Below are 65,000 nucleotides of genomic sequence, written 5' to 3' on the forward strand. Positions count from 1 at the left end.
AGAGTGGGGGAATAGGGAGAGAGGGGGAAGAAAGTCAGGGAACAAAGGCAAGAGGAGAAGAAAAGAGTGCAAGAGAGAGGAAGGGGCAAGCAGCCCCTTTTATCCTGAGTCAGGCACACCTGGCTATTACCAGTCACTGGGGGGCGGAGGGGGGGGGAGCCTAGAAGGAATGCCAACCGAAAGTCATTTAGGTTGTTTGAAATTTGGACCCATGATGCAAAAGGCTGTTATGACCATCTGTGTAGATATAGATTTTTGTTGCTTTTGAGTAAGTCCTCAGACACTGGGGATGCTGAGCGTAGTGTAGGTGTGTGCTTGATTTCCAAAGTGTGCTTACAGTTGCAGCCTCTTTTCCAGATGGCTCATCTACCAGAGAGCATCCATAGGACTTCTACCTCTTGGTTTTATGTAGCTGCTCAAGCTCCAGCCATCAGGTCCAAATCCTAATCCCCAACCAGGAAACTGAAGGAAATGGTGGGCTTCGTTACCTTGGTTAACAGCTTTTAGAAGCTTCTAGACAATAAACCTTCTGTAAGTTCTCTCATAGTCACACCTAGCAGCAAAGTACAATATAATGAATCATCTTTATTTTGGAGAGCAATGCACCTAATGCCAAACTGGGGGTTTTCTATTGAGGGCACTAGAGGTTGAGAGCAGGTGGCCAGGAATGTGGCAGAGAACGTATCTGTTTTACTCACAGATCTTTCTCTAGATCCTCTCTTGGGCTTCAGTTCAGTGTATGCTTGGTAAATAGTAAATCTTACAGGAAGTAGAGGGAGCGAGAAAATCGAGAAAGCCCCGACACTTGAGAAAGTCTTCCAAGATGATTAGGCTCGCCTGACAGATGTGTCGCTCAATCAACTATCACTGATCCTCTGCTTCTGATGGTATTTCAAAACACATCTTTGATGCAATTAAATGCCATTTTGTAAATGGCTGAGAGAGTTCAGTGGTGCCACAGGTGAGACCCTCCGTCTTTCCTCTACGATGGAGGGGGGGGGGTTCTGAGAATTTGGGTGTTTGTTGTAAATGAGGGTGTGTGTGTTCTCATCAGCTCATGTACACAGGAAGCAGTCAGAGGGCCTCTCCCTGATAAGAATCTGCAATTAGTGTAGTGATAAAAGCCACATCATTACAGGCTTGTCTCCTAGACCCAGGTACTTGAGGGGAGAGGGAAGAAAAGAGCCATCAAAGTGTGGTGGCCGGGAACTTTGGCGCCAGGCCTGGCCCTTTGCAGCCAGTCATCCCCTTGGCAAATGAGGGGGTCATCCGGTTATGTTATTTTATAGTACAAAGCAGATACGGTCTGCTGCCTCAGCTCAGCCCTGATAATTTTGTTTTCCTGGTGAGTTTGCCATCATGCCATTAGGTTTTTATCTCTGCTGCCAAGGAGGGGCAGGCAGGCCTGGCGAGCAAGGGTCTGCTTTTCATTAGCCTGTGGCCCGAGGGCACTGGAAGCTGAGCCAGCCATTCAGGGAGCCAGCACTCCTCTGAACCAGGCTAGAACAGTTCACATCCAGGTTAGCAGAGCTGGAAAGACCCCAGTCAGCGTCTCCTTCAGTCCCCTGTGCCTTCTGCCTGTAGAGCATCCTCAGTCCCATCCAGGAGCCTCTTGAGGTTGTACCCTCAGCAGCCAACTGTCAGGAAATGGGACAACCAAGAAAATGCATTTCAGGATGTAGCTCACTTGGTAGAATGCTTACTTAGTCTGCAGGAAGCCCTTCGTTCATCCTCCCTAGCAAGATGTAAGGCAGCTGTGGCAGTCTGTAATCAAAGCACTTGGGAGGCAAAAGGATTACAAGTTCAAAGTCATCCTTGGCTACATAGCGAGTCTGAAGCCAGTTTGGGTTACATGAGACTCTGTCGGAAGGAAGGAAGGAAGGAAGGAAGGGAAGGGAAGGGAAGGGAAGGGAAGGGAAGGGAAGGGAAGGGAAGGGAAGGGAAGGGAAGGGAAGGGAAGGGAAGGAGGGAGGGAGGGAGGGAGGGAGGGAGGAAAAAAGGGAAACCTGCTAACATGGCCAACCCATCCTGCTTCCAGGGACTTATAGTAGGTTTCTGTCCTCAAAGAAAAGTAGTGAGTGCAGTCAGCTATTGGATGGGTCACACGACCCCCAGTGGAGGAGCTAGAGAAAGTACCTAAGGAGCTAAAGGGATCTGCAACCCTATAGGTGGAACAACATTATGAACTAACCAGTACCCCGGAGCTCTTGACTCTAGCTGCATATGTATCAAAAGATGGCCTAGTCGGCCATCACTGCAAAGAGAGGCCCATTGGATTTGCAAACTGTATATGCCCCAGTACAGGGGAACCCCAGGGCCAAAAAGGGGGAGTGGGTGGGTAGGGGATTGGGGGGTGGGTATGGCGGACTTTTGGGATAGCATTGAAAATGTAAACGAGGAAAATACCTAATTAAAAAAAATAAAAAAGAAAAAAAAAGAAAAAAAAAGAAAAGTAGTGAGTGGAGTGAAATGTATAGCAAGGAGCTGGAGGAAGATGTTGTGGCCTAGATAGGGGAGGGTGAGAGGGTTTCAGCCCAGAAGAACCTGGTACATTGCAAGTCATTCTGTCAAATGTTCCATGAGACAAACAAACAAACAAAGTCAAGTAGCAAGCCATCGGGAGGACAGCCTTTGCAGCATACATAGCCTTTAAACGGTGCAGTAGCTAATGGCGGTGTCAGGAAAAGCCCCAGCTGTTTGTGGTTCTGGCCCAGTCCTCTCTGTCAAGGGTTGTCTCAGCCAGCTCAAGTAGTCCTGGCCAGCTTTCCATATTGCATCCATCAGAGACGCCACACGGGTCCTGTATTCAGTGTGGCCTGCTGGCCTGAGGGAAAGACTGAGATAAAGGAGCTGGAGGCAGGGATTCAGCGTCTCTGCCTTTCCCCCAGCCTTCCTCACCCCCCTCCATGCTCGAGATCCAGCCATCACTGGGTACGATTTATAAGCACGGAAATCCCCTTAATCCCTGAGATATGTGGTGTATTTCACCCAAGACTTCTGAGAGCTGTGTCCTCCCTCTCCACACAAACTGAATTCTAACACGCGCATAGAATATTGATTCCAGGCCTGTGGAATCCTAAAGTCCAAGTTCCTGTGAAACACCTCCATCCATGACGAATTGGCACGTCACTTCAGCATGGCCCAACAGCCAGGACACTTGAGCCCCTCCAACCACCTCAGGGGAGCACTAAGCACTCCCATCTCCATTCTGTGACTTTCTGCTCCTTTCAGGGGCTGCGTGCCATTCTTTCTTGTATTGCCTTGGATCCAGGTGTCTACCTGGCTTTTTAAAATCCCTCTGCTGCTGGCCGAACCACAGCCAGGCAGCCGTTTTCAAAATGTCACCAGCCATTAGCTGGGAGGAGGGATGAATTATGCGTGCCACTATTACCAGGTGCGTTGCACACAGGGACTTGCAGAAGCAGGCTGCCTCATACAGTTCCAAGTCCAAAACCCTGTCCAGGGATGCCTTAAGATCACCAGCCTCAGCTTCAAGAGACCCCATGACAGCCCTGCACCCAGGACCACGGGCACATTAACTACCCGCATTTCCTCAGGACAGATGGGAGTGAAGCCCGGAGCTGTAAGGTTTATTAGTTGGGGGTCACACAGCTTTTGAGTGATGGAAACATACTTGTGCTCAGGCTCTGTCTACATTTTATCACATCATCACATGGAAGAAGTTCCAGTGTGTTGCCTGCACAGTCTGAATTACAGGTCACTACAGTCTTGGCAGGTGCAGGAACCCCACTTCTAACCATGGTACAGCTGTAGCTCCTCGATGTCAAGTCACCTGGGCAAAGACACTGTCCTACAGCATTAGAAGGAGAGTAAACTCTGAAGCCTAGAGTGCTGTAGGCACTTAATGAGCATCCATAACCTGCTAGGTTTGAGGACACCCAGTTAACTATGATGCAGTCATTGCCATCAAAAAAAGTCTGTCATATGGGACAGACTGTAAGACATGTGACAGTATATTCCAGAGTATACAATATGACCTTACCAGTGTAGCCAGCTCTGTGTTATTGTAATAACTCATGACATGGGCTTCTTATGAAATGAATGAAAGTTGGTCTGGGTTCGTGGTTCTAGAGATTCAAGTTCAAGGTTGGACTATACAGTGCTATAGGTTTGGGCCTCTGAGAGGGGTGGCACATCATGGCAGGAGTGTGTGTTAGAGTGAATTCAGGAAAAAAGGAGAAACAAAGGGGTTTGGGTTTAATGATACCTTTTGAGTGCACAATCCACTATCTTAAGGGCCTCCCAGTAGGCTCTATCTCATAAAAGGTCTACTTTTATATACTACTACTATATACTACTTTTATATAATACTACTGCTCCAGGAACAAAGCTTTTACACCTGGAGAACACTACCCATACTTGAGCCACATAGCTAAGTTGTTCCATGATGATAGGGAGAAAAGGAGACTCGGGCATCAGAAGTCCCAGAGAGCCCTGCCCCAGGCCATGCTCTTCAAAGCTGGGATGGAGGACACCCTGCTGCAAGCACCATGACTTTTAGCTACGCTAAATTGCAACCGATCTTCCAACTCAGTTCTTTCTCATGGAGTTTTCATCTGTGTGAGGAGTGCACATGTATGTATATGCAAGTGTCTGGATGCAAATGTGCTTGCTTATGTGGAGGCCAGAGGTCAACCTTGAGTCCTGTTCTTCAGGAACTATCACCTTGTTTTGAAACGTAATCTCTTACTATGCCTTAGAGCTCATCAAGTAGATTACATTGGTTGATCATCTAGCTCCAGAAATCCTTCTGTCTCTACCTTCCCAGTGTCTGGCATCAGAAATGTGCACCAGTACATCTGGTTTTATATACGGGTGCATGCTTACATATAAGAAGTTTGCTGGCTGACTAAATTCCCCTGGCCATGAACTTTCTGTCGCTATGGATATGCCCAGAACTACCCATCCAATAAAGTGGCTGCTGGTGCCTAGCCTTGCTGAACACTTGGAATGTGACTCGTGAGAGTTGAGGAACTGAGTTTGTCATTCAAACAATTCTTAATTTGTCTTTCCATTTACAAATAGGCTTCCGTATAGGCTGAGATGGGAATATACCATTACCCTGGCCAAGGGCTGCCAGAGCAGCAATGCAGTGGGTTGTGCCAGAAAAGTCTACAACGTGAATAAGCAAAGGACTGAAAGCATTCACTCCACAGTCCTCCAAGGATACCCTCATCCTGAGGTTCCAAAAACGGTTCCATGGTCCCCAGATTCACGTGGACCCATGGGATCAGGTCCCATCACCTCCTGACACCATGGTCTCCCCTGAAGAGGCCTAGAGATAGATTCTCAGAGACACCTGATCCCCATTGCCTACTCTTTTCAAAGGTGACTTTCTCCCGTGAATGTGTCACCATGGAAATGAGTCTCTGTCACTGAAGATGAGCAGGAATCCCCTTTCAGTAAGAGCAGCTCTCTCAGCTCTCGAGTGGGGAGATGGGGTGCATAATAACCCAGGAGGAGAACGCTGGGACAGCATTGTCTCTGTGGGTTCCTTCCTTTCTTAAAAGTTTATCAGTATATATTAATTATGCATAATAATGGATTTCATGATGACATTTCATACACATCCATAATGTATTTTGAACATATTCATCCTGCATTGTCTCTCTCTCTCTCTCTCTTGTTCCCATCCCTCCCTGCTAATCTTCTTTCTTTCCATAACTAGTCCCCCTCCTACTTTCATGTAATTTTTGACCCAATTAATTTGATTAATGTTGCTTACAAGAACATGGGTGAGGAGTTATTTATAGGAGCATAGACATATTATCAATGGCTACCTCGCTGAAGAAAATTTCTCCCTCTCTTCCAGCATTCATTAACTGTCAGTAGGTGCTTAGGGAGGAGTTGGTCTTGGTGAGCTCTGCCCCCTTAGCCAGTGGTAAGTGTCTATACATCCACAGGGCAAAGTGGAGACTTACGATCCTCTCCTACCTCCATGGGGGGATGCTGATGAGAGTGTGTGGTGGTTTGAATGAGAATGGACCCCAAAGGTTCATGAGTTTGAATACTTGGTCCCATGTCGGAGGAACTGTTTGGGAAGAATTAGAAGGTGTGGCTTTGTTGGAGGAGGTGTGACACTGGAGAGAAGTTTGAGGTTTCAAAAGACACCATTCCCAGTTTCTCTCTGCCTCATGGTGGTGTTTCAATATATAAGGTTTCAGCTACTGCTCCAGCACCATGCCTGCCTACCTGCTACAATGCTCTTCACCACGGTAGTCATGGACTCTCTGAAATTATGCCTTAAATGAACTTTCTTCTGTAAGTTGCCATAGTCATGATGTCTTATCATAGCAATAGAAAATTCGTCCCCCTAACCTCCTCGATGGAATGTTGGTGGGGTATTAGCATTTCATCTCCATATTGACCATATCAGGAGACCTAGAACAATCAGTTCCAACAGCCATGACTTTTCTTTGTCTCAACGTGCTCATGGGGGAGTCAGAGAAATAGAATACATATGAATGAAGGTGAAGATACAGCACCACTGATACCCTAATCAAACCACCAACCAAATGTCTGGATAGTGTCCTCATGGGTTTTTCTGCCCATATCAGTGCTTATTTGATGTCTACCCATATTTCCAATGAGCATGCACAATAATGGCCACATCTTCACATATGCTTAACATATATTTGCTCCTATTCACCCCCATTACCCTATCTTTCCCCCTCCCTCCCATGAATTAGTCTTCATTACCTCATTACTAGAGTCTTCCATATACTTTCATGTCATATAGTTTTTAAAGTCTAAATTCAGCACAAAGGGAAAACATGGCATTTGTTTTTCATTGATATCATTACTGATACCTAACAGATAATAATAAGACTATTCTAAAAAGCCAGGTGAAGTGACAAAGCTTTTAACAACAGCACTCAGGGGGTAGATGAAGGTGGATCTCTGGGAGTTCGAGGCCAATTTGATCTACATAATGAGTTCCAGGCCAGCTTGGAAATTAATTAATTAATTAATTAATTAATTAATATTTCTTTCTTTGAATGAGAATGGCCCCCAAAGGTTCGTGAGTTTGAATACTTGGTCCCATGTTGGAGGAACTGTTTGGGAAGAATTAGAAAGTGTAGCTTTGTTGGCTTTATTTCTTTCTTTGAAAGAAATAATAATTAAAAAGAAAGGGCATTATGAAAATGCCTCTGTACAGCCCAGTGTGAAGATACCTAAGATCTGGTGCTAGGGTGTGTTTTGTTATCAGTAGAGGGGACCAGGAACAATCGTGAAAAGCAAGCTGTATCATTAGGAAAAATGAAGAGAAAGCAGTACTTTAGTAGCATGGTTTATACTCCTGGATCAGCCTTTACCTGCAGCCCACATTTCTGCTCAATATTTTTAGTTACATGAATCATAAATTCTACAGTAGCTTAAGTTGGTTTTCGGTCACTTAGCATCAAAAACATCCTAATTAATATATGTTGCAAACATAATCATAGTGTGGAGAACTGAATGAATTTTAGCACCTTCTTAGATATACTGAAACTGACATGTCTTAAGAATCTTCTTGTTTGGACTCTGCAAAGACTGTCTCCTTTCTATTGAGAGTCATTTCTTGGTTGTTTCATGATTCAGCGGCTCTATTTATAAACTCCATGCAAATGCAAATTCAGTCCTTTAGCTCAATCCAGTTTTTCTTGGCATTTAAAATAGTACCTGACCCTTCAATAGTCTATAAATATTTAGTATCTACCTGCTTGCTTACATGAATGAATGAATGAATGAATGAATGGTAAATTGATTGATTGATTGATTGATTGATAATGAATATGAACACAGATTCAGTGACCTTCCCCAAACCAATAGCAAGTATTGGAATAACATGATGGAAAATCCCTAGTTTGAACATGGTGGTTCAAGACTGTGGTGTCAGTACTTGGAAGGCTGAAGAGGAGAATCACAGCTCCAAGCTCCAAGGGCCAGCTTATGCTACAAAGTGGGATCCTGACAAAATAGGTAAGTAGGTAGGCAGGTAGATAGATAGATAGATAGATAGATAGATAGATAGATAGATAGATAGGAGAAAATATGTTTAAATTATGGGGAAGAAGGGGAAACGCCAATGTTACCTATGACCCTTGCCTGAGCTGGACACAGCTTGCACTATTTATTACAATCCTACCTCATTACATGTGAACACCTTACAACTCCTACCCCCACACACGGGATGCTTAGAAGTAGGGATGATTGCTGCCACTTTCCAGATGAGAAAACTTGAAGTACAGAGATTCAAACAACCTCTTAAAAATGGCAATAGCTGTGTGGCACAGCTCAGTTAAACGAGTCCTGGGATGGGGACTCTCTGTTGCTGAATTGATGGTATTGAGAGCAAGAATCTAGGAAGTTAAGAAAGCAAGGCTCTAGGTATATCCATGAGGACATTTCCAGGCAGGATTAACTAAGGGAGAAGCCCCCCCCCAACAGGCTCCTGGGCATAAGTGCTTGTGGGAGCTGACCACACACATCAGCCTAGTCTAAGAGGGCTTTGTGTGAGCTCCATGGCTAGCCAATTTCCCTCCCCCTTGCTCCCTTTTTTAGCTCAGAGCTTCAGAGACCATGATCTAAAAGATCCGGTCCCTTGCCTTTGCTGTTAATGCACACTGCATCAGCATAACCACCACCACCCCCCCCCCAATTAATCTTCACCTTCTGAGGCCATCTATGTGGAAGACATGCACATCCATACACACACCAGAGTACATGATGCTGGCACAGTACATTATGAACTGGCCCTGATGCTTCTGTGCCTGTGAGCACGTGGCAGAACTGTATGACAGAAAAGGCCTGTTCGCCAAGGAGCAAAGAGAGGAAGGATGATGGGAGTTCTGCTATTCTCTTCAAGGGCATCTCCTCAGGAACCTAACTTCCTCTTGCAAGGCCCCACCTCCTAAAATTTTTCCTGCCTCTCTAAAGTACCAAGTCTGTTAGGGGACTAAGCTTTCAACATATGACATTTGGACTTTTAAGGTTCAAAACCATAGCAACTCGGAGGGGCCTTGAGAATGGCAAGGAGCCTTGTAAGGGTCGACATGACACATTGATTGACCTGCTTGGTGACTTCACAAAAAGCTTTCAACTTTCCAGGCCTTGGCATTGTCTCTGTAGACTGGGGAGAAATGGATCTCAGATAGCCTAGGCTTCTTCATTCTACGGCACTAAAGTCGAATCTTCTAGAAACAGACAGGAGGGAATGCTGTGAATGAGGGTGCTCAGTCCTAGGGCCTGGGATCTGACTAGAACTGTCTGGTGAAGGGCACCCACAGTTTGAGAGGGCTGCTCCAGGCCTCACCCTGGCCTGTTTTTCAGGCTGCTAATTCTGGATGCTAGAAAGAATATGGAAAGATGGTAGATGGTGGGAGGGAGAGTAGGCTGGCTGCACAGGTTTCACAGACAGACTCACGTAGGAAGAGATGACTGCTGGGCCCTCCCCACTTTGGGGAGGGAGAGAGGGAAAGAGAGAGGGAGGGAGGGAGGGAGGGAGAGAGAGAGAGAGAGAGAGAGAGAGAGAGAGAGAGAGAGAGAGAGAGAATTTTAACTTTCGCAGGTCATGTGGGTGGGGGAGGGAGAAGGTAAGCATCAGAAAGACAGTAAAGATCTCTAGCCTTTGTGTTTTCTGTCTGTGCCCCAGAATGTCCTGCAAAGGGCGGAACCAGGGCTACCTTTGAAGATGGCAGCTGGGTTCTCTGTGAACAGGGGTGACTTCTGACTCCTCGCAGCCTCTAAAAATAATCTGAGTGTGGGTGCTCTAAATCGGGAACAAAGACGACACAAAGGGTTAATGAGAGGATTCCTTTTGATGTTGCTTTGCATGAGCACAGAGCAGGATGGAAGAAACGGTCCAGAGGAAGAAAAGCACTAGAGGCTGGCTTCTAGTCCCCATTCGAGGCCTGCCAATTTCTTTCCCACATTCGCAGAGGGTACCTCATGCCCTGTTCTCTGGACCATGGGCATCACTTGCTCTGTGCTCTGTTTATGATTTTGCTGTTGTTTTATGTCATTAAAGTCTGTGACCACAGCCACATGCCAGAAAGTGGGAACAAAAATTACTTTCACTAACCCATACATTCCTCGCCCAGTGGACCAGAGGCCTAAACCCCTGGCAATGTCAGACCCCAGGACCCAAATTCTTAACCATCCCCACTCCTCATATTTGCAGATAGGAGACATAAGAAGTGAAACATTATCTAGAGCCTTCTAGCCACGGTATAGACTTAGAGTTGACACAATCCAGCACTTGTCTCCTCTGACTCTTAAAGGAGCCACCACTCCAAAGATGCTAGCTGTTGTGGTCTCAAGTGAATGAACTCAGGGATATCTGCTCCATACCCCACCAGTCTTCACACTGAGTCACACATCCTGGGCGACTGAGCTCCCACCTCTATCTGTTTGTGATCCAGTAAGTGCAGGCTGGGTATGTGAAGATGTGTCTTCCAGGGGGCAAAGGATGTCTCTTGCAGAGGAGGGTCTCAGAGCAATGTGTGAAAGAGCTGACAAACAAGGGAACTCATAGCTCCTCCCCCTTCTTCAGTTCTTCTGTGTTCATGAAATCATCAGCTCAAACACGCACCCTCATTGAAAAGCTCCCCTGAAACACTGATCTTATCACATCCCAGATGATGGTTGGAGCAGCAAGGGTTGATGTCTTCTAGGTCTGACTCATGGCTGTTGTCATACCTGAAGATTACAAAAGAAGAGTCTTAAAAAGAATTGTTTAGCTTGCCATCTATTTCTCTGATAAATACTGTGACCAGAAGCAATGTGTGTGGGGAAAGGGTTTATTTTGGCTTCCAGCTGCCGCCTGTTATGAAGGGAACTTAAGGCAGGAGCTCAAGGCAGGAACTGAAGCAGAGGCTGTGGAGGCTTGCTGCTTGTTGGCTTGCTCCTCGAGGCTTGCCCGGTGGACTTTCTTAACCAGCCCATGAACCCATGGTTCAAGGATGGTGCCACACACAGTGAACTGGGCTCTCCTGCACCAATTATATATACATCAAGAAAAATATCTCCACAGGCTTGCCCACAAGTCAATTTGATGGGCACATTTTTCTCAATTGAAGTTTCCCTAGATAATCCTAGCAAGTTGACAAAAAAAAAAAAATCATCTTCAAACATCAATAGTTTCTGGACCAGCCTTCTCTTTTCCCACATACACAAATTAGAGGCCACTCAAATCAGACTATTTGACCAAATTTCCCCCATATACCTGCTGAACTCCCACATCACTCATCTTCTAACTTCTACCAGATTTCTTCTTCAACTAGACTCTGTCATACTAGATGAGCATAGAGACTCGGAGATGAGGCCCCACCTCCAGGTTGTAGAAAGCACAGTCCATTGTGGAATTCCTAGCTTTTGCTTGCTAGGGGAAAAAGAATCTATCTTGGTACCATCCATTATGCATTCTGAGTTGCACAATGAGTTTGTCCTGAGACATATTTATGCCCAAGAATATTATGTATTCTCTTTATATACCATGCAAGGTTAAATTTTTTGAAAATTTATATTTGCTTTTTATCACCTAGACATATAAGTGATTTATAACCAGGCCTGATGGATTGGAATCAGATGGCAAAGCCCAGATTAACCTCATGGATCCTGTGGCCATTGGTCTGTTCTTGCTATTGATGATCTTTTCACCTGAGTGAATGCATTCGCCACTTTCCTTTTCAGATAAATATGCAGGTGGGGATCGTTTCTGCAATGCAGACACTTCCTCTTTCTGCTTTAAGTTCATCGGGCAATTTTTTTTAAAGACAGACATATTGAAACAGTCATACACTGAATAATTCATGTGGAAAAATTTGGGGGAAAGCTAGAGGTGACTTGTGGTATATTCGTACTCACTGGTGTTACAAGATGGAGACGTTCTGTATTACATAATTGGTATTCACAAAAAAAAAAATGCCTCCTTCATGAGGCCTCTTGTGCCTAGGCCCTCACTCACTCAACCAGCCACAGTCCTCTTTCAGAAGTGACAAGTGCTCCGGATCTGGGTGCCATGGTATATTTGTAATCCCAGAACTTGGGAGACAGACAGGAGGACAGCAGGAGGCCAACCTAAGCTACATATGAAGATGGTATATTTAAAATAAATAAATAAATAGCACAGGGCTTGCGAGATGGCTTTATAGGTAAAGGAAGCCTGAGGCCTTGAGATGGCTTCATAGGTAAAGGAGTTTGATCCTTAGAACCTATATAAAGATGGACAGAGACAACTGACCCCAAAACACTGTCCTCTGTCACCTACATGCTGTCACATGCTGTCTCTGTCTGTCTCTGCCTCTATCGCTTTAACTCTCTCTCTCCCTCTTTCTTAATAATAACATAATACTTAGTTGAAAAATAGCTTAATGTTGACAGAAGTATTTGAAGATTATCATGTCAACTGAGATGGACCAGGAGGCTGTGACACACCATGTCTTGACTCACAACTCCCCCATACATCTGCAGGCTTGAGTGTAAGCACTCATACCAGCCATAGGTGTGATCTGTCACCCTCAATTGTCTGCTAGACCCAAAGAGGTTCTTTATGTGCAAATCCCTGGCCAAGGGTGGTCCTACACACGACACAGCATCTACCCAGGTGCAAAAGCCAGCCAGAGGATGAATCATTATTATTTTTTTAATCAAGTAACAGGCCCAGGTGTAGCAGCAGCCCAGCTTTCTAATATCACTGTGGCTTTGATAAATACGTCCCACTCCTTGATAACTTTTCCAAATCCTTTAATATCCTGCAGCTCAGTCCCTGATGTCTGGCTGTCGCAAAAATGTGTGAAGGGAGACCAAATGTCAATAAAATCTCCCCGCCTGCCTCAACCCGGTACATAATCAGCTCCAAAGTAAATAAATGGTAAGTTAGTTATCTGCGGCAGGGAAGCAGACAGGCAGGCAGGCAGGCAGGAAAGTAGAGAGGTCCTTCTGCTTATCGGGCTCTCCTTTTGGCCTTCCTACCCTCTTCCTGCTCCAGGCTCTTCTCAGGGAGACTTCCCCACTTCACTGCCATTTTTCTTTCCTTCTTTGGTCCTTCCCCTCTGAGGGACAGCCAGCTCTACTTTTCTGAAATGTTATCCGCTTTCTGCTTTGCTCTCCTCAACTCCATTAAATCACCTTTCATCACATTAAATACAGGTCTTCAGGGTGGTCAGAGAGCTGCGCTCTGAGGGATGATGTTATAATGAGGGCGAGGTGTATGAAAAATCACTTTTCAGCTCAATCCTGGCAAGCCAGGAGAAGGGGGGTGCTAAAGAGGGCTAGCTAGAGACTGGAGTCAGGATCTTGAGGAGGAGATTCATTCAGCAGATACCTATGTGTGGCCTTCTTCTTGTTACCCTCTGAGAATACACCCACCAACAAAACCCTCTGTCCCCTCACGGAGCTTCCAGGAATAGGAACGAATGGAAGCCTGGTGAAAAGCACACTGAAGAGGCCACTGATGTGAAGAGTCCCTGGGAGTCTCTGCCTGCAAATGACTCCTGTTCTGGGTCCAAAGTGTAGCCTTCTTCCAAGAGATAGTCTTTCTTTTGAGTAAAACCAGAAACACCCCTCCCACGGAGCAACTGCCCTTGGAAGGGATTAGCTGTTATCATTCCTCAACACCTGAGTGTGAGTTTGTTTATTGGCTCCTTTTCCTGCATAGCTAGAGGGACCTGGAGTAAAGATGGGGGTTGGGGGTAGAAGAACCGGTAAAGGACAAAAAAAAAAAAAAAATCCTGGGAAAGTTAGAAATAAGGAAGACTCGGGACAGTTTGTGCCAGCAGAGCCCCCTTGGGCCAAGTCTCTGACCTGGCCTTCTGAACCAGGGTTCTATTTGAGAATCAGAAAGCTCCTGCCCAGGACCTTACCACTAAACAGTCCAGACATGTCAACGGTAGTGTTTATGGAAAAAGCCAAAGGAGTGTAAGTTTCTCCAAGCTCAGAGGGGACAAGACCTTTTCCTCTTATTACTTAACCTTAACTGTCATTGGTCATTGACTGGGACCTGTAAGCAGGCTCCCTATTAAAGGGCTATCCATTTGCTGCCAGGGAGATCCATTCCAGGACTAGAATCTGGAGCCAAGTAGAAACAGTGGATGCTTCCAGAGCTGGGTACAAGGTAGTATTTTAATTTTGAAAATATTAATTTTATGGCATACTGAAGTCCATAAGATGCAAGATCCTCCAAATTACCCTGAGGACTTATCTGACTTCTGGGGGTGGAGTATTAAGAAATACTCAAAATGGTGCTGAAATAGACAGGCAATGATATTAGTTCATTTTGTGTGATTATGACGAAAGACTTGAGGCTGGGCCAGGAAAATGACTTGGCAGGAAAAGACACAAGCTTCAGAAGCTATAAACGTGTGGCTTCCATCTCCCAACAAACAAACAAACAAAGTGATGTGGTGAGATGGATCTATAACTCAAGCACCCCTGCGAGGTGGGACAAGGTGCAGACAAGGTGCATCTCCCAGAAGCAGGAGGGGCAGCTAGCCTAGAGTACACAGCATAGAAAGACCCAAACTCAACAAGATGAAAGGAGCAAACGGACTCTGGAAAGTGCTCCTCTGACCTCCCAACACATGCCACAGCACATGTGCACGTGCATACACACAATAAATAAACAATTTTTTTTGAAGAACTGATACTGGGCACTTCATAAATAGAATTATTTAGCTCACAGTTTTGGAGGTTCCAGGCCCACTCTTGGCAGACTCATCTCTGCTGAGGGCCTCCATGTAAATGGTGTCTACATGATAGGAGCACATGCAGCAGGGAGCACACAGTGGCTCAGGGGACCACATGGTGCTGAGTTCTGCGTTAGTTACTCTTCTCATTTTTTCATTGTTGTTTGAGGAGACACTGTCAATGGTGCTTTGATTGAGAATGTCCCCCATAGGCTCATATGTTTGGATGTTTGGACTCTAGTTTGTGGAACTATCTGGGAAGGATTAAGAGGTGTGGCCTTGCTCAAGGAGGTCTGACGCTGAGGATGGATTTTAAGGTTTCAAAAGCCCAGAGCATTCCTGTTCTATTTACCTGTCTCTGTCTCATACTTGTCGAACAGGATGTAAAGACTAACTGCTGCACTAGTGCCATGCCTGCCTTCTTGCTGACATCCTGCCTGCCTGCTGACATTACCTGCCATGATAGTCATGGTCTCTAAGCTTATGAAATTGTATACAAGGCCCCAACAACTCTTTATATATTACCTTGGTCATGGTATTATTCATAGCAATAGAAAAGTAACTAAAACACAGTTTATCATGAAAAATAAGGTGTGACAATAAGAGCTGCCCTAGCAATGGTGACAGGAGCAAGAGAAGCTGGCTACATTGCATCCACAGCCAAGAAGCAGAGAGAGGCAAATGCTGGTTCTCAGCTCACTTTCTCCTTTGTGTTTAGTGTGGAGCCCCATCCCACACAATGATGCCATCTATAACCCTACCTTACTTACTCTTCTCTGGAAACACCCTCATATGCATGTCCAGAGATGTGTCTTCTGGGTGATTCTCAATTCAGTCATGTTGACAGTCGAGATCAACTACCACAAGTGACTAGGCTTCCTCTTTCCATAAAAACCCTTTCTCATAAAAACTAACCAGTATCGTGAGAGAACTATACGAACCCTATACAAGGGCGCCACATTTTCAACCATCTAACTACCTCCCACTAAATGTTACACACCTCTTATCACTACCATCCAGATGACCAACACTGTAATATTCAAACCTTTGAGAACATGGTCAAACATTGCCACTTAATACATACTGTATATTGCCATTTGATACATACTAATCTGATAGGAGAAAATTGAACATGTTGTTCCATTTTTGTTTTATCAGAAATCTCTACCACCCTAGTCATTAACAATTTAAACAACAAATAGCAGTGGAGTTAAGTACAGGAGAATGAAGAAGAGACAAAGAACAAAGCTACTTCATTTTCAAGAAGAATTCAGACAAATTGTAAAGAAGCCAGGACTCACTTTGATCAGATATAAAGTATTTTCTATCTGGTCTCTTTCTAATTTAGAATCTCAAATTAATAAATGGCCTTCAAGTTTCCAGTAAAGCTTGGCCTCAGAGTAGGAGCAGATCAAGGGTACAGCCAAAAGACTCCTTGAATTCAGGGCCTAGTACCTAATTCATGTGCATGTTTTCTAGGAATCTGAAGGGTTAGATCCCATTTTCCAAGCCTACAGCCTGTGTTCTCAGTACCCATACACAGCCCTGATATACACTGTAACCAAAAGTGGTGGGACTGAGTAATCTGCCTGTAGTCAAACAGCTATTTCTAGGATGCTATTGAATAGGAGTAGAGAAGAACAAAAAACAGGTCCCAATGTCTCCTAGACACTTAATGCAACCTTGCTTCTGGATTCTGTAACAAGCAATACTGCTGCCTAACAAATTATCCCCAATATTTAGGAATTTAATACAATCATTGTTTTTTTATGTTCCAAGATTCTGTGATTCGGGAATTCAGACAGAACACAGTCAGTCAGTCTCTGGTGTAGGAAGTTTGATTTGTTTTTGTCTGTACACTCAACATCTAGGGAGACTTACAACTGGGGATTGGGAGGTAGACTCATCAATTATGTGTCTTACTTCTGGCTCAGGAAGACTCCAGAACTACCAGACAGACACCTCTACAGGAGAAAGACCAAGAAGCTTGAGTGTCCTCTCCTCACAATGGCATAAGAAGAGGTAGACTTTGGCATGCTTTGGAGAGGAGATGCCCTCCCAAAAAGGCTTCATCGCCATTTGATGACATTGTTTTGGGAGGTGCTGGAAGCTTTATGTGATGGGGCTTAGCTACAGGAAGTAGGTCACTTGAAGCACGCCCTAAACAATATTCATGTCTGTTGGTTTTCATTTGTTTGATTTGTTTTTGGTTGTTGTTGTTGTTGTTGTTGTTGTTGTTGTTGTTGTTGTTGAGACAAGGTCTTACCATGCAGCCCTGGATCCCTTGAGCTCAGTGTATAGACTAGGTTGGCCTCTTAGAGATCTTTCTGCCTCTGCCTCCTGAATATTGAGATGAAAGGCATGAGCCACCATGCCTCCTCCTTGAAGGACAGCTTATCCCTGCTTTCATATTCCCCTCCTCTTCTCCACCACCCATCTCTCTGTCTTCCCTGCCCAGCGCATAGTAAACAGCCTCAGCTCCATGCTCCACTCACTGTGATTTCCTTACCTAGCTCACGCCCAAGGTAATGGCAACAGCCAACCTCAGAACAAAATCTCTAAAATTGTGAGCCAAAATAAAATATCCCCCTCATTTAACTACCCTCATTATTTCTCTCACATATTTGTCACAGGAGCAAACATCTTCCTAATGCCAACTATTGAAATAGTGTCTCAGGCTTTCACAGGCCTCTAGTTACATAGGTATGCAACTGACTGTGAGTTCAGCCTGGGCCCAGGCAATATCCTATTAGTTACAAATTGGTGAAGAGCAGACTTGAAGAACCGTTTATTCCCCTACCTGATCTCCCTTAAGTAGGGCAGGCACCAGACCCAGAGGAAGTCTAACCACCAACTGGGACATCTAGTCTGTCACAGAAGCATCCCTAAAGATAAATTGGTCACAATTTTGGAGAAAAACGTATTGGATTTCAAGATGTACTGACTCAAGTGAAAGAAGGAGTGAAAGGGGGGAAAAGAGAGAGAAAAGATGTAGAGGGGATGGGGCCTTCTTCAGACTGAGCAGGCATACAGCAGACTGCAGAAAATAAAGATGCCCACACTGGAAAGATCAAGCAAGCGAGGCCCCTACAGAGCAAGGTCTACCAATGGTGGCAGGGAGGCTGGGAACCACAGAGAAATGATTCCAGGCATAAAACAGCGCACCCATGTGTTTTAAATCTAAACAAAAGCATTACATGTGCATGTAAAAGTGGTGTCAGAAAAAGAACAGATTTGTCTGGCTGCCTTGATTGCCCTGTAAATGAATGCTTTGGACCATTACTTGTAGCTTTGACGTCCCTGTAAGAGACTTTCTTGGAAGCACAGTATAGGGAGTGCTCAATATCAGCTAGAATATTGGCAAGTCTTAGCTTCCCGCTGCCCAAAAGCGAGTCTGTATGACTCCAGTGAAGCAAAGGGAGTGGAGGGCAATGGCTTCCTGACCTTAGACCATGGGAACAGCAAAAATGCACACAGAAGGGGCAGATGACTCTATCATCTTTAACGGGCTACTTAATTCCTGCTGGCAAAATAAAAGAGCCACCAGTGACATGCCCCAGGCAGCAGATGGCATCGTGGACAGCTTTATTGAAAGGGAGGGAGTCTGAGTCTGAATTGCCCTAACAGCCAACCAGAAACAAAGAAATGAATACATTCATGTTTCTTTGGGACATGCAAAACAGAACAAAACAAAACACCAGTAGTGGAGTGGAAAAGTGAGACCAGGACAAGAAGGCAGCCAATATAGGGCTTGTCATCAAGTCAGTTGTTGGTGTTGGCAACAAGAACATATTCCCAGCAAAAGTGCTTCACAATGTCTCAGGGTGAAGGACCCAGTTGGCCAGTGGTATCATCAATCCACCACAAATGGGTCCTTTCACACATATAAATCTATAATGACACCATCATGTAATATTGCTAGGAATGTTTGTATACGTAGACATTCCCCTGGGTACCAGTCTTGAAATGTACAAGCAATCAATATGCCGTAGCATACAGCATGTGTGGGGATCTTGCTTTGACTGTCACCAGCACAGAATGCACACTCCAAGTTCTCCTCCACACAGAGCTGGGTCTTCTCCATTCCAGCCTGTACTAGGTATTGATTGAATATATACTTCTCTCCTCTCCATGGACAGGCTTTCTAGAAAATCATCAAAGAAATGCACACCCTGGCAATTGGGAAGCAGCCTGAACATGCTAAAGGGACGAAGCACAATTGCAGTAGTATTAGAGGCAGAGGACCCCAACCTGTCCTTTTCCTAATGCCTCCCCCGAGTTAGCAATGCTCTAGGGCTTGAAGCGAGAAAAAGTGGAGGCCAGATGCAAGTGGAAGCGCGCTCCAGGCAAGTCAGAACACCACTCGGGATACTTTTAACAGGAAACAACAATGAAAAAACGGTACTTTCTCTGCTCTGCCTGACACTTCAAGTCAACTCTCTTGGAAAAGCACCCAGACACTGTTCAAAAGCAAGCGCAACCACCTCAGCCCTGCTGTCAGCTCTCATAAGACACTGAATATCTTCTCTGGCCTTGGCTTGTAGCGCTGTTAGATTTGCGCCTGCCTGTAGCTTCCTAGCCCCACCATTACCTTCTTGCCTCTTCCACGGGCTTATTTCATGTGGTGCCAGGCAGAGCTTTCAGGCTGTGTGAGAAACTCCAGGCCGGCTAGTTAGAGTTCACAGTGAAAAGAGGGAAGTGTTCAAGAGTCTGTAGTACAACTGGGAGAGAGATGCCCTCTGGAGAAGCAAGACTCCCCTGGCCCCTCCACAACATTCCTTCAGGCTGGCTTCATTTAGGGCATAGGGGACGATGAGGGCCCAAATGACAATAGCAAGAATGAATTACCTGCAGACGCCAGCTGCAGTGTAACCTTGTGCTGTGCCCTTTCAAATCACTATTTCATGGCTCAGGGATTGTTTATGTCTTGTCCTGGGAACCAGTGTCTGAGTCCCAGGGGAGAACTGTCCTGAGAAGTGTGTTACAGGAACCGAGGTCATATTACTTGTGTCTGGATGCTAGATCGTTCACTTCTGAGGCAAGTGACCGTGTGCCTCAATTTCCTAATCTGGAAAATGGATTTCTAGCTACCTGATAGAGTTCTTAGTGTATTTAATACACTAATATATATGATTTTCTCAGAGCAAGAGAGGGCACAGAAGTAGTACTTACACAGTCCTGAATCTGCATCAGCCAGCAAAACACCCTGGACGTTGTCTAGGGAAGTGACCAGAAAGAGGTTCATTGAGCCGCCTGCAAAGCATAATGTCACCCCTGTCATACAGACGGCAGCTGAAGAAAGGAGTGTGACTAAACTCTTCCATTTTCAGCTACTGATTCTGTGATGACATGCAGTCCCCAGGCCAAAGGCTTCCACCAACCATGTCATTGCTGTCACTAATACTGCTGCTGCTGCTGCTTCTATGGCCAGTAAGCTTTCCACTCAGAGGACCCACCCCAAAATCATTCTCACTCCCCTTAGCCTTCTTAGGTAATGCTTCTCCCCCTCACCTAGAACACTGTCTATATAATGTGCTCAAACAGCAGGGATGGGAACGGAGCAAACCAATCCAAGATTGAGCTATGTTAAATGTCTCAGAATCCAGGCCTCTGTAATCACTTCCAGTCCCCTAATTAGTGCACCCTTGTTTACAGGTCTGGTTCAGGTTGCCAGAAAAAAATGTGAACTTCAGATAAACAATGAATCTTTTTAGTATCAGCACCCCCCCCCAATATTGCATAGAATGTATACTAAAACATGTCTTTATCTAAAATTCAAATGTCAACAGGCATCTTTTATGTGTTTATAAAATTTGACAAACCCTGTTCAGGGTCACTGAAGGGTCTCTCTAGTATCAGAAAAGCTTGGAGTTCTGCTTTTCCAGTTTAGGGAGTTCCTGGAAAACAACTTGAAAAAGGACTGTTGGCAGGGCTTTGACTGGGAGGTTCCCTCAAAGAGAGGCACAACCACAAATCAGAGAAGGGGGGTTCATAAAAGGAAGAAAAGCCATCCACAGACACAGGACAGAGGAGACTGTATCTATGGGCACCTGGGGCTTGATCCCTGAAGGGAGCCACCTAAAAGTCATATGGAACATACCTTGGAATTGGGCTTAGGTTCTTCTTTTGATAGTGGTCCAGTCTTACAACATCAATTAATCACCATCAAATGGTCCAACTCCAAATCTCATGGCATTAGGGTGAGAACCACAAAGAATCTCAGGTGGAGGCTGTCAAGATGGTTCACCAAGTATGAGTCAGGTCCTCAGAATCCACATGAGAGAGGGAGAGAATGGACTTCTGTAGGTTGTTTCCTGATCTCTACCCACATGCTATAACACGTACATACCCACGCACATGCATACCCTCCCCATACCCCACCCCCACAAGACAATAAATAAATGTAAAAAAAAAGGCAAAGAAGTGAATTTCAGGGGGTTATCTATCACTTGAGCATTTTTTTATGACTCCAGGTTGTCCCAAAGCCATGAACTCTTCTACACTTCCAAGTGCTTCACTGAGCATGCCCAGGCACTGTTAGGCATGAAAAGCTAGCAGCAGCACTTGGACTGGAAAGCATGGACCACAGCTGCAGGTAAAGCAGTTGAGCATCTGAGCCCAAAGAGTCCACTGTGGCTCATCCAGAGCACCTGCTTCATTTTCATTTACCTCAGGTTGACCCCGTACTTATAGGATGGGAAAGACTTGCTCACTGGGCATCTGTGGCCTGCTGCCAAATCAGATGAGAGTGTGGGGGAGAAAGGGTGTTTAAATCTACTAGGCTTTACAGAAATAGAAGACACGGTCACCATTTTTTAATTAAGAAATGAAGGAATGGGGAGGGAGAAAATGTACTGGTTAGTAAGCACATAGAATAGCATATCTAAGGACAAAAAATAACTTTGCTGTATTCACTTTGTTCCAGGCCCTCTTCTAGAGACAAAGATTCTGTATTGAGTCAACATTCTAATTTCTTGTCTTCATGGAACTTGTAGTTTAAGTGGGCAGGGAAATATAAAAGTTCGTAAGATACTATAGACAACAACAGCCCAAGCCACTGGGGGAAGGTTGGGGAGTGTGACAGGAGCAGTTTTTAATAGGTCAGAGAAAGTATCACATGAAGATGACTTTAAAGTATACCTGAAAGGGAGAGGAGAGAGAGAGTGCGGCAGGGGCTCCTAGCTGAGTGTATGTCTGGCCTTGTCTAGAGGCAAAGGCCTGGCCTACTGTGAAAAGCACAGGGAAGCTTTGGTAACTGGTATCCAAGTGGGTTATGGAAAAGATTTTTATGGGGGCAGGGTGGGGGTGTTTGGGTGGACCACGGGGATGGCTTAGCTGTCATTGGGATGAGTAAGGGCCATTGAAAGGCATCAAAGGGCTCAATGGTTCATGGTATAAAAGAGAATCTTAGTTGCCAGCTTAAGAACAAGGGGTCTGCTCCCTAGGTCTGGCAAGCAGGCCTATCATACCATCTACTTGGCAGGCTGGGACAAGAGGACTGCAAGTTCACAGTCTTTCTAGAATACAGAGTAAGTTCACTGTCAGCTTGGACAGTGTAGTAAGTCCAGGAGACTGTCTCAAGTCAAAGTGAAAGGGGCGGGGCTTGGAATATAGTTCAGTGATAGATCATTTGCCTGACCTGCCTGAGTCCCTGAATTTACTCCCTACTGTCAGGAAGGAAGGAAGGGAGGGAGGGAGGGAGGGAGGGAGGGAGGAAGGAAGGAAGGAAGGAAGGAAGGAAGGAAGGAAGGAAGGAAGGAAAGAAGGAAAGAAGGAAAGAAGGAAAGAAGGAAAGAAGGAAAGAAGGAAAGAAGGAAAGAAGGAAAGTCTAAAGCCCAGCCCATGGTGATGCACACAGGCAATCCCAATACGCTGGTAGCTAAGGCAGGACTATGGGTCCTGGGTCAGTCTGAGTTTCAGAGTGAAGTCCTGTCTCCAAACACTAGGCTTGAGCAGGTGGGACAGAACTAGGACCACAACAACAGGATGGGTGGAAAGTGACCAAATTCAGAAAGTGTGTACTTTTTGAAGGTATTGCCAGCAGAGTTTGCAGCCAGGATGGATGAGAGAGAGAGAGAGAGAGAGAGAGAGAGAGAGAGAGAGAGAGAGAGGTGGAGGAGGCTGAATGTCAGGTTTTGGACATGAGAGGCAGATGGATGGAGCTGCCAGATGAGAGATTCAGAAGGGTGTGGGTAGAACAAGCAGGAGCAGGGCTGAGGATAAGATAGACATTGCTGTCTAGGGCACTGCAGAAACGGTATTCAATACTATGACACTCGTAGGGAGGGGAGGCGGACAGAGAAGATGTATAATGCAATGACCCAGGAGCCTGTGCCTTGCAAGCCACTATGACAGGCTCAGTTATTACTACCACCCAAGTCCTCCTAATAATAACAGCAAAAATTGGTCTCAGGGGTGCAAACTCTGAGGGTCTTTTTGCCTGTATCCAGTGGCCTTTTCCTGCTCCCAGTACAGAGAAAGCTGAACCTAGGATTCCAGTGACTCCTTGTCACATTTAATGGACTACTACCTAGGTTTTAGGCCTGGCATCTGCCCTCCTCCCTTATACTCTGTCTTTAAGTCTTCCTCCAAGAACCTTAGAGCCCCAGATTGTGTGTATCTATCCCAGGTGCTCTCTGGTTCCCACCCAGTTCTCAGCCCACCATCTATCTAGCATCTGTTTCAATTCATCCATCATAGACTCCATAGTGCCCACTCCTCAAACTGTTTGTGACCGGCATGTTCTGTTGGCCAGCAGGTTCCATCCATCTAAGGCAAGCCCTAGAAGTTTTCTATCAAGCACATGTTCTTTCCTCCCACTTGACCAACCCCAAAGTAGCCCAGTATTAAAAAGAAGAGCCAGTGTGTAGAGTACACTTGACTGTGAAGAAGCCCAGATCTATCTCTCTCTCTCTCTCTCTCTCTCTCTCTCTCTCTCTCGCTCTCTGTCTGTCTCTGTGTCTCTGTCTGTCTCTGTGTCTCTGTCTGTCTGTCTGTCTGTCTGTCTGTCTGTCTCTCTCTCTCTCTCTCTCTCTCTCTCTCTCACACACACACACACACACACACACCACCACCACCACCACCACCACCACCACCATCACCACCACCACCACCACCATCCTTTGCAGCTGAACCCATTGCTGAGCCACTGAGCTGTCAACAGCTCTTGGGCATTGTGAGTGAAGAGGCAAAAATGCATTTGCACATGCCTTCTCTTCTTACCACTCTGAGGCAGCAAGGGCCCTTAACAATGGATTAGAACTCCTCCCTTCCTAGAGAGTAAATAAAAGCTCATCTGGAGGGGTGATGCAGGGAGGCTGGAGAGTGCTGGGGGCTTCCCTTAACCCAGCATCCTCTTCCCTCATTGGAGGTGGCCTCAGAGGTTTTAGAGGAAGGCAGTGCCGTAACTCATGAGATTAAAACATGCCCGCTTCTCCTCAGACATGTATTCTATATGAAAATGTGGTTTATGGGCATCAGGTCCACAAATCTAAAGCCCAAGCAATTCTACCTGTGACCATCAGTCATGAAAGTACACTCCCGGAGAATAAGAATTTACACGACCACTGTTAGCCCATAACCAGCGCCAGAGCATCCTCCCCCAGGAGCCAGGTCTCCCTGACAACAACTATCCGCCCCATTTTTACTGGCTGGTACCCAGGCTAGTGGCAATGACTCTCAAATGTGAGTATTTATCATGAGACGTTTTCAAGGCTCATCTCTTCTGGTTTGGAGAGAGGGTACTGGATGATGAAGAATGAGGCAAAAGGGGGTGAGTTCTGTTTCTACTCCTCCCCAGCCATGCAGCTCAGCAACTTTGCTCTCTCTATGTCCAGTTCTGCCTTGGTTGCCCATCCTGAGAACCTCAGTTTAATTCAGCACAATGTAGCGGTGAGGTTCTCAAGCTCTGAACACGTTACTCAATCTCTCTGTGTCTCAATTTCCTCTGTGATATAGAATGATCATGGCACAGCCTCATAGCAATGCTATGAGAATTAAAGAGGTTAATATTGTATGAAGCCCAGAGCAGTGCCTTCTATATAAGTGCCCAGTGAGGCAGACACTTACTGGGCACCGTGTTCTCTTCCTAGGGCTGCTGGAATCAAGTATTATACAGTCTGTGGCTCACAAAAGCAGTGTGCTGTCTTACAGCTCTGGAGAACAGAAAGCTGACATCAAGGGGGTGCATCTCTTCACTGCCTCTCTCCTAGTCTGTGGCAGCTTTGTAGCCATCTCTGCTGATCTTTTGGCTCAAAGATACATCATCCCAATCTCTGCCTTCGTATCCACACGTAGATTCCTATGGTATGTGGTCTTTGGGGGCTCAAATTTCTCATTTTTATAAGGACAACAGACATATTGCATTAGGTATATGCCTAATGCCCTCTTTTTCATGTGATAGCATTTGCAATGATGCTATATCTAAGTGAAGTCACATTCTGGGGCACTTGGAGTTAAGATTTCAGCCCATTTTTCTGAGGCAATACAGTTCCTTGCATGACCAGGACCTTCTAACAGCTTCTGCATGGCATCAAGAACACAGGCACTAATGAGATGCGGTCATACTTGCATGACTTCACATTGGAATGTGGGAAACAGACTTGCATTCATGAAACAGGAAATACAGTACCAGGAAAAGGTATAAAATGCAATGACAAAAGGCACACGGGTGGTGGGGGGACAGCACCATAAGAGGGAACTTCAAATAGTTTTAGGTGTTTGCTGAACTTCAAAGGATGGATTGGATTGCCATTCCCCAAATGAGTATCACCTGCCCTGTCACCACCCCCCTTTGACCTACAAGAGGCTGAGACTGTGTGCCATTTTCTTGAAGCTCAAGCTCTTGGTGTGGCTGTAGTGTCAGGTAAGACTCAGCAAAGAGACGTCCACAAACATCTCTCAGACCAATTCAAAACGGCCTTGGCTTCCAAGTTAAGGATTTCTCTTGTCATCCTGTAAGTACTTTTCTTAGGTCAAGGTCCACAGCGGCAAACAAGGGTTCTTGGGGAAAAGGTTTTTATTTTAGGAAGGATCACCAGGAAAAAACAGCAAAGATATAGAGAAGGGCCAAACTCAAACTAATGGACCTTACTAAGCAAGAACTCTCTGGGGGTGTATTTTGCCTGATCCTACAGGAAAACTCTAGAGTCTCCGTAAGTCTCATCTCAGAGATATCCAGGTTAGAGGAAGGGAGGTAGAGGAGGGTGCAGCATCTCCATGTGTCAGTCCCTGAATCTGTCAGTCTCAGACACTTAAGGCTGTCACCATTCTGTGGTTCAAATAAAGTAGTTTTGGCTTTCAAGAAACCAGCTGCCAAGAGTAAAGGCATGCCAGGAGTCAATGTCCACCCAGACAGCAAAGAGATCATATGGTAGGATGCTTCTGGTGTTTCTTGAGGGGGGGGGGTAAGAAGATTAAGATATCTGACCTCCAAGTCAAAAAAATCTGATAACTGTGTAAACGAAGGAGACAGCAGGAACACAAGCTAGTAGTGAAGCTATGGCAATGGTCCAAGCCAGAGCTACTGGAAACCCAAACTAGGACGGGAGGAGGAGAAGCTGGAGAGGAGGGGAATTAGGAAGGCATTTATAAACATTTACGGCTGTGCTGTAGTTTAGGTTTCTCTGTGTGTGGTACTCATTTATACCAGGCAAACACTATATCATACATTCCAGCCCTCTTTTTACTTTCTTTTCTTCTTGTGTCAGCCTGTATTACACAATGAGTTTCATTCTGATGCTTTCCATACAAGCATATAATGTATTCTGATCATATTACCCCATTGCCCTCTCGTGTCTGCCTCCCACTTCTGCCGATTCCCTTCATCTCCCCAACTAACCCTCCTTCTATTTCTATGTCTTGTTTGTGTGTGAACCAATGATTTAATTAAGGGTCACTTACAGGCACACAGGTGAGGGGTTCTTTAAAAGACCATGATCGCCTTAGAACTGGCTGCACCACAGAAGAAAATCCATCTTCCTCATCCAGTAAACATGAATTGCTTATGAGTTTGGGAGGGGTGGCGCCATGAACCCTTCCCTACTCCATGATGAGCTGTTAATGGGCCCAATACTGTGCAGGACTTTGGAGGCTAACCACAGCAGATGGGACTCCACAGATGCTACAACCCTACCCACTTTCCTCCAGCTTTTACGTTCTTGATTTTTCTTCCTTGGTGTTCCCTGAGCCTTGAGTAATAGACATATCCCATTTACAGCCTGATGACTCAAAAGTCAGTTATTCTCAGCACTCTGGTCAACTATGAATGTCTGCACTAACTACCACACACTACAGAGGCAAACTTTGCAGATAGAGTCCAGGAGTAGCTCTAATATTACCCAAGTTGTCCAGGCTGGCCCTGAAGTGGATCTGTGCTCCCAAGAAGTCCTTGAATTTACAATCCTGCCTCAGCACCCTGACTATAAGTGTATGCTTCCATACCATAGCATAATTTGATTCTTAAATTTTCCACAGAAGCCCATTGGTTGGAGGCTGAGTCTTCAAAGAGACACCACTGGCAGGTGGTAGAACTGTTGAGAGTTAAGGCCTCAGGGAAAGGCTTTAAGCCATTGCCAGTATGGTCTTGAAGAGGAAGATGGCTTCCCAATGATTTCCTCTTCTTGTTGGCATCTTGCCTACAAGGTAAGAAGCTTTGTTCCACTGTATGTTTCAGCCTTGATGTACAACCTCACCACAAGCCCAAAGCAAAGACACCTCCCAGTTATGGAGTGAAACACCCAAAGCCATGTGCCAAAGAAATCCTTTCTCTTGCCACATATGTACATACATACACATACAACACACATACACATGCAGCACACATGTATGGAGATAGAGACAGAGAGTGTAATTAGAAATTCATCTCCGAGGCCAAAGTCCAGGAATTTAAATGATATTCTAGATAATTCTGATGTACCCTTAAGTTTGAGAACCACTGATACATGGAAGGTTGAATGAAGTTGGTGAAGAGAATATGACATGGGAGGTCAGTTGGAGTGGAACACAGGGTAGTCAGTCACAAATGGGAAGAATATGCAGGTGGTGACAAGAAAAGGATAGAGATATGAGGCATTTGACTGACTCAGTTATGACTGACAACCATGAACAAACTGCTCAGCTAAGTGCCCAGTGTCAAATCCACAGTTTCTTTTTGAACACAAAATCGCCACCTGGATCATACTTTTTACCTAAGTCCCTCCCAGCATTTGACAGAGAACTGACCGTTCATGGCTATGGGAACCAGTGTGAAAACAGCCATCAAATACATCATGAGAAATTTACTTCTGTGATTTTAGAGACTGGTAAGGAGGGAGGCAAAGTGAGCTTGCTTTATAGATCTTGCCATAGAACACCACTGTTTAATTCCTCCTGTCCAGGACTGGGGCTCTAGCATGGTAATAGAGAACTTGCCTATCTCCTCCCTAAAAGTCTAGCATCAGAAAAGCTAAGAAAATTAAAAACAAAAATTAAATAGAATAGTACTTTGTAATGTCCAATCTCAAACTGGCTTTCTTTTGTTCTTTGTTTTCTTATCTGTTTTGTTTTGTGTTGCTGTTGTTTGGATGTTTCATTTGATTTGATGTGGGGGTCTCTTGTAGCCCAAATTGGCCTTGAACATGAGAAGCGTCAAGGATGACCTTGCGTTCCCATCTTCCTGCCTCTACCTCCTAAGTACTGAATTCACAGATGTGGGACACTACACTAGATTTTATGCAATTCTGACGATCAAATCCAGGGACTCATTCGTGTATGTGAAGCAAGCACTCTGGCAGATGAGCCACATTCCTAGCTCAGGCTTTGTCCCTGGGGACATAACCATCACTTATCAGGACTGTCTCCTGTAGTTCTGGGACCAGAGTAGGTGACATTCCTGTGGTTGCATTCAAAAGCTGCAGTCATCATGACAGTTCCCTCATTGGCTTGTTGGGTGGTGGAGGCTGTAGCTAGCCAAGCTTCAGTAGGGACTTCTGTCCAGAACACTCAGATCCAGAATGGGTCTCCATGGAATCTGGGCTTTTCATAAGCATGACAACTGAAATCCAGGAACCAGGTCTTGTGTGTGAGACAGGTAAAAGTTGAATTGTCTTTTTGTAACTAGCTTCAGAGGTTCCATAGCATCACTTCCACCTGTGTTCTAACGCCCACGAGGAATAATAGCTGCAATTAAGGTCATTCAGCACTGTTTGTCTCACATACAAAAGTTCGAGAGACAGCCCTAAGTCCCACTTACAATTCAAAGGGAGGGGGACACAGACTCCATCTTTGAATGGGGGTGAAATCAGTTCCTGGAAGAGTATGCAGGGCAAAAACTATTATTTCAGCCATTTGTGCAGCATACAATCTGCCATAGTAAATAAATCCTCAGTGGTCAAAACCCAGCTATGACCTTGCTGAGTCTGGCATGTAAGCTCCAGCCCATCTCGAATTACCCACAACTGGGCTGATCTGTTATTCCTGCAATCTTCCTTCTGGGATTGGGGCATGAATAGTAAAAGTTCTCATTACTTTATAGCTTAACAGGCCTCTATAGCCAGAAAAACTATCCCTGGTCCATCTAGAAGACCTGGAAATCCCCCAAGAAGAGCCGCTTCTGCCTCTAGGAGTTATGCTTGGGAAGGGTATGGTCACCACAGGGACAAAGGGAATTGATCAACGGCCAGAATTACATCACTCCCTCTCTTTGCTCATTTTTCATTGCTGTTGTTCTTTTTCCTGTGTTTAATTTCTCTTCTTCCTTACCCTCCCGTAGGACCTCCCCCTTGGAGATGGGGTTGGGGGGATTGATTGATTGGTGCTGAAAGCAGGGAGGTTGCAAGTAGAGAGAGATCACCTTACCCCGGAGATAGTTTCCATGGCAACAGGGACAGGTTGGTGGGAGGGGCGGGCAGATAAGGGCCCCACTTTGGGCTTCAGTGCACAATGGAGGTGAAGGCTCTAGTGTTTGCATGGAGAGAGGAAGACTATTCTTGTGCAGCTGGCTTAGGAGTGGGAACAGGAGCAGGAGCGGAGAGCACTTTGAAGCTCTTTCTGTCCTCTGCTCTCCTACCTCACCAGACAGCAACCTAGGCAACAACATTTGTTTGTTCACCTGGTCTGCCTCCTTTCACGACCACCCGCCCTCCATTTGCCACATTTCCCTCCCCCACCTCCTCCTCTCTCTTCTTGCTTCTTTAGCCCCTGCCAAGCTTCTAACCTGAGAGAATTAATTCCCCTCCCACAATTGGGGGGGGAGGGGCGGTACAGATCACTGAGCACTATTCTAGCCTGTGTCAGGGTTTAGGCCCACCGTGCTGCTTGCATATTGGCCTTCCTCTAAACTTGTTCCTTGATGGGGGCCATAGATAGTATCCAGAGGGTAAAGTAGGTTATTAGTTGATCTCTCAATGGTAACACACCCTAAGTATTCAGCATTCAACAGCTGTAAAGCTCATTACAGGCTTCAGCACTGCCACCCTGGCACTTGCCCTGCCAAGGGGTATTCTTGCCCCTTAACATCACATAGACTCTTAGCCCATAGCTGTGACCTTGTTCCTCTTTCTCATATAGACAGACCTCAGACTCAGGACCCTCAACACACTTCCAGACAACCTGTGCAGCTTCTGTGTCCAGTTGGATTTTCTTCAGTGTGACTGAGTAACAGCGTAGAGCTGTCTCATCCTACAATGTGTCTGCATGGAAATGTAGGGAAGAAATAAAATAGAAGCTCACTAGCCTGGGCAGAACGCCATATCAGTTCAACCCAGGAGCCAGAGGCAAGACTCAGGATTGTTCCAGCCTGGACCTAAAGAGCCTTTTCAGTGCTGAAGGGAGTGTAGGGCTAAAGATAATTTCTTTTTCCTCATCATGTTAAAGGCTGAAGTATCACAGAATCTAGCAGCCTCCCATGTACCTAAAGAACGCAGCCTCCCACATACCTAAAGAACACAGCCTCTCACATACCTAAAGAAAGGAAAGCAGGGTCTTCCAGTAGTGTTGTTCATAACAGCCTAAAATGCCCAGCAGCTAATAAATGGATGAGCAAAACTGGTCTGTCTATGGAATGGAGTACTAGTCAGCTATGAAAAGGAATAGAATTTGCATCCATGCTACCATTCAGATGACCTTTCACAATGAGATGCTAAGGTCCAGCCGAGAAGTGTTTGCCTTGCAAGCCTGACAACCCAGAACCCACGCAAAGGTGAAAGGAAAGGACTCACTTTACAAAACTGTCCTCCGACTTGCACATGTGCATCCTGCCATGTGCACCCTGCTCCCCAAGGACAGAGTCATCAATAAAGCAAAACACAATAGGAAGTGAAAGTCATTAACCATTCTGCTTATGCGCAATGCAATTCTATGGAAAGTTGTTTCATTTTGCCCAGGATGGGTGGGTGGCAGAGAGGAAGGACCACTCGTTAGTATGGAGTTTCCCTTAAAGAGTGATTATTACAAACTTCAATAATACATAGTGGTGGCACTTGCAGTGCCCATGAGATAAACTTAAGGCCACCAAACTGTACTTTGTAAGGGTCAATTTTACATGCAACCTAACCGCAGTTGTTTTGATTGGTTTGGTTTTGAGACAGTCTCAAAATATGCCAGGCTGCTCTCAAACTCCCTGCATTGTAAAAGATGACTTTGACCATCTGATCTTCCTCTGTCCTCCTAGGATTAGCAGCTACAGTGCATGACCACCCTACTGGGGATGGAACCTCTAGCTTTGTTCATACTAGGTTAGTGCTCTACCAACTGAGCCACATTCTCTGGCCCCTTAACAAGTCTGACAATGCAACTGGTAATAATAGTGTACCACTCAGTACCAAGGGTACTAGCACCAAGAAGTCACCACCACTGAGAGTGATTAACCCATCCTAGTTTACCACGGGGCTGTGAACTTCAGTTCTGAAGTTTTAACACTGGCAACCCCAAGAGATTTCAAATTCACTTTCCCTGCCCAGGAACCTGGCTGTAGGAACTAAATCAGGCTTTCGAGTGGCTCTGATGTGCTGCGTGGTGAGCCTGTCTCAGGATCACATGGAATAATAATCACACTAATGACAGCCAGAGAGCAGAGAGCACTTCCCGTGGTCCTGGCACTCTTACTGTCCAGGGCTTCCAGCATGCACTTGAGCCTCCAGGGAACTATTAAGTATACAGGATGTGGGGGAGGGACTGAGATACCACATTCCTAATGAACCCTGGGAGTGACAATGACAACAGTCACTGCCCACACTTTGAACATCACCCCCTTCCCATGCCCTTCACATATGAGAACGCTCCTAACTTACCTCTATAATCCTTTGAGGTGAAAATCATTTGTAACCTCAATCTCCAGACAAAGCAGGAGGTAGGTGGAGGGCCTGCGACTGGCCCAAGGTCTTCTAATTAGAACCCAAGGCAGTCGAGCCACCGAGGCCGTAGCTATAACAAGTATCCTTTCAGCTGAGGAGAGCGGAGCGTGCGCACGAAGCATTTGGACCCAAGCCTGCCACTGAGTAACTTTTCTCAAAATAGTAGCCCTTGTTGTCATGATTTCCATTAGAAGGCCCTGCGTCTTGAGAAAATGGTTCATTTCAGAACCCTCACTAGACCAGTGGCCTTTAATGTCCTTCCAGGTGACCTAATCTTCAGGCAAGCAGTAATCGTCCTTGGGAGGTTACAGCCAGCATTTTCCTCTTCTAGTCTTTGCTTTGTATGACGTTGTTCCGGATTCCCCAGGAACACTTCCCACTCCCGACTCTGCTTTCCCAAAGGGTTTGCTCTCTGTAATTCGGACTCTTCTAGACCCACAAAGCCAGAGCACTGTCTGTCTCCTATTCTCCCATAACTTTAGTACCTGCAGGCCAAGAAGGACAACCTACTCCAGTTTATACCAACCATAGAGAATCCAGAGCTGTCATAAGTGCCTCTGTGCCTCTTAAGCCTCAGTTTCCCACTCTGTATAGTGGGCATACCAGTACCTTATCTAGACACCTTGTATTTGCAATCAGACCATTGAAGAACAGTCGGTCTGTAGCACAGCCAGGATGGGTAATCAGAAACATCCTGTTCCCAGCCAGCAGATCTGGAGTTTCCCAGCATAGGTAGCTCCATAAGAACAGGAATCCTGTTAGCGGTGACTGTGACCAGGCTGTGGGAGGACAAACAGCTCCCTGAGAAAGGGGAAAAGGCAGAATGACAGGCTCAGTCCTAGGGTTGATCTCGGCCAAGAAAATATTTGGGTTTAGAGAATGGAGGAAGTTTCCCAGGCCAGGACAATAACAGCCCCCAGCTGTCACCCTATCTTGTGAGCCCCTGTTCAGTGTCTCTGGGACTGGGAGTGGCTGAAGGGGGGGATAAATTGTGGGAGGGAGGAAACTAGGAAGAGACAGACAGATGGAAGACTTTCCATAGGAAGGGGCTGCTTTGAATAGGACAGAGCTGGAGAGGACTTTGAGGAAGCAGCCTTCTCCTTCTCAGCAGGAGCAGAGCCCCTAGAGTCCTTTGGCTCTCCCTCCCCCACCCTGCGGCCCTCTGCAGGTCTCCTTGAATCCATATGTGGGTTTTGGCTCTGCTCGCAGGCAGGGGATTTGAGGAGCGGTTGTGTGATTTGTACAGCTGTCATTAGGGTAATTGCACGATATTTTCCCAAATTTCTCCTGCAGCTTCAGGCTTGCTTTCCAAACTTCCTGCCTGCCCGTTAACATGGGCTCTGGCGAGAGGAGCTGGCTCGGAGCCTTCCCAGCAGCTGCTAACAGCACCCAAGGGCAGTCTTCTCAAATATTCCCATGGGACCAGGCACCAGGGGTTGAGAGGAGCGACCCAAAGACTGAAGGGTAGCAGCTCCTTAAAAGTCACATTAGTGGTCACTGCTGATCATCCTTGATTCCACTTCCTTTCCCAGAATGGAAAGAGACCCAAATTAGCCCGTTCCATAGAGAAAGCAACGAAACCTTCTTAAGACACCAGAGTTTGGAAAGTTCCTTTGTTGTATGTACTGCAAGAAGGATGATGGACTGAAACCAGGCATCTCATTTCCCAGCACCCTCCCAAACCAGCACTGCTCACACTTGGCACGGCTCTCAAGCTGGCTAATGACCATGCCCAGAGAGATGCTGTAAAAATCAGGGAGCTGTGAGGGTCTGATGGGGGTGGGGAGGTCAGGGTGGGGTTGGCAGTATTTCCTACAAACTCAAAGTCATTTAGACCCAATGGTAAAGGACTGCTTCTACCTATTCTCAGGCGAAGCTGTCCATCCTCTTTACACTGCTCTGGCAAGTATTTAATCTTCTGGACTGACTCCTCTGGCCTGTTAAAATATGCACTCATGAGCAGGAGACATAGTTCAGAGGGTAAAGAGCATGGCCTGCAAGGCTGATGGCCTGAGTTTCATTTCAGGAAGAGATTACAAAGTGGGAAGAAGAGAACAGACTCCATAAGCTGCCCTCTAACCGTCATGCACATGCTGTGGTACATCCATGCCCACATTCATACATCACACACACACACACACACACGAGCATGCATGCACATGTGTGCACATTCACACACATACAAACATACACTAATAATGGTAAGTCATTTTAAAATTAACAAATAAATATAATGGCTACCCACACAGACCTGCACACAAGAATATAAGCAAGCATGTATAAACATGTACATACCAAAAAGCAAGAAAATACCTTCTCTTTGCTGCTTGTGTAGGGTGGGGGAAACTGGGGAAGAGAAAAGGAAAAGTCTGAAATTATGAACCTATGAATGAATAGAAAAAAAAGATGCTAGGAAGCCCAATATAGCGCAGGAACAATTTTTCCTAGTGGGTTCTCTAGGTTAGAACAGCCAAGGAGATGACAGACTGACGGGCTGGCACTCAGCCTCGGGGGCCATGTTCCTTCTGACCCGCTGGCTGGGGAGGGGGATGCACCCTGGAGAGCCTCGTCACTTAGCATCGCGTCTGCTCCGACATGATGCCTCCGAGTAATGTAATTTATATTTCATGCACAATTGAAGCAGCTAATGGTGTAATTCTCCAAGGGGGAAACAAGTTGTTATAGTGTTAATTACATTGCAGGCGTGTTGCCTCTCCTTTGCCCCCCCTTCCAGTGTTCCAAGGGAAGTTACCAGGTAGCAACTGAGTGGGTGTCCAAGAAGGTTGCTTTGTCAGGCTCCAGGATGTCAGGGCTGAGCAGAGGCAAGAGAGCCATGGATCTTTCCACTCCCTTCATCCCTCTGGTAGTGATGCACTCGGCTTATATTGCCCAGTGGCCTGGACTTCCTGGCCCCTGAGTAGTCATATAATCTTGCTGAGTTGCAGAACCTCATCTGTATTCCCTGGGATACTGCTTGGGAGGGCACAGTACAGATGATTGTGTGAGAAAGGAAGCAGAGAATGGTCAGAACAAACCAAACACAGACTAGATAGCAGCAGCAGCGGATGCAGCCATGGGTGGCCGCTGATGGCAGAGTGAGAATCCTGGCTGTGCCTCACACAAGGTAAGCAGCCCTCGATTGAATTGCCTCCTGATGAATCACTTTTCCAAAACTGCGGAATATTTTAATTATTGTATGTGTATGTGTGTGTGCACATATCGCATGTATGTGTGTGTGTGTGCAAGTGTGGGGAGAGCTGTTACAGAGGACAATCTCAGGTGTCATCGTCTGGAGCAAAATCTACCTCCTTTGAAACGGGGTTTTTTGCAGTTCACCAGGTACTCAACATTGGCTGGGCAGTGAGCCTCGGGGATTGTCCTGTCCCCACCTCCCCATGGCTGGGCTTAGAAAGGTAGGTCACCACGCCTGGCAAGTTTATATGAGTTCTAGGGATGGAGTTCAGGTTGTCAAGCTTTTAAGGCAAACACTTTTCCAGCTGAGCCATCCCATAGTCTCAAAATGGGGCTGATATATTAGCAGACTTGGGTGAGTATTCATTGTATCAGTAAGTACACACTGTGGAGAACACTGGTGCATAGCTGGGTAAGTGAGAGGGAATGGAGTTAATTTGTCATAAGTTCTGGCATTTTCTGTGACGTGATAGAGAAGTCTATATTATTCTACATTTGTGGAAGCCAAATTGGCTAAAAGAGAATAAATGTTGTGTTTTCTAAAAGGAAAAAAAAATAGGAGAAAAGCAGATTTCTCAAGAATTATGAGACCATAAAGTTGAGGAAGTTTTCTACAAAGAAATTTAAGTTGACTATTAGAGAGACTTAAAAAAAAGGAGGAAGGAACAGGTGGATTAGGAGAGAGAATCATAGAATCACTACATGCAAACCAGGCCAAACAAATTTTATAACTTTTTTTTGTTTGTTTTTTAGTTGAGAAATAAGACTGTGCTGCCTGGTGGAGGTGAGAGAAGTTATGCGTATTCTTGATCTAAGCAAGCATTTTTCAAGAGCTCACAGCTTTCCTTTATAGAAAACACCAAAATGGGCTAGCTAGTACTATAATTTGCTGAGTCATAGCTAGTTGAATAACTGTATGCATGCGTTATGTGGGTTTGGTCGTTTCTGGTACCCACTCTTGCATTAGTCAGGGTGGACTAACTACTCTAACTCCTACATCTAGTGTCCTAAACAGTAAAGTTTTTTTGCTTACACACCCACAACCTATTACCAGCAAGAAGGGCCTGGTTTTCCCATGGTCATCTCTCCACAGGGATCTTTCCGTCATAAGATGCTGCCACTCTCAACATATGACTGAGAAGGTTTCTGGAAGTCAAGGGTAGAAATGCTAGGTATCATCTCCACCCACAATGCCACTGATCAGAATTCAGTCACATGGGACCGAGGGGAGGCTGACCAATGAGATCTAGTCAGGTGACCATCAGTGAGCATTGGCAGTGTCTTCTACAAGTGTCCCTCTCCACTGATGCCAGTCTTCGGGGAACTCTGTAGTGACGAGCCAGACTCCTCTCAATCTGTCCTGAGCATCATTTTCCCCAGTGTCTCCGATGAATATATACAATGGGCCAGATTATAACTGTGGATCAACCATTTTCCCAAGTTCGCCCTCTTTCCTCCACGTGAATGATTCTCTAGCTTGCTTTCCCACAATTCCTGCGTGGAGAAGGGAGACAGCAGACTCTTGTAGGAAATATGATCCCAGCTTAAAGTGTGGACTTTTCAAATCCCCTTCCCTGGTTAGCAGCCAGGTGCAGTGTGGACTTGGCTGGCTTTAGACAGCAAGAAAAGTTTGTTCAGCAAGTTTCCAGGTAAGACAAAGCCGGAAAGAAAAGCTATTAAGATGGATGAAAAATTAAGCCTCAAAAGCCTTTTGCCGAACTTAGTCAAGAAAATTAAATTGCATATGTCTGGGACCCAGCAGGGGCCATTCGCATGCTCTGAAAATTTAACTGAAGTGGCTCTAAGGGCAGACTGCAAAGGTGGGGGCAGTGTTGAGGTGTTGGGGTACACAATGAGGCATGATGAAGCATCCAGCAGCTTTTAACAAGCTCCGCCCTGAACCAGCCCTGGGAGCAAGCGGCTTTGCCCCCATTCAACAAGGCAACTATGAGAAAACGACCACTGGATAGGGCAGGAGTTGTATATACAGAAATGCTACTACTGTTATCGAACTTGGGGGGGTCACAGCCTGTGCCCCAAGTCAGATCTGGCCACCTGTCCTCACTAAGCTGATTAAAGGAACCAAATTAAAAGTGGAAAGCAAGAAAGGATTTATTCAGTGTGCCCACATTCAGAAGAGGGACAAAGAGATCCAGCAGGGAAACCCCCAAGTCAGCCTTTGGGGTTCTTAAGTGAGATCAAAGTTTAAATAGAAGGCCAAGGATTTGCAGATCTAAGCAGTCCCAGCCAAGGTGCGATCCCGCCCACCATTGACCCATCATTCATTGTCTGGGCTTCAGCTGCATCCTGTAAGGAAGTCTGACACTGTGTGAAAACTCTTTCTGGGAGACAGTTCATCCCTCTGTGTGGTGCCTTTCCCTCTTCCCAGCAGGAGATTCCTGGGGAAATTCCCATTTCTTTGGGACCCACTGTTTCAACAGTCTGATAATCAGATTGAAAGACACAACAGGGCTCTCTAGAACATCTTCCTTTCTGCCAAGTCGGTTACACAGACACTGCCAATGTTATGAGTTAGAAAGAGAGATTTGAAGTGATTCAGACACCCAGCCTCACGCTGCTCCCTCCCTCTTTAAACTCTTGTGGGTGCTTCTCATTGGTCACAACCAACTAAAAACCAGAGGACCTGGGAACCTACCAGGTCATATAATCCTCACAAAGCAGCTAGAACAGAGTCCTGAGAAGACAGTAAGGAGCGATATAATGATGATGATAATAATGTAATAGCAAGAACTAGAAGAAACACAGCAAGCTAGTGGCAGGTGGGGGGGACGGACTACCCAACAGGCTTGTATGGCTTGAACAATACAAGCCTACCTTTTGCATTCAATCCCTAGGACTCACACCCATGGAACAAAAGAGATGCCATAGCGTGCGTTTGTAATCCCAGTACTCGTCCACAAACATATGGACCACATCCAGTTTGGTATTCTCCCCCAGCATCCTCCCTCTCTCATTCCCCCACAACACACATTTTTAAGCTAAAAATTAAACGAAAGTCAGTAGGTCAGTTGCATAAAAATGAACAAGACACATTTTTAAAAGCTGCAGAAGGAATCTAGTGCTATGGCTCAATAAATGTGCAAACATCAGGCCCTGCGTTCAGATTGCTGTCGTCCATGTAAAAAGCCAGGAGCAGTAATCCACTGACAACCAGAGATGGCTGGAGCTTGCTGGCCAGCCAACCCCATCAGTGAGCTCCAGCTTCAGTGAGAGGTTCTGTCTCATTAGCTAAGTTAGAGAGCAATTGAGGAAGGCATAGGCTAACATAGGCCCCTGGCCTTCACAGGCACAAGCAGGGTACACACACACACACACACAAAACTTAGAACGAACAGTGGCTGAAGAGAAGCTGCCTCAAGGAAAAGACTATACCTTCTCCACGTAGTTCCAGTGCAGGCAGGAGAATTCCCCTTTACAATATCCCTCCATCCCTGAAACACCCACAACTGTCTGACCACTCACCAAGTCCTGTGGCAAAAAAGTGACCCTTCACAGACTGTTCCTTCCGTTACAACTGCCTGCTTGCTTGACCATCGTTCCCTCAAATTGAAGGGAAATCTGTTCCTTACTGGAGTTTTAAGATGAAAGCAGATGCTCCAGCAGCCCCATCAAGCTAGACTCAGCTACACATTTCAATACACTAATTAAAAGGATGAGATAAGGGGAGGGTGGCATTAGAGTAAGGAGATGGTAGAATACATTGGATAGGAGCCGAGAGAGGGTGAACACTGGGGGTACAATGGTCTAAGAACAGAGGAGGTAGGCAGGCAGGGAAGAGAAAGAAGAGGTAAGCAAAATGAAGAAGCCCTATGGAAACTTGCTATTTCATAAGCTTATTTTAACTTATAACTTAAAATGAGTTTGAGCCAGTGGTGATGGCGCACTCCCTTAAACCCAGTACTCAGGAGGCCGAAGCAGGTGGATCTCTGAGTTCGAGGCCAGCCTGGTCTACAGAGTGAGTTCCAGGACAGCAAGGGCCACACAGAGAAACTCTCTTAAAAATCCAAAAAGATTCAAGAGAGAGAGAGAGAGAGAGAGAGAGAGAGAGAGAGAAAGAGAGAGAGTTTGTATGATAGCTTACATGGATGGATAATGGTTCTCCTAGTGGCCCTGGGTTATTAAATGAAAATCCGTATGTATAGGGTATCTGTTGTGTTTTATACAAAGATAAGGAGAGAAGAAAAATGTTTGGTAGATGTGTAGTCAGGTTTGGAGATAGGGGATGCCTCTGCAGGCTCATGCTGAGGCATCCCTTCCCCCTAAGGGACAGCCATAGGATGGTATAGTATAGAGTAGAGTTTATTTAGGGCATAGGGAGGCGAGTTGAGGGAGTAGAAACATCAAAAGGGAGAGAGGGGGAGGGGAGGGGAGAGGAGAAGAGGAGAGAGGAGAGGAGGAGAGAGGAGAGGAGGGGAGGGGAGGGGAGGAGAGGAGAAGAGGGGAGGGGAGGGGAGGGGAGGGGAGGCGGGCCATGAGCATGTGGAGAGAAGGGGAGACTGGAGAGAGGGGGAAGCAGGAGCAAGAAGACAGAGCAAGAGCAAGAAGGCAAGAGAGAGGAGGCGGCAAGCAGCCCTTTTAGGTCAGTCAGGCACACCTGGCAGATGCCAGGTAACTGTGGGGAGGAGCCTAGACAAAATGCCAAAAATGTTTTTCTAAGAGTTGTTGGCCAGCCTGGCAGTGGTGGTACACGCCTTTAATCCCAGCACTTGGTAGGCAGAGGCAGGCAGATTTCTGAGTTCAAGGCCAGCCTGATCTACAGAGTGAATTCCAGAACAGCCAGGGTTACACAGAGAAACCCTGTCTTGAAAAACAAAACAAAACAAAACGAGTTGTTGGCCAGGTGTAGGATATTTCTCTATGAGCATTGGCCAGAGAGTCCCTGGAAGCCCCCCAAGCAATATAGGACATTACTATTGCTCTCATTTGTCCATCAGAACTTGGTGGTAAGACCTCATTGCTGAAAATACCACAAACTTTAAACACAGGACATAGAGTAATAAAACTGGAGCTGAACTGGAAGCATTATCTCTCCTGTATAGCTTTCATAATGCCAGAAGATGTTATGCAGGATGCTACATCATTAACAGTCTTAATTGTGAATCCTGTGAAATACAATAAAATATGCCTGCTTGACCATTATAAGAGTAACTGATCAGTGCCTGATTAGATTTGAGGCGGGTTCCACAGGAGGGCACTCACACTGGTTCTATAAACTTGTTAAGAACCCATGGCTGGGGAACTTACAAGACCTTAGCAAGGAAAGTTTCTGCTATTGTTTCCTAAATGGTCATGGTGCAAAACTGCCTTCTGAATACCCATGCTTGTAGCCAAAGAATACTTTAATGCTCAGCCTTCATCCGAGATGCTTCTTGCTGCATCAGATGGAGATAATTCCTAAGAATAAGTCATAGTGGAGTGCTTGAACCTGAATGCGACAACAGAGTCCCCACCTCCAAGGCTCAGAGAACATCAGTGGAGATGAGACGGATGGGGTGTAAGAGCCAGAAGATGAGAAGATGTGCAGCAAAAAAAGATAGTTCCTGTGCAAAGTCTTTATACTAATAAACTCTCTGAAGCTGTGGCTCTCTGCACAAGACCTGTACAAGATTGGGCCCATTTACATTTCCTCCTGAAGGAGAGAATGGCCCACGAGGCTCCAGAGCTCCCTGAGGGATTATTGGCAACTCAGAGTTTGCTAGAGGAGGCAGTGATGCTTTCTTTAGTGGAACAGCCACAAGAAGTTGCCCTTGCTACTGTAAATAACATCCCACCCATGCTTGGCAAGAAATAACAATCCAACTCAGTGGGCTACACACAGAAAGAAGACGGGAAAATAGGAAGGGGAATGGTGGTAAAGAAGTTTCCAAGTTGGAGTGAGATGAGAGTAGGTGGAAGGTGAAAATGACTAGAACTCATTATGTGAATGTATGAGTCTGTCAGATACTATTTAAAATTGTAAGCAATAATAATTCATTAATTAAACTCTTTTTAATGAGTGTGCTGGAAAGTTTTATGTCAACTTGACCCAAGCTAAAGTTATCTGAAAGGAGATGTCCTCAATTGAGAAAATGCTTCCATGAAATCCAGATGGACAGCATTTTCTCAATTAGTGATTGATGGGGGAAGGACCAGCCCATTGCCTCATCTGTGTTTGTAGTCCTTAATTTCATTAAAAAAGCAAGCTGAGCAAGCCATGAGGAACAAGCCAGTAAGCAGCATCCCTCCATGACCTCTGCATCAGCTCCTGCCTCCAGGTTCCTGCCCTGCTTGAGTTCCTGTCCTGACTTCCTTCAATGATGAACAGTGATATGGAAGTATAAACTGAATACACCCCTTCCTCCCCAACTTGATCATGGTGTTTCACTGCAGCAGTAGAAACCCAAAATAAGACAACAAGTGACCTGAGTAAGGGCTGGGGATATAGCTCAGTGGTCATAGTGGTTGCCTGGCATACACAACGCCCTGGGATCAATCCTCAGCATAATATAAACCAGATATAGTGGTGTGTACCTGTAACCTTAGCACTTAGAAGATAGAGGCAAGAGGATCAGAAGTTCACCCTCAGCTTCAGATTAAGTTTGATGCCAGTGTGGCTTGCATGGGACCCTGCCTCAAAAGAAAGAGACCAGGCAGGGTATGGTGGAACACACCTTTAATTTCATCACTTGGGTAGGATCTCTGTGAGCATGAGGCCAGCTTGGTCTACATAGCAAGTTCCAGGACAGCTAGAGCTAAATATTGAGACTCTACTCTTAAAGGAGAGAGGAGAGTAAAAGAAGGTGAAAAGCACAAAGAGGAGATTAGGTCAACATGACCTTGTTGGCGAGCACAGTTGGAAAAGCAACACAGTTCAGTGGTAGAGCAGTTGCCTAGCACTTTTGAGACACTAAGTCTAATTCCTCACACTGTTTAAAAAAAATGGGGAGAGTCTAGTGCTGTCAAGCCTGTCTTTAAAGAACTCACATAAAATAAAGAATCTACAGCAGGAGACTACCTCCAGCCTTCCTGTCTTTATTTTGCAAGTAGCAGTACAAGTCCAGGTGTGGTCTGATTACTACTGTCTCTCTCTTGGTTCTGTAAGGTGGTCTGAAGTTCTTATTACTTGAGGGGATGATCTAGTTCCCCGGAGATACAGCTTTGCATTTAAAGATAATTTTCCTCATTTCTGGGTGGTCCTTCAGCTTGCTGCTACACAGGGGGTGGCTTTGTCCCTCCATCATAAAGGTGTTTATCACTCTTGTAGTTGCTGGAATCCAAAGTGACTTCAGGTTTAGGGCAATGCCTAGAGGTCTTGAGGTGCCTTTTGTGGGGGTCTTGAACAGGTATAAAAGCTCACAGCAAGGAAACCTGCACAAAAGCCTCCCATCAGGGCACCCCAGTGCCTAATTCCTGGGTAGTAGATGCATATTGTATTCTTTGGGAGGACTGTCAAGATTTGAAGGAATGTTGAACTCCCAGAGGGCCATGAAAACCTCTGTAGAAATCTAGAGAGAGGAAAGTATGTCTAAGTGGAAATGGGGTACCTACCATGCAGTGTTAAAGTCTGAAACTACCCAGGTGTAAGTCTGGGTGATGTGTGCTTGCTCTGAACCATTTTCCTAGTGATTTTGCTGGGGGTGCTTTGAAGAGCCAAGGGGCTAATTGATTCTTAAGGAGCTCAGGGCTCTTAACTGTTGTCTGACTGATTCCATAGCCAGAGGCCCTGAATCAAGGATTCCTAGGAAATGGCTTGCTACACAGCCTTGACTGGCCCCAAACTCACTATATAGCTCAAGCTGGCTTTGAATTTACAACAGTTCTCCTGCTTCTGCCTCTTGAATGCTGCTATTACAGTCATGCAGCACCATGCCACTGATAAATGCCCTCGCCAACCCCCAGGAGGACAAAGAAGGTAGGGCTGGGGGCCTCAGGGGAAGACCAGGCTCAACAAAAGTCTGACATAAGTGTAGTTCCACAGTTGATAACATAGAGACAGAGGCGGCCAAACAAATGACATATTCACCAGGAGCATGAAAGTTGAAGCACACCCTCCCAGACAGACAGCAGTTATTGGCCCTTTGCAACTTGAAGGCAGCAGGAGTCCTCAAGCTCTGTTGCTCCAGGCCAGCAAAAGAAGTTGTGGCAGTTCCCTGAGAAAGAAAGCTGTCCTACAGAAAGCCCCGAGGCTGAGATCCATGGGCTAAAGGCAGCTAGCAGCAGGCATACAGGAAAATGGGAAAAGGGTGTTGCACAAAGAAGATCCTGGAGGCCAGAATTGCTTGGGAAACTTGTTCCCTGCCCTCAACCTAGATGTTTATCTCTCCTGTAACATCCCTCCGGCTGCTGCTCCGGGCCTGGGATGTCATGGAGAGCTAGATCTCTCTGTCTCCAAGGTGTGCTGCTTCTCTCCCACTCACCCCCTCGTCCACTTAGGTTTGCATTTGGCTTTCACCATCCTCCCAGGCTGCTATAAAATGTAAGACCTATAAGCCCCTCAGGTCTGCAGAATTTCACAAAAGGTGTTTGAGATGGGAGTCACGCCACCAATAAAGGCACCCCCTGATTTTCTAACTTGTGCTTCTTCTTTTGTTTTGTTTTCCTTCCCTTTCTGCATTTTTCCATCCTTTCAGTTCATGAACACACACTGTCTGCGATTCCATCACAACTTCCCATCTCCATGTTCCATAGGGTTCTGGCAACTGTGGCAATGGGGGTGGTCTGTGGGACATGGCAGAACTCATGGAAATTGTCTGAAGTTTTTAGATGGTTTCTGACTTTTGCTTTAGAGGTAGGTGTAGGAGGGGAGCAAAAGACATCACAGGATCCAGGTGGCCAATGTCCCAGAGATCCCCTAGCTGTACGCTTGGGGTGCCCACAGCACAGCCCTTGCAGTCCAGATGGATATGTTATGGACAAAATGTCTATGGGTCCCAAATATATACACTGAAGTCTAACCCACAGGATGCTTTTATGTGCTGCAGCCTTTGGGTAGCAATTCAGTTTACATGAGACCCTGAGTGTAGGTCCATGTGATGGTATTGGTAGTGAAGAAGAGGAGGGAGAGGGGAGAGGAGGAGAAGGAAAAAGGAGGAGGAACTAGAAGGAGGGGAAAGAGGGAGAAAGAAAAAAGGGAGAAAGAGGTGCTGCATATACATACTTGTTATGCACAAGTATATTATGTTCATATGTAGGTATGTCCTGAATTCTGCTCTATTACTCTCTGCATTATCCATTTGAGATAAGGTCTCTAACTGAACTTCGAACCTGCCTGGCAGATAGCAAGTGAGCATTAAGATATAGATCTTTGGGTGGGTGCTGGGATCCAAGCTCAGGTTCACACACTCACACAGCAAGTGCTCTTACCTAGGTGGTCTAAGGGGATTATTACCTCTCTCTGCTATGTCTTCTGTGTCTGTAAGATAGTAGGGTTGTAAGGATTTGATGAGTTATGAAGCATATATAGAGTCATGTCTAACACATACCTAAATACTAGGTGAATCCACTATAGTTCATAGGGTAGTTAGGCTTGCCATTGAGTAGGGTGGCCTCGATGGTGTGGAGCATTAGCAGAATCAAAGTGGAGTCACTAATGCCAAACTCTACCAAATGAAACCAGGCAGTTATGGAAAAGGGGCTCTCCCACATTAATATGACTTACAGAAGTTATGCAAAAAAATTCCTCAAAATCCCCTGTATCTCAGATAAGCCACTGTTGGGAAGTAATATCCCTAATCATGGTTGTGTCCATCAATAAGCTCACAGCAACTCCTGAAACAAAGGTACCAAGAACCAGTTGTTTTTTTATTTGCAGGGAGTAGACACAGACTTCTTTCCATCTGCAGGCTTCCCCTTGTGTCAACCCTCGTGGATAAACCTATGGTCCACCGTAGCACACATACTTGGAGTAAACGTTTGAGAAGAGAGTTTGAGAAGGTAGGGAACAGTTAGCCAGTGGTATGAAGCCACAGCCAGTCTTCCTAAGCTTGATGCCCAGAGCCTTCGTATCCACATCCAGGACTTCCCATCCCCACCCCAGGATCCCATAGCTCAGAGGCTTAGGATGCAACTCCTAAGGCCCCTTCCTGACACCATATGTTTATAGCACTCCAACCCTGCCTACCCAGTTTCCCTTTCCTCTGGATCAGGCTCTAGGAAGCACTTGCTAAAACACCACCCTCAATGTGAACCCTCATCTAAGGGTTTGCTGGAGAAGCTCCCCTCAAAGTTTATTTTTATAGAAAAAAGAGAACAGAACAAGAGTTTCGCATCATCCGAATCCAGTATCAGGAGGCAGCTACTGAGCGCTCTTGAGTCGGATCATTAAAGGAGACAGGAGGAAAGGATACCATCCCCGCAGCAGGGAAATGGACTGCAACAGAGCATCCCCTGGAGGCTTGGCTTCTGGGGAGTGTGCATATGTATGTTTCCAACCTGCTCAAAGAGCCAAGCCATGAGCCAGCAGAGCACAGAGAAAAGCTTGGTGAAAATAAACCGTGTAGCTGTGAGGAGAGGCTGTCCATTCTGACTGCAGTGTGGGCCTTGCTAGCTACCTGGCTGGGAACACCTTCAGGGCAGGGAAGATGGAGTGGAGCCCAAGGTGCTACTGGGACCAGGAAAAGGAAAGCACTTCAACACGATTATGCTGGGTTCAAAAACTCCTATGTGTGCCTGGGAAGCCAGGCGTTACCGGAAGCCCTGGAAAGTGAGAAACTGAGAGGAAGGCAGACAGGGGAGAGGGAAGGAGGCAAAATGAAGAAGCGGGAGCCAGACACAAAGGGACGTTTAAAGAGATACAGAGACTGAAAAGGAGCTAGTCTGAGAAACAGAAGCAGGGTAAAAAAAAAAACAAGAAAAATATGAGGATGGTGAGGAGAAAGCTCAACAGAAGGAGATGCTAGAATATGCTCTTGGAGAAACAGGAAGTCCCCCAGATGTGAGAATTGTGGCAAAACCCCAGCCGCCCCCCCCCCAAAGAGTGTTTAGCCGGAGTCTAACAAAATCTTCATGGCCCTGGCGGCCAAGCCCAGCCCTCTGCCCAGCTGCTTCATGCCACAAAGCACTGCTAGGCCTAGCCTAGGTCCACCCTCCCTGACCTCACACTCCTCTCACCAGAGCCAAGCAGAGGCTTCCGTCCCCTTGGTGAGCAAAGGCAGCACAACCTGCCCTCCCTCCCTGGAGCAGAAAAGGCCTCCTTAGCAGCAGGGTTAGCCCCAGAGAGGGCCCTGTAGGCTAGGCACTGTCAGGGAACTTGTTTTCCAGGGAGCGGAAGCTGTTCAGATATGCCATGAGCAATTGCCACTCTCCTCACCTCCCCCAGCAAATTATTCTGCTGGAGTTTCTCCCAGCATTCGGAGCTGTGCTGCTGTAAATGCCAGAAATCATGTACATTAAGCCTGGAGTGACGGCGGGCTTATGGATGGATTTACCTTCAAACAGAGGCCGCGGAGGCACCCAGCGTGGGGGGCGGCACTTTATAGATGCTGCTCTCTGCTTGCCGAGGCCTTAAGCGGTCGAGTTGGCCATGTAATCAATTTCTCATGTAGGCCTGGCTCTGGGCCATGTGCTCCCAGGCAGAGCTTTGGGACACAGCCCCTGTACCTACATTCCTGGGGTCCTGGTCCACTCCCCTTTGGAGAGGAACTTTTCCCATCTGTCTGAGGTGCAGGCTGCCGGAGGCTGGAGAATGTTAACACTAAGCAACAATGCCTGGGAGGTCTGAGGTCTTTACAAAGCCCTTTCTCAGGGCTTCTTGCAACCCTCAACCCTAACTTGCTGCTCTAAGCAGGGCCTCCTACCTTTAATCCCTTCTCATTTCCAAATCTGAATTAGAGGTTTCCCTAGGCTGTTATGCCCTGAACCATCTTGTCCTCCCCCTCCAAGTTCATCCCTTATATATGCTAATGCTCCTCTCCTCTGGAAACAGAGGCCCGAGTCACAGTGTACAGTGTTTGCTGTTTCTCCCAAATGATTACTTCTCTACTCCTGTCTCCCTATCCCTCTTAAGCCTAGTCAGCCACCCCTCACCATCTCCCTTCAGCTCTAACTTCCCAAGATTCCTGCTGCATGAAAGTCTCCACTCAGCCCTCTAGCTAGCGCTATGAGGCTTTGTCCTAAGCGGCTAAGTGTCCCCGGTGTTCCTAGCAGGAATACAGGCTGGCTCATGGATCCCCTCGCATACTCTGTAGTTTCCAGATATCTTAGAGTCCTCAGCCGTTCTTGTGAGGTGACTTTGACACTATTAATGGAGAAGTGAAGTCTGGGTTCCCCTTCCCTAAGTCTAACTGTAGCAAGAGTAAGCCTATATGACTTTCAATATCTGGTCATAAAAGACAATATGGCTTCTGGCTGGTTCAGTAGACTGCTCAGAATAGGAGCTCCCATGGGCTATGTCTCACTATATGAGGTCCTCAAGTTGTGACAAAGCCCAAAACAGTCGATGCTAAAAGAGTACTCAGAGGGCCTGAGGGAACCGCTCAGCCAGTTTCTCTCCCCAGGTACTGCAGCCCCAGCTCCCTTCTAAGCAGCCACTGTCAGAGGTCCCTGCAGAGCCCATACAATTTCTGACACACAGAAAGCGGCGGGAGATAATACAATGGCTGGTTTTGTTTCAGACTGCTAAACTGTGTGGTGATTTGTCACACAACAACAGGGAATCAGAAGAGCTTTCATGTCCACAAAACCAGTTTTCAAAGGTTAATGAGTCTTAATACAGTAAAAAATACAATAAGACATACGGTAATGCCAAAACAAGGCGCAACAATCCAATCTTTCTTTAATCATCAAAAGGCATTTGCAGCGTTGCAGAGCACAGCGTGTTGAGTATCAATTCTCATTGCATGGCGTCCGGGGATCAGAGAGAGGTGTCTAAGCCTCCACAGCTCCCAGGCCCTGCATGGGTTCATTCACAGCCCCACACCCTGGAAAACACACGTGACCACGATTGTCTGGCCACTTCACTCCTAGGAAGGAAAGAACAAGCAGAAAGCATGGAGGCAGAATTTGTTCCCCAAAGCAATTCCCACGCATCATCCATTCCAACATTTCCCAGCCTTTCTGGTGCCAAGATCTGTGTCCTCCACCAACCTAAGGCATTTAGGTAGTTGATGGTCAGGGACGTGGGGCTCCTTCCTTTTTCTTCCAGACGTAAGGACTGCATTTCTCCTTGGTCTAAGCAGTGTGCTGAGAGGTTTACAAGCCTTCACTCCTTCTTAGGTTCTGTCTCAACTTTTCCTTCTCACTCAAGCTAAAGGACCTGCGGCTGAGCGGCAGGCTGACAGCAGAGCCCATGGTCTGCAGGTGGAGAGCGTCAGGAGTGACAGGGTGTCATCTGAAGCAGCTTACTGGGCTTTGCTATGACCTTGTTTTACCTACCTGTAAAATGGGCTGGTTGGGAAGGCTTTCTTCAGGAGGCAATGTTAGGGTTAAATGACTTAGTATAAGTAAATAGCTTAGAGAAACACCTACTGGGTTCAGGCACTACAGAAGTACCACCCACCACTGATCACTGCTATTGTCTTGGGATTCTAGGCTACTGGCTTTAGCAGGTCCTGTTTAAAATGTTATCAGTGGTCTGTGAGATAGAAAATTTACCTTTCTTTCCTTACCTCTCCTCAGCCTCGGCTCTGCACATGCTCACACGCACACCCACACCTACACTCAATAATTGGTCCTTGTTTGCCACAGGCCACACCACGGTAATGCATTAGTGAGGGAGGAACAAGCTGCTTTATCTTCCTCTCCAGGCAGAAGCCTGTGTGGGGAAGATGGATGTGGAGCATCCGCCTGCATTGTCAGAAGAAAACACACATCAGGGAGGGCTCCCCAGTGCCTGGAGAAGCAGATCAGGGACTGTCCCTGCAGCCCTGCCCTCTTGAGTCCTGGAAGGCCTCAGAGGACAGTCCTGTGGGTTGCTGCTACTACTGCCCCTCGTCTTAAGCTCAAATTCTCAGTGCCTGTGGCTTCTGCCAGCCCCTGTCCTCAGCTGGCTGTTGAGTCTGCTGCAGGCTTGCTGCCGTGGACACGGTCTCCAAGGGGACAAACACAGTACATGTCAGGCAGAGGAGCGGGGACAGGCAGGAGCCACGGTGATGAAAGACACACACAGCAATGCCTTCCAGGAGCAAAATGAACCTTTACTCAGATTCCTGTCTCGTGGCAAATCTGACCCCAAGGTGGCTCTGCTGGGCCAAGGCTGTCCCTGAGTGAGTTAATCCAGGAAAGCCCTGCTGTCTACACACAACTGGAAAGACCTCAAAGGCCCAGCGGGCCACGCCACTAGGACACTCACCATGCAGGGCATTTACAGCTGGCATTGAAAGGTCCTGGAGGTCCATTGCCAAAAGAGATTAATGTCACAATAGGGGAGTATTTAGGAAAGAGATGAATCAATCTTGTTTGGAGGGGTACATTTAGCCAAACAAAACCAAATGCTTTATCACTGGATTCGTTTCCCAGGGTTGGGTTTGGTTGTGAGTCCTTTGACACGTATTTATGGAGTGACAACTACAGGCTAGGCATTGCAATTGGCTTGAGTCCTCCTTGTTCCAGTAAAGTTCTATGTCTAGTCCTCTTCCAGAAGGCAACTTATTGGGAGGTAACTGTACTGGAAGTTGGAGCATCTGTGAGAACCTGCCTTTCGGGCTTCCAGCATTAGGAGACAAGACAGCGAGCTCCCAGGGCCCCAGCTGCAGGGCTCTGAAATCTACACTGCCTCCTAGGTTAAAACTATGTAGCTCCCACTGAATGTGCTAAGCTTATAACAGTGTGTGGCACTGTGCAAAGACAAGTCTGCCTAAAGGAACTAGAGTCTTTTAACAGCTGGCTTTGGGTTGACCCAAGTCTCTAAAACTTGCTGACTCTTCTGTAGAAAGCACAGTAGTCTCGGATGTTGATGCCTGGTGCCCTCTGTGCCCTCTCTCTATCACTCAAGTACAATACTGCTTTTTGGCTCACCCAGCCTTCCCCAACTCCCATGCATATTTTCCTTAATCAAACCCATGCCCACTCAGTGCTACCCCTGCGTCTGTCTCTCTCCTCCATCTGCAAAGTCTGTTTCGATGGCACATCCTGTTGCTTTTAGCCAGGGACTCTTGAAGAGGATTGCACTGTTATCTACCGGACCCTTTGAAGAGCCCCGAGGTGGCCCATTCATTAAGAGCCTCTTCATGTACTTTGGATCTCCCTGATGGCTTCTAGAAACTGTAACAACTTACAACATTCCCAAGGCTCCTGACTCTGGTTGCTCTCAGCAGATGTTGCTGACCCATGGTGGGGAGACACTTGACATCAAACTCTCCCATCATGTTTCAAGAGCCTTTGATTTATTAATATAATTAACAACTATTGCGCAGTGAGCTCATTGCCCAGTGCAAAGCTTCCTCCTCACATCACTTCGTCTAGTGCCTGACTCTGGGCATGCATTCCACCAGTGAGTGAAGCAGTCCCGCACCACTCAGTCATCCAAGCAGAGAGCAGATGCCCTTCTCTAAATGACAGTTCTATTGCTTGCTCACCCTCGGTAGCCCCTCCTTCTTCACGAATCCGAATCAAGACATTTGCAGGCAGAACACAAAGATCAGATCTCAGAAAGTGCAAGCAGTTTCCCAAAGACAACTGCTACCCAGGTTGAGAAATTCCAGGCACATGGGCGTAGTAACAAAGTCCAGCTTGGCCAGGCCTTGAAGATGATGTATTCAACTCCTCTTTTTAATCCTATCCTGTTTTACGCTCCCCCAAGCCATTTCTTTCCTATGTGTGTCTCGGCCTCGTGGTACTTGAAAAACAAGGCCTCTGGGCTCTCATCCAGGACACATCCTAGGCTTCCTCTGACCCTCTGAACCTGATCCATCTTCCCCAGCCCCCACATGAGGAAATGTTCTCTCTAGCTCACTTGGAGATGCGGCTCTACATACTAAACAGAAAGCCGCCCGCCGGCTGGCTGGCTGGCCAGGGACCTCACTCGAGTTGCTTGGCATCTGCAATCTTCAATTCCCTCATCTGTAAAACAGGGTCACTGGGAGGATTAAAAGGGAGAATGAATGTGAAAGTGACTGTAAATCCTCACTATCTGAAGTGTGCTCCTTGGGCCTAAAGCTGCACCCCCACCCCCAGGGTGACCGTTTCCCCCTAAGTGAGTCTCAGATACCACACAGTTGGACAAGCTTTGCTTTCAGAGTTTTAGGGAGCATAGAGCTCTTCTCTCTGCTGTATTCAGTTGCTACTTCTCCTTTGTGCAATTACGCTGTCAGCACTCCCCAAACACCATTTCCACTGCCTCAGCAAAAAGGCTGGGGCAGAGGGTGAACTTGACAATATGCATATACTTGGAGGGGAGCCACTTATCATAGCTTCATGGTCAAGGATCATGGTGCCCCTCCCACCAGGTGAGAAGAAAGGACCGGAAATGAACACAGGGGTGTGAGCAGGAATAAAAACAGTATATCCCCCTCTGGTTTCAGGCACTGCTGGATGGTAAACTGTCCCCCTTGCTGTACATTACAATCAAGGCAGTGCTTTCTCTCTCTCTCTCTCTCTCTCTCTCTCTCTCTCTCTCTCTCTCTCTCTCTCTCTGTGTGTGTGTGTGTGTGTGTGTGTGTGTAAAAAGCCAATAACAATTCATTATTTGTGTGTAAACAAGGGATGCCTTTCCTTGAGAGAAAGTGAAGGAACCACAGGACTAAAGAGAAAGAAAGGGGGAAGGTACTAAGAGGGAAAGGCATCCTTTTCCTGTGACTTCCTGGGGGGGGGGGGGATAGGCATAAAGAAAAACCGCAAACACACTTGAAGCAAAGAAAGACTGGTCATTCTGGCTTCAAAGGTAAGTAACAGCAACCCAATGCTAGCCAGGCCACAAGCAACCTAGACTATTCCTGGAAGTCTACACTACCTGGGTAACTTCAGGCTGTACATTAGCTATTTTTCTCATTGCTGTGAAGGTACCTGGCAGCATCAACTTAAAGAAAGAAGGACTTATGTTGGCTCAGGGTTTTAGGGGTGTCAATCCATCACAGCATGGAGGGCATAGCGGAATGGAACATCTCCCACCGTGGGAGCCAGGAAGCTGAGAAAAGGAGTGCTCCTTTCTCCTCTCCCCATTTTTATGCTGTCCAACCCCAACCCATGAGATGGTGCTACACACATTCAGCATGGGTCTTAGCCACTCAGTTAATCTCTGGAAATCTTCATAGACACACCCACAGTGTGCCTCTGTCTCCTAGGTGACTCCAAATCCAACCAGGTTAAGAGTGAAGATTATTTATCAAAGAGCCATATGCTTAGAGATGACAAGTTAAAGCAAACATCTATTTGTTTGCCATCCCACCCCCCTCCAGTAGTCCAAGAAACCCTCTTTTCAGTTGGGCACATGTTCCTCCCCTCCAGTAAAGAAGATCTCTTTCAACCTCAGTTTGCATCCAGGTTTGACCATATGACCAGTTCTAAGCAATAGGATGTAAGCAGAGGCAATGGCTGGGGAAAGTGTCTTGGAAAGGGATGAGTGCATCTTTCTTTGCCCCTTCCTCCTTCTTGCCTTCAAACGAGGATCTATGATGGGCAATTCAAGCATGAACACTGAACCACGAGGCAACTTTGACACTGAAAGCCATGTGTGCAGAGTAATAAGAGCAAAGGAACATAAGGGTCTTACATTCACACCTGACAATCCTAATGTCAACTGTCCTTACCTCCTGGAAATTCCAGCTTCCCATACTTTTATGGAAGAAATCAGTTTTCAGTCGATGCAGATCATTTTGGAGTTTTCATTGCTCATTCATTTCATTGCTGCTGCTGATACCCAACATGGGGCCTGCATTGAGGTTCTTCAGTATGCAGAGTTTGGCATGGAAACTGGCAGGGAAGATTTTAGAGTGGTTTAAGCTCAAGGTCAATGCTTGAGCTGAAGTGATGGGAGATCAAGCACAAGAGAAATTGAATGGTAACCTGGTCACAGCTATGACTTTGGTAGAGCCCACAGTGACCTCCAAAGTGGAAATGGCCCTTTAAAGTTCTTTTGAATTAAGCAAGAGGTCTGAGCCTCTGGACCATCCGATCTTCAGCTTTTTCAGCTGTGAAGTGGGCATGTTACTGATCTTGAGCTTGTCATCAGCATAAGAAGCAATGTGGATGAACACAGTCACATCTAGCCTGGGAAAGACTGGAGAACTTAGGCTGTGATCTCTGGGGCCCATATCACTATGTCAACTAAGTGCCCTGCCTGTGCATCCTTAAACAGTTAGGCCAGCCAGCTAGCTTGGTAGGTAAGAATGTTTGGTATGCAAGTTTGACCTGAGTTCTATGCCAAGAATCTACATAATGGTGGAAGGAAAGAAAAAACTCCTCAATGTCCTCTGAACTCCACACATGTGTTGTGGTATGAATATTCACATATGTAACACACACACAAACACACACACACACACACACACCACTCATACTGATGACAACAAATTAAATTAAAAAACAATTGACTCTCAATTTTCTAGAACCTTCTCTCACAGAATCTTCGACTGAGAGACCTCAGTTGTGTCTTCAGTGTTTTCAGAGTCTTCTATTCTTCATCCATCACATCTCTCATCACATTGAGCTTGACTATTTTCCTAGGCCTGGAAATTCCACCATAATCTCTACCTGCCCCAGTATACGACACAGTGCCTGGCACAAGGAAAATGGCCAGTGTCTGACTGGGAAATGGACCAGGCTGATTCCTCATGATGTGGACAGGACAAACTATTCACCCCAGGCCAAGAAGCGCAGCTGTGTAACTCAATCTTATCATCACTTATTAGGCACCTCTGTGGGCCTCAGCATCCTCATCCACAGAATGGGAATAATGATACAAATGAGTCTGTTGTGTTGGTTTAAACTATGTAAACCATGGTATATTGTAGTGTTAGAGAAGGAAGACAGGTTTCCTTAGTGGAGTCTAAGTCTGTAACTCTGTGGGATTGTTTTCAATGCAGAACATTCTGGCTACAGTGTTCTGCCAAATTAAGCAGGCACCAAAGTGTGGGCCCAGGGACAATTTGCTGCATCCCAAGGGTAGTCCTAATGCCAGCTTCTCCAGTCTGGAAATGCAAACTGTTTGGTCATTCAGGCCAGCAGGTACAGGCTCCCCAGAGAATTCCATCCCTGGAGGCAGGGGTGATGAGACAGAGCATTTGGTTATGGGATGGCAGCCATTTCAGAGCATGGCTGCCAAGGTGAGGAGGTGCCGCGTGGCACAGACAGGATTTGGAGATAGGGCTAAAAAAATTTCCAGAACAGCTAAGAAAGGCAAGAAAGAACTTGTGCTTTCTAACTGTCTTAAGCATGCTCAGAGGAGAGGTCTGACATAAATCTGGAGGGCATCTATAATATGTCTACACTGGTCTGACTCGGATTCAAAATACCCTGGCCTGGAAAACAAGCAAGGTATCGATAATACATTTAAAAGAGAGAAGGGTACAATAGGTAAGAACTAGCCTTCCTATACTCAAATCTTGTCTCCAAAACTGGTTCCCTGTGCCAGTTCAGTCAAATGATTTTTCTGTGCCTTGATTTACCCAGTTCTGTGAATTGGGCATGGTGATAATTCTCACATCACAAGTTTGTAAATTCTCATGGACAATGCAAGAAGCCTCTACTACTTGGTAACAGTTCAGGGGTAGGGACCGGAAGTTGTGATCAGATGTGATGGGAGGCCATTTGAGATTCCATCAATAATAATGATGCACAGGGTCCTGACATACAAGAGATCGGTGCCTTTGGATATGGGCTTTGCCCCATAGAAAATAAAATAATGTGTGGCTGAATGTAGCCAAAACACAGTGAGGAGACACTCAAGAAGGAATGGCCTCCAACTCTGAACAGGTAGGAAAATACAACTCAAACTAGCTCAGATTGTGTCTCTCTGTGTGTGTGTATTCACGTGTAAACATATGTACATATGTGCATGTGGAGGCCCAGTGGATTATGGAGAATCTCCCCTGATTGCTCTTCACATTCATTTCTGGGATGGGGGGGTCTCAAAAGAACTCACTAAATAGGCCAGCTTGGCTGGTTAGCAAGCTCCAGGGATTCTACAGTCCCCACCTGTCCAGCACTGGAATTATAGTCATGTGCTACCACCAAGCCATTATTTTCCATGGGTCTTGGGACTTGAATGCAGATCCTCGTGTTTACACAACAATTACATTACCCACTGAGCCCTCTCCCCATCCTTGGTTCAGACTTTTTTTAAAGGACATTTAATGTTCATTTATTTATTGAGAGAGGGAGAGGATAAGGGAAGGAAGAAGAGATTGGGGTGAGGTTATAGGATGATATCCAGAAGTTGGTTCTTTCCCTCTACAAAACAGCAGTTCAGTTCTCCTCTTCCACCATGAGGATCTGAGAAACAGACCTTGAGTCATCTGCCTTAACAGCAAAAACCTTTGCTGACCAAGCCATCTCTTGCCTCTAGCTCAGATTTTCAAGGAAATTATTTATGTAGAATTACCTCTTGTTAACCAATAGCAAAAAAAGGTAGTTGACTTCAGGCGTGGGTAAACCTAGACACTTAGCACAGGTGGTGACAAGAAACTTCCAACCTATAATTTACCAGTAAAACATCTGTGATAGAATAGACACTTTCCCTGAGAAGTTCCAGAAAGTTCCACAGGGCCACTACCACCTGCTTGGAATCGTCCAGTTTGGGTCTGGCTCACACCAGAACCTCAAAAATGTGACTGACATCATTTAAACCACACCAGCTGGAGAGATGCTTTGTTTTGTTTCTGAAAGAAAATGATGAAGATGAGGCACAGCTACCAACTGAGCAGGCACATGAACGAAAGCCCCTTCACTGAGAATCCAGGCCTTGAGCCCATTCAGTCTCAATAATACTTCTGTTTGAATCATGACCATCATTTTTTTTTCCAAAACCACAAACTGTGTCTTTGAGTTTCTTAAGTCATTTAGATCAATATTAGTCAGGGAGAAAATGACGAGACAAAGGCCTGGAGGTAGAGTAGGCACACAGCAGAAGAGTTCTCCAAAAGGCTGTATGCAGGAGGGATCAAAGGTCAAAAGTTAGGTTGAGCATGTAGCTCAGTGACAGATTGCTTGGCTAGTGTGCCTAAGGCCCTGGATTTTGTTCCCCAGAATCACTGCCACTAAATAAAAAAAAGGTCAAGAGGCTGGTAGGCGTGAAGGCTGGGGTAGGGGTACTGTTCTTTGAAGTCCTCAAGAACGTCCTAGGTGACATGGCAGGTGGGTCAAAGTGAGAGTCAGTGTATGGGCGGGCTAGCACAGAAATAGGCTGGTGTACTTCTGGGAACTGGATGGAAGCAGGTGATAACGGACTCTGATGGTTCTCAGCACTGGCAGAAATGGTGGCAACAGAAATGAAGGAGCATTTAGGCAACTGAAAGTGACCACAGGCTGAGGCCAGAGCTGTGGATTCCAGGATCTTGGAGGTACCGAGAGAAAGGACGAAGGTTGAGAACCAGATGTATATACCTATAGGGGATGAAGTAAGGGATGTGACTTGAAAAACAGATCCAAAATGCTCTGCTGAACTCAAGATAGTTCATTTCACTAAAGGCCGTGCTGAGGAGCAGGGGCAAAGGACAAAAGGGGACTTGCAACAGAGTTAAAGTTTTCCAAACCCAGATGGCTTGGGTCCTCAGAAAAAGACAACTGGTGGGCTTCCTGATGTGAAAAGGACTGAAGACCTCGGCTTACATAACTGCAAGGAGCATATTGCAAGTTAGCAGAATTCACACTCACCCTAGGGAAGGGGCCAGAAGTTTTGTTTAAGGTCCTGAAGGGAACGAAAGGGGAGGATAATGAAAGAGGGAATGGAGCTATTGCGTGCCACACACAGCTTGTACATACATACTACTGGCTTGAGAGAGAAGAAAGAGGAATTGTCTCCATTCACAGAATATTCCTTAGAGAATCCATCCCAGGCATCATTTTCTCCAACAGACGTTTCCCACCTGCGCACATGTACCTGTGTGTCTGCTTGCACATGCACGAGCAAAGTCATATTTACACAGAGTCACACTCACACGGGTGTGTACATACAGAAGCATATGTGTCACCACGGGGACTGAACTGCTTGGCTTACATTACACTATCAAAGGACACAACAGTGTTGGTAGGGAAGCCACAGACCTACCCTGGTGGCTTTATCTGCAGCCATTCCTTGTGGAGAACCCATCGTTCTTCCCCGCTGGCGGGCCTGAGCAGAAGTTGTCTGCAGATGTCAGTGTTAATGCCTTGATAAACAGGGAGCTTGCTGGAGTGCAGCCTTCAGCTCCCGGAGCTGTGGGTAATGACAGGCCACTGGGGGAGCCAAAGACAGTTGCCACTGTTCCTGCCTGTCCTCGGAGCTTCTTAAACAGCAGTATACATTTAAAAGCTTGAATATGCTTTCTTGGGAATCATTGTGTCTTAGAAATTCTGAGAATGCCAGCAAATTTCACAGCTCCCTGGCCAGTGACCTTCTACAGGCCAGGGAAGAGCAGCCTTTCTGCCTTCCAGGCCACAGCTTCACCTTGCCTCCCCCTGCTGTGGAGCCACTGGGGGGGGGGGGGTGTTTGAAGAAGCTTCAGGGCTAATTTACAGTTGACTGGCAGCTGTGGGAGAAAGAGCTTAGAAGAGACTCTTTAGACTTCCAAGGGAAGAATTTTCTAGATGCTCTAAACTGACCCAGAAGCCACAACCTCTTTTTTTCTGCCATAACCTTAACCTTAAGCCTTCCATTGCCAAAAGACAGCATGGGGGTGGGGCGGAGGGCACTTCTTCCCTCAAGGCTGGCTCTAGAGCCATGAGCTGGCAAAGGTCTGGGGACAACCAGCTATGGAAATGAAGCAAGAATGGCCCAGGTCCAGGAGGCACCCGAAAGCCAGAACTGGTTGGGTCCTTCAGTGAGAAGCCAAGCTGAAAGTTGACCTTACTATGTCCTCACTGTGTCAACCTAGCCTGACAGGGCACCAGGCCTGGAAACATGGCCGCAGGCGGTATTCTCCTTGGATGTGGAGGGCAGTTACACGGGTGGTTAAATTCAGTGCATTGGCCACAGGCCAGCCTTCCGACTTGGCAATTACACACCGTCTACCTCTTCCTCTCCTGCTGCCCGGTCACCTCCCTGTCAGGCAGCTTTAAAGCCACTCTCCTCTTCCTGTCAGCAAATGTTTGCATGTGGCGTTGCTGGGCGACAGTTAAGCAGGACTTGCATTTTCCTGGCCCCTGAGCCCCTGAGGGAGCCTTCCTTCTGCAGATGTTGTAAGCACTCTAGGTTACTGCTACCATGTAAGCCCCAGGACCAGCTATGTCTTGCTCCTGGAGAAGGCGGTCATCATGGCTACCTGATCCTCTCTAGGAGACTAGAAGATGGATCTAGCTCTTTCTCATGTTCTAGGCTTCAGGGAGGACTGTCTTATTAGCAGAGATACACCTGGGTAAATGGAGACTCGTTTCTGCCAGATGTTTTACAATGACAGTAGCCATAGTGCAGCCCTCAAGTGAAGGTGTATGCACTTCTGTTCATGGAAACTTGGACAACAGGTTGGATCATTAAGCATTTGATAAACAGTAAATTGAGGAAGATGCCCAAGATGGGCAGTGAACTTGGATTCCAAGCTGGGTTCTGTCAACAGCAGCAGTGTGGCCTAATGCTGTCTCCCAGGGCCTGTAACATGAGGTACCAAGCCCCACAGTGTTTAAAAAGGCCATAAGACCTTATGAACCAAGCCACACGGGTGGAAAAGGAATTAATTAAGAAAATGAATTGAGTCAGGGACTGGAAAGGAGTTAACATAGACAGGACAAAGAATCTATGAGGCAATGCCACTTGACTTTATTTGGTGATGGGTGGAGGGACAGTTTGGGGCAGTGGTGTCCACTGGGGAGAGAAGACACTGAAGAATGCAAATGATAGCAGTTGAGTCAATGAAGGTGGCAAGCTCGGGGTATGGAAGCAGCAAAAAGCAGGTCTTCAAGACCACCTAGGTCTGAGCCCAGTGTGTTTTGCTGGGGGAGACGTTCTGTTTATATTTCTATAGGAAAAGAAGCACTATGGGTTCTTCCCAAGTTGATAAAAATTAGCCATGTCAAAGGCAGATCCCCTAAATTCCCTGACAAAAGACAACAAGAAGATGGAGATCTGCCATGATGGGAGAAGTCAGCAGAAAGATGCCACACCCGAGAAGGTTCGAGATAGAGAGCATAGAAGCCGGGAGAGAACGACCCCCCCCCCCCAAGACGACAGCCCCCCAACCGGGTCTAGGACAACAAAGATAAAATACAGATCTTAATAAGGAATAACTTGGGAACACCAAAGGAAGGTAGAAGTGGAGGTTAGGAAGTGGCCCAGCCATTGAGCTGTTTAAGGCGTATAAAAATAGAAAGGCTATGTGTGTGTGTCTTTCATTTGGGAACCCAGAACACTGGGGCGGGTAGAATTAATTGAGGAGAATTAATTGAGCAGGGCTACATCTGTCCTCTTCCCAGCTGTGTGAGTTTGAGGAAGTTGCTTGAGCTCTCTGAGCACCATCCATTTAGCTCATTCAACCCCAGTGTTCGTCTGACAATTACTAAGAGGGGTGCACTCGGCCTAGCAACACCCAGTTGCTACCTCCTGAGTTAAAACTTCTCTCTGCCTTGAGCAAGGAGACTTCCATGTTGGAAGAAAAAAAAAGACAGAATTCCCTGGAGGACAATGGCTATCAGAGCCAGGGACACAGGAAATAAGGGACCACGAGCTTATGAAGGGGGCAGAGCAGCCAGGGAAGATATGGTAGTCAGAATGCTTGTGCTTCCTGGCGATAGAAGTGTCAGAACTCAAAGTCCCATGAGCAACAAAAGGCATTCAATGACAGCTAGGAAACAGGGACAGGAACGCTGAAATACATGAGCACTCCTCTGCACTCAAAGGTGATTGGGACATAGCAAGACTACATGAGGTCTCCAGACCCATTGACAGGGACAGGCAGAGGTTTCTAAGAGTTGAAGGCCCCAGAAACAACCCACCACTGATGAGTCAGGAAGTTAATAGAGAAATGTTCCAGATCTCCCCACTCTTGTATGAGCATCCTAAATGTTTCGCCTATCACTCAGAGTTCCTGAGCCTTGAAAATAATAGCTGATATGAACTTTTCCTGCCTTGCATATGTGTGCTTCCTGGCCATCTCACAAAGAAAGTGCTTGCTGTCAAATCCTTTTCTAGGAGTCAGTTTCAGTGAACTCAAACCAACACAAATAGTGAGGCTTCAAGTCTGGCTAGCTCTAGGCTTGTATCCAAGGAATATGTACTTTAGTGTTCAACTCCCTCTTCTACATATCCCCGTCTTACGTGAAGATAAGACAAATTCAGTGTTTTCAGACAGACAGATGTTGTTTCATCCCCAGGTGGGTATCCTCTATCACAAGAGCTGGAAAAAGAGAAGACAAAAAGTCACAAGGTTAAAAAAGGTTAAAATGGTTAAATCGGGCAGAGGAACACAGGGCTAGAATCTTTCTCATTGCTGAGTGTGCTATAGTGCACCTACAATCCCAGTCCTCAGCAGGGAGACACAGGAAGATCGGGAATCCAGTGATATCCTTGGTTACATAGTGAGCCTGAGGCCAGTCTGGGCTATATGACGCTTGATCCAAGGAGGAGAAAGAGGAAAGGGGGAAGAAGAAGGAGGAGGAAAAATGTAGAAATCTTCTCCCTTGACATCTGGCTTATAGATATACACCAAGGGCTAGGAGATTCCAGAATGAGGTAGACATGTTTGGGCAGGGAAGGAAATTTTGTCCTGTGGTCATAATGCTATTTCTAGCAGTGTGACTGCCTATCTAACTGATCATGGTCCTGTGAGATTCTATTTTCTAGCAATGCCATAGTGCTTTTAGTTCACATAAGCACACAGAGATGACATTATCTAACATCTCAGTTCTCAGAAGTGCTCCCAGCATTAAGTGACGCATTTACAGAAAAACAATGCAATGACAGCCTGAGGGACAGTTTTGAAAATGCAGGTGTCTGTGTGTATTTGGAGGCAAAGGTGGTTCATTGAAGCCATGGGAAAGAAGACCTACATATGGTCTCCTTAATGGGTGGGGGTGGGGTGGAAAGCAGAGACTTTGGAAATGGGGAATCTGCCAAAGGTGTGTCACTGACATGGCCGCATAGTTCAATTTGTCTATGACTCTCCCAGTCAAATCACTGAACACCCTGTATCCTGGGAAAATGTGTGCAGGGGACCCTGGAGTGGTTGATCACTCTGAGCAGCTCTCGCCTTGAATTCCCAGAGCACTGACTCGGTATACTGATTCTGTCCAGTGCAGGACAGCCCAAGTCCAAGGAGAAAACTACAAAAACTGTGGGCCCAAGCCTTGTCATTGGAACACCTGCAGTCTATCAACACCTTAAATACCACAGCAACTAGCTGGCAAGCACATGCGCCCTGTCTCCCTGCCCCATACCCACCTGTATCCTGAAATTCTTCCTTTACCACTTTTTCTTTCAGGAGTACATAGGCATACACTGTCGACATACATACACCAAGGGCTTGCCACACACCATCTATAGCACTCAAAACTCCATAGTACCATATTTAATCACTAATAGGACACTGAGAGGGGAAAGTTTAGAGGGGACAGGGGACATGTAACCTGTGGCACATGTCACAGTTTACGAAAAGCAGTGAAGGGTTGGGGGAAATGGCTTAGCAAGGAAAATGTCTTCTGCACAAGACTAAGGACCTGTGTTCAGATCCCCAGGACCTACATAAAAAGCCAAGTATGATGGCTATTGTCTGTAACTGACACGTGGGGTGGATAGAGACAGGAGGATGCTAAGGCCTCATTGGCTGGCCAATCTAGCCAATCAGTGATTTCCAGGCTCAGTGAGGAAACCATGTCTCAAACAACACAACAAACCAGAAGGTGGAGAGAGATAGAGGAAGACACCTGGCACTCACATACATGGAGCAGCACACATATGAATATATCAAATCAAAGGCGCACATTGATGGAAATAAAACAAATGATTACTTTCCAGTGGCTATTCTACGATCTTGATAGTCTATGTGTCTACAGAAGCAGAGAGATGAGGAACGAGCACAAAGGCTTGGCTGCAGAGGCTACACAGGAGGAGAGCAAGTCCAACTGGAGGGCTGTGGGGCAGGGATACAGGGCAGGAAAGGTATTCGATGAAAGGTGGATTTGGCATCTAGCTACCATTGTGAGTAACTGATGCTTAATGCTGCTAGACTCCTTAAGACAATGTCTCGAAGAAAGCCAGGCAACTGTAAGGGAGCCAGGGCCATGGTGCCTTGGCTCCTGAGCCCTTTGGAACTTTGGGCCTTCCTTCTCTTTAGGAAAAACAATGGTTGCAGGCCCGACTAGTTAGAGGCTCACTGAAACTGTCAGCCTCCAGGGATGCCTGCCAAGTATCAAGAGCATCTGCCAAATGTAACTGCACTGGTGTATTGCCTAACTGCGGATCTGATGGGGAAGGTGGGAGAAATGTGTGTCTGGGCACAATGATCATTGCAGAGTCTATACTACCAATCAAAGGGTCAGAGATGTTTTGCTTGTTAAGAGCAGTTTCTACTCCTATGGAAGACAAGAGTCCGGTTCCCAGAACCCACTTGGTGGCTCACAACTATCCATAATTCTAGTTCCAAGAGATCAGACGCCTCTTTCCTGGCCTCTTAAGGGAACCAGGCACGCATGCACATACATGCAGGCAAAGCATTTGTACATATTAAATAAAAATAAAGAAGTCTTCTAAAAAAATAAATTAACAATCAAAAATACAGGGTAGTAGTGACATAAACCAGTACCGTAGTGGTTGGTTGTCATTTTCAAGCGTTCCACTGGCAGGGCAGTAGACTTCCTTACACTGGCATCACTGTAAGTCATGCACTGGGTCACAGCACTGCCAAAGCTGGGGCATCGCTAAGTGACAGGAACTTTCAGCTCCATTGGAATCTTAAGAAACAAACGTCGTCGAAACATTTTGTTGTCAAGCAAGGCATGTGGCTTGTAGCTGTACTGTGATGGCTCCCTGCCCACAGGGTTTAAGTGGGTAAGACAAGAATAAAGGACAGAAAAGGGTAGCTGCCGAGCAGTGGCTTGTGGACGACAGCATCTCATTCCATCCACAGGCTGAAGGGTTTTTTCCAAACAAGCATTTCCTTTGTAGTTGATTCTCATCACTTAAAGCTAAAGACAGAACAAATCATCTCCTAGACAAGGAGATGAAATAAGTCCGTTCTCTGCATCTGAAAACCTTCAGGCCTGAGAAATGTCAGAGTTCAAAGTCTCTGGATATTAGAAAGGTAAGGCTTAACCAGTGGATGGGGAGATGGCTCCATCAGTAAAGCACTTGTGGCACGCACATAGAAAGCTATGTGCACCAACCTTAATCCCAGCACTAAGGACTCAGAGACAGGAGGACCCCTGGGTCTGGGGCAAGTTGTGGCCTCAGTGAGAGACCTGTGTTAAAAGACATAATGTGGAAGGCCCAGCAAGGTGGCTCACTGGGTTAAGGGACCCACTACCAAGTCTGATGACCTGAGTTGAATCCTGGTACTCACGTAATAGAAGGAGAGAACAAACTCTGGAAGTGGTATTTTTGTGCCAAGTGACAAGAACAGTCACACAAAGCAAGATAACAATGCTAAAAATTTTCACCCAATCTGCCATTCAAACCAGGTTTTGTTGCTAATTCCACTGGTGCTGAATTTGCAGAAAATCCGAGAGATTCCATTGTGGACAAGCAACTGTGGGTCACTAGTAAGGAAAAGAGATTCCCCCTAAGAGCACATTGCCTTCTTCAGGGACACAGTGACCAGACATGAAGAGCTACTTAAGCCCAGAACAGTTTTCTGTGTCACTGTTCACACATTATGGACAGCCATATGTGCAAATTTCCATTTCTATTTAGCAGTGGGAGGCCATGATATGGTTTAGATGTGTGCCCACCCCCACCCCCGCACTTCCTCACAAAGTTCACTTCAAACAAGCTTAGTTAAGTCAAGGTGAAGGTGATCTGGGATGCTGTGAACCTTTAAGAATTACAGATTAGTGGGAAGTTTTTGAGTCATTGAAGGTTGTCTTAGGAAGTGAGACCCTAGAACTTCACTGGCTTTCTGATTTGTCCCATGATCTAGTCCTCACACATTTATGAGATGGTGTCACCAAGAGCACCTTCACAAGAAGACCAATGCGATACCATTGAGCCTCACAGTGAGCCAAACAAAAGTCTTTATAAAATTAGCCTGCTTGGCCTACTTTACTGTAGCAACAACAAACAGGTTAATGTAGGTGGGGCCCTAGAATCTGCCTTTCCAACACACTGCTGTGTGAGGCAGTTGCCTCTTCCTCTGAGACTTCATTTTGAGCCATAACACCCTAAAGGCACTACAACTGAAGTGCATCTCCATGAATCAGCCATGACAACCACAGAAGGTACGTCAAATTGTCCTATAAACTACCAAGGTTCTTTGGCTAAGTACTCAGATGGAGAACCTGAGTGGGCAGGACTATGATACTGAAGAAGAACACAGACAAAACAAGTCCTATCTCTTTGGACCATGGAGAGGTATGACAGAAGGACCAGGACCTGATGGGAAGGCTGCATGGGAGGAAAGGGTCCATATCTGTGTGTGTCTGCTTACTGCTGTTCTGCCACCTGGGTTTCAGGAGGTCCCAAGCATACAGATGACGAGGAGCATCTGAACCAGGATTCCAGGAGGCTGAAGCTACGTTCATCCTCAGCAGCAAGAGTTGTTTTGTTTTGTTTGTTTGTTTTGTTTTGTTTTTGTTTTAAGTG

At 46.3% G+C, this 65,000-nt stretch overlaps 2 long non-coding RNA genes across 2 annotated transcripts; both read right to left on the reverse strand.

The window, feature by feature from the left end:
• Positions 1-9,553: 9,553 nt before the first annotated feature.
• Gm34077 lies at positions 9,554-32,334 on the reverse strand. Its single transcript, XR_386893.2, has 4 exons — positions 31,955-32,334; positions 20,788-20,951; positions 19,860-19,940; positions 9,554-10,701 (listed from the first exon to the last, which is right to left on the reverse strand). It is a non-coding gene; the product is annotated as a predicted gene, 34077 (long non-coding RNA).
• A 15,622-nt stretch (positions 32,335-47,956) lies between these two features.
• Gm34138 lies at positions 47,957-50,903 on the reverse strand. The gene is made up of 3 exons (XR_386894.3): positions 50,722-50,903; positions 48,814-48,991; positions 47,957-48,168 (listed from the first exon to the last, which is right to left on the reverse strand). It is a non-coding gene; the product is annotated as a predicted gene, 34138 (long non-coding RNA).
• Positions 50,904-65,000: the final 14,097 nt, after the last annotated feature.

The sequence above is a fragment of the Mus musculus genome, chromosome X (genome assembly GCF_000001635.26).
Source record: "Mus musculus strain C57BL/6J chromosome X, GRCm38.p6 C57BL/6J".
Lineage (NCBI taxonomy): Eukaryota > Metazoa > Chordata > Mammalia > Rodentia > Muridae > Mus > Mus musculus.